At 44.9% G+C, this 72,089-nt stretch overlaps 2 protein-coding genes across 3 annotated transcripts; both read right to left on the bottom strand.

The window, feature by feature from the left end:
* Positions 1-15,749: 15,749 nt before the first annotated feature.
* LOC138492283 (ubiquitin-like protein ISG15) lies at positions 15,750-23,799 on the bottom strand. Its single transcript, XM_069619334.1, has 2 exons — positions 23,648-23,799; positions 15,750-17,278 (listed from the first exon to the last, which is right to left on the bottom strand). The coding sequence occupies exon 2, from the start codon at positions 17,273-17,275 to the stop codon at positions 16,808-16,810; it is 468 nt and encodes a 155-aa protein (XP_069475435.1). The 5' UTR covers positions 17,276-17,278; positions 23,648-23,799; the 3' UTR covers positions 15,750-16,807.
* Positions 23,800-37,137: 13,338 nt separating this feature from the next.
* LOC138492284 (ubiquitin-like protein ISG15) lies at positions 37,138-51,180 on the bottom strand. Of its 2 annotated transcripts, none has more exons than XM_069619335.1 (2): positions 51,025-51,180; positions 37,138-43,981 (listed from the first exon to the last, which is right to left on the bottom strand). In XM_069619335.1, the coding sequence occupies exon 2, from the start codon at positions 38,691-38,693 to the stop codon at positions 37,287-37,289; it is 1,407 nt and encodes a 468-aa protein (XP_069475436.1). In that variant the 5' UTR covers positions 38,694-43,981; positions 51,025-51,180; the 3' UTR covers positions 37,138-37,286. The 2 variants fall into 2 exon arrangements, with proteins under 2 accessions (XP_069475436.1, XP_069475437.1); XM_069619336.1 differs by having other exon boundaries at positions 42,453-43,981.
* Positions 51,181-72,089: the final 20,909 nt, after the last annotated feature.

Raw genomic sequence — 72,089 nt, forward strand, 5'->3', positions numbered from 1 at the left:
AGAACATTTTTGCAGTATCGTGAGACAGATGAAGATTTATTTATGGGTAATCCTTATTCCTCCTTGTTGCTTCTTCTTCACAGTATTTGGGGACAGGTTGAATCAACAGGATTCTGGGAAATGTAGTGAGTTGTAGATTTTGGGAGAAAGTCGTTGAATAATTATGAAAAGGTTTGTCAACAAAAAATCAGGGATTATAGGGTTTGTAGTGTTTCACTGAAGAGAAGGGCAGGTTATTGTCAGAAAGGGGAGAGCAGGTGTATCATTGTGGATAAATGTGTTTTCTCCTGCCTTTTCTTAAAGGAAAGTACTGGGGTAGGATGGAACTGTGGTGGCAATATCCCATAAAGTCTGAGGGTTTGTCGGGTAGGGGTCTATCACAAAAAAGGGGATACCGCGTCTCGCCCAAGGGCGTTCCTTCCACGGGCTGCAAGGACCCCTTGCCCAGGTGATCCTCCCTCGCTTGTCCACCCCCCAGGGTCGGGATCCAAGTGCAATGGCCCTTCCCTGGCCACCTGAACAAAGGATACCCAGGGTCTACCAGTGAGAACACCCTAAGGTTTCTCACAGTGTGCACACCTAAATTCGATTTGCAAGGCAATGTAGGATTGGAGCATACCTAAATTCAATTTTTTGTGTTTAAGCTAACAGGCACAAAACAATGCAGGATGTGAACACCAGAATTTGGTTATTTAAGACACAAGTATTGCAGCACAGCAGTACAGAAATGGGAGCAGTGGAAGTGAGAGCTCAGGAAGGTAAGACAATGTAAGAGTTTTTGACCATGAAAGAGGAGAGAAGAGCCAGCAGAGATAGATTAGTGAGAATGTCAGGAGTGGCACAGGCACAGAGTCAGGAGAGATGAGGCAGGCAAACAGAGCAAACAATCAGCACTCACGTAATAGCAGAAGGGGGATTGCCATAGTCTAAGAGCACGTGGATGAAGTACCCAGCATCATGGCGCATTATTTGCCCGTTGTATGTTATGGGGACCCGCAAAGCCCAGCCTGGCCCGGACAGGGCCTTATGTGTGGGCATTTGGGAGGGGGGCGACGTTCGCCTGCCTGCTTACCTGATTGGGCCTAATAGTTGAGGCAAGGGCCAATCAGTGTGGAGCAGGCATGGTTTGTTTGGCACCAGTGCCAACAATTAGCAGGCAGACATATTGGAAGGGAGTCCAACAAAGGGACTCTAGCCATGACGGCATAGATGAAAGAACAAAGTGGTGTAATTTAACAACACCAGACCCCAAGATGTAGCTGTCGTGTTTGGATTAAGGCAACTCGCTATGTTTCTGAACTAGGTAGTGCAGTAAGTGGGATAAGAAACTGGTGCAGGCTCTGGCAAGTGGGGCAGCAAGTTCTGGGCATGGCCTAAAGAGGGGCAGAAGGTGACCTATGAAGGGCCACCTGCCCCTAACAAACAATACATCATGAGGTCTTGCAGACATGTACTTTGACAACCCAGCATGGTCTTGGTGGTCTTGTTTGCATCCAGTCTGCATACTGTGAATAAAAGCCCCTCTGGCTCAGCTTCCAGATAAACTGCTGCCTGTAAATCCCCCTAATTCTGTTAATAAATGACCTAGGCCTCATGTGCATAACAGTTCTGCGTAAATGCTCATTTGGGGGTTCAGCTCTCCTGATATCTGAGTGTATCTTGATAATCTGTATCAAGTACCCACCTTCAAGGAAGGGCCAATAGCATGCACCTATGCCCTAAGGGGGGGCACTAGCCTTCTCAAACTAAAAGCTCCTGTGTTGTGTCACATTAAATTGTGATTTTGTTGGCCAAAGACAGACCTCAAGATGTTAAATTATCCCTGACATAACCCAGGAAAGCATCAAGAAAACCAGTATCCACAAACTGTGGAACACTTGCGTCCCCTGCACTTGCGTTCCCAGCACAAACAATTTCATGAAATCCACTAAGTCCAATGGATCTATGCTCTATTCGTTTCACCAGTCATTCAATGTGACTGGCGACACCATGAAGACTGACACGATAACATCAACCATTAAGATTGAATCCTCTGGACCCACACCAAGTGAATGATGATTGATGGGCCATGACAGATAGAATCAAATCATGAATAATGAGTATGCACAAATGCAACCACTAAGCATACTAAAGATGCTGTTCTCTCCATTGTCTTTTACTAGATTATTTTGAATACTGTAAAGGCTGGAGGACATGATATATTGCAAAATTGAGCTCCTGAGGAAGGAACATTGGTCCCGAAAGACATAGAACATAGATCCATTGGATTTATTGGATTTCATGAAAATGTTTGTGATTTATATGCAGATTATTGATCGCGAAGATTCATTTGAAAAGTTGAATTTCCAATAACAACCTCTTTTATAAAATGATGTGTGCAATTGAATTCTTTTTTCCCAAAAACAAGAGTTGACACCCATAAACATTGATTGTTATACATCCATACAAGGAGTGCAGGGACACGAGTATTCCACAGTTTGTGGACACTGGTTTTCATGATTCTGTTAGTTGATAGCCCAGTGCCAGGGCTGCTAGTTTCTCCCCTGCACCCTGTGACTTGTATTTATATAACTGAGTAGTTCTCTTTAGATACTGCAGTGCACTTGTATACTATATTGTGTATATCCCAGTAAAGCACCCATGAGAAAGGGGAGGAGGACAAATAGCACCACCCTAAACCACCTGGTGCTTTGCATAGAGCCAAAGAGCATTTTGGAAAAATAATAACAAACACAAATGTTTATATATATCCCATGTCAGTGACAGTTATTCTAGGATGCAGCCCTTCTGAGCCCATATTGCTCACTGGCCGTTCTGCTTATTTCATTTATGATATCACCCTACCCGCTAAGTGAGGGCAAAATGCAAGTCATATATACACATTTAAAGGGGCCCCGACTTAGCCAGAATCAAAATGATTTACATGCCCTGAAGATGGCTCTAACTAGCAACCACGTAAGCATGTGTGCACAACTGCATCACGAGTAAAAAGAGCGGAAACACATGTCAACGATTTGAGAAAAAGCCTATCACTTTGGCTTTTTTGTTCCCATGAACTACTTATACACAGACCATGAGCATTTTGACTGTAACCCTGCAAATCAATAATCTGGTGAAGAAATAACAACACATTAGATGATGAATGACTTATAAATCCCAATTGCTTACGTTAGACTGTGGGCCTGATCATGACCTCGGCGGTAACCCTTAAATCCGGCGGTAGCGCTATTACCGCCGGATTTAAGGGTCCGCCAAATCAGGGCTTTGGCGGATTTCGCCCCAGCTCTTGGCGGGGGGAAAATCAGCTGAAAATTCGCGCTATTACCGCCGCCGGGAAATCTGCCGGCGGTAAGAGCGCACATTTTCCCCATTGAGCCCAAAGGGGAATGGGGCATTTCCGAATGGGTTCAATGGGGAGTGGGGACTTCCAAGTCCGCCCAACTCGTGATCCCGCGCTATTAGCGCCGGGGCTATGGCGGTCGCGCTAATAGCCCCCGCGCTAATAGCGTTAGCGTTACCGCCGAGGTCGTGATCAGGCCCTCTATGTCTTATTGGACTGTGTACTAACACTTCACACTATCCCCAGTCACTTCATTATCACGGAAATGTTTGTTTTTATATATATGCACTTTTTTGATTGAACTTGTATAAAAATATATAGTTTTGAGATGTTATGTGAATACAGCCTAGGCTGATTCCCATGAGTTCTTTTTCTAAAATGAATTGTAATGTTTTCTAAATAAAAGCGATTTAAGATGACCTGACATGGCATCATCTTTTCTCTCTCCAGCTGCCTGTATAAATAGTGACAAGTAGCTTCACATACAAAATGGTGAGCACCCATAGGGACACTACCGAAAAGTAAGGGAGGGCTAATCATCCTCCTACCATATATTTGTATGCTCCTCAGCATCTGACATACTGCTTGAGCAGGTAGTGATGTTTTATTGACTGTGGCTTTTTGTCTGGTCCACTTGATGGTGGACATGAATCGTTCCACCATCCCATTGGCCTGTGGCCACAGGGCGTGATTTTCTGGTGGTGGAATCCTAGGACTGCGGCGAGTTTCCAGAACTCTTGGCCTTGGAATGGTGGTCTGTTGTCTGTTTTTATCCCCCATTCACTGAATAGTTCATCGATCACCCCTGCTACATGGTGGAATGCCGTGGATTGTACGTGCTTTATTACTGGAAACTAGGAGTATTTCTCCATTATCATGAGTAGGTGGCTTCCTTCTTCTAATGGTCCTTAGAAGTCCATGGCTATTCGTTGCCAGAGTCCTTTTGGTAGCAGCACTATTTGCAAAGGGCGTGGGGGTGTATTTGCCGCTTGGGAATATGCCTGTTTGGTTGGCGATAGGGCCCTGCTGGCATATGCAACCATTTTTTGCCCATTTTCACCACCCGGGTCTGTCTGGACTAGTATGGTGCCAAATCCGACGGGGCTGGCGTCCACAGTTAGTTCAGTCTCTCTTTCCAGGTTGAGGCAGGCAAGCCGACTATTGTTGGCAAGTTCCGCTTTAATGGTGTTGAATGCTTCCTGGCAGTGTGCATCCCACGTAAACGGAGAGTCCTTCTTGAGGAGCTGTCGGAGTGGGTTTGTGAGGGTGGCATAGTTTTGTAGGTAACGAGCACAGTAGCCTGCCATGCCTAGGAATGATCGTAGTTTGGCAACCCCTGTGGGGGATGCCAGGCTGACAATGGTGCCGATTTTTTCGGGGTTGGCCGTGAGGCCCTGGTCCGAGAAGGTATGGCCAAATAATCACAGGCTTTTCCTGTTGATGCACACTTCGGTCCATTCAGGATGAGCCTTACCTTGTGTAGAAAGACAGACGGCCTTAAGCGCTCGGTCATGCTGGTCCTGGGTGGTGCCAAAGACCAGGATGTCATCGCTGTAGTTGAGGGCATTGAGCACCAGGGATATCAGCCTGCGAATCATCTCTTGAAATATTTCTGCGGCCGAGGATATCCCAAAGTTGAGCCGCTTGTAGCGGAATAGCCCATTGTGCATTGCAAAAGTGGTAATGGGTCTGGAGGCGGGTCAATCACCAGTTGGTGGTACCCTTGGTTAAGGTCCAATTTGGAGAAACTAGTGGCCTGATTTAGTCTCACTAGCATGTCCTCAATGTTAGGGCCTGGGTGCCTCTCTCTTTGAATGGCAGTATTTGGTATGTGCATGTCGACGAAGAAGAGCATGTGGCCATTTTTCTTTGGGATTACCCATGGGGTGGGGCCATTCTCTTCATCAATGATGTTGTTGTCATGTGGGTAGTTGCAGATCTTGCGTAACCTGGGCTTGCATGTGGAATCCTACCCTGCATGGGTGTTGAGGCACTGGGTTGATCTTTGGATCAATGTGGGGGAATATGACTGTGTCTTTGAGCATGCCTACCCCTTCAAACAGTTTGGGGAACAGGGATTTGAGTTCCTCGATGTTCATTTCCGGATGTGATATTGAGCACAGGGCCTGCACTCCTGGGGGAAGACATTAACAACTTCAGATTGGTCATATGTCGATGAGGGCCAGTGCCTGAGCTGTCCGGTAGCTGAGAAGACATCGCCCATTCAAAGGTCTTCGGATGAAGTGTATGGTTGTGGGTACTCTTCATCTTTTGTGAAACAGGTCACACTGGAATTGTCCTTTTGAATAGAATGGGTGAGCTGCACCCCACTGAAATATTCGAGCCTGGGATGGGCATAGTGGGTAGATGTCTCTTATGGCATGGTGGAGGAACTCGTTCATAACATTGACCTTTGCCCCAGTGTCCACAATAAATTGGTTGTTGAGGCCACCGATATGGACGGCAACTTTTGGAGCTGCGCTGTTGTTGGAGGTATCACTGAGAAGTCTGACGTATTCTTGGCTGTATCTGTCATAGTTGCAGTATTGGTCAGGCGTCTGTTCTATTTCTCTGTCAGTTGGGGTTTTTCGTATGGGTCCGGACTGTAGTATGGCATCGGGTATGGGCTTGAGTCGGGTCCCTGGGTGTCTTCTTGGTCCAGAGCATAGCATGCTGGCGGGTTGGGTGAATAGTCGTATTCATTCAGATAGAGTGTTGACATGTTGATTTCAAGATCCTCCATGGCTATAATTACACCTCCTTGGGCCTGGAAGGTTGGCACATTTCTGTCCAGGTTTGTTCGCTGGATGTCACAGTCAAGGTACGTCCTGTGGTTGAATCCTCTCAGCTGCTCAAGTCTCCTGATCGGTCCGGCGAGCGGAGTCAGTCTGTAAGCAGCAGGCGTCAGCGATTTCTCCCTTCACATTGCCTGAAAGTGATTTTCTTGCCACGCCCCATGCACATTTGTCCTATGGCCGGGCATTGTCCTCTGTGGGGGAATTCAAATCCACACCTATAACACTGCTTCTCTCCTTGAGGTTGTTGGTGCGGGTTTTGGGGACCCTGTCTGTTTGGCATTCCTTGGTTGCAGACGTTGACGTAGGGCCCGATCTGTATATTGCCGCAATGGTGTTGCTTTTCTTAGGGTTCTCCATGGCTGCTGCTTGCATATCTACTCGCTCGTATACTCTGGCTAGGTCGATAGTGAAAGGTGCTTTTTAGTAGGTGTTTCCTGAAGAGCAAGGAAGTGCACCCTTCAATTATCCTGAGTCTGAATGCTTTATCATCATTGAAGTTGGCGAAGTCACAGTGGGTGATTTTCCTCTGGAGCCTAATGACGAACTCCCCTCTCTTGAGGTAGTTGTACACATTGATTGAACAAGTATCTCTCATAGTCTCTGTTGAGTAGTATGACCAACTTCCTGTTGATGGCAGACACTAGAAGCACATATGTGGCTTTCTCCTGCGCAGGGATTGTTTTTAGAATTCCCTTGATCTCTTAACCAGCCAAGTTGGCGAAAATATCTATTTTATCAGGTGAGTTCTGGTCTCCAATGGCTCACAGGAAGTCTTCAAATTCCTCCATCCATTCTTCCCATCTCTGTCCCTGGTCATGATGTGGCTGTAGCGTGAATGGATTGGGTCGCCATAGAAGTGCTGCCCTGGATGTGACCTTTGCCCCGATGTTGGCCTAGGCTCCTGCCCCTGCACTCGCATCTGCAGCTGCCTGTGCATCATCAGCCATGTTGCTTAGTTATGGAGTGTGCTTGCTTGTTCTATGAGGCTGGCATGCCCTTGCAATATCCCTGCTCTCTTGTGTCTTGGTTTTTCTTGGCATTCTTTTCCTCCTGCGCTGTGTAGCTTGCCGTGTGCCTTAGTCTACTGTCTTCTTTTAGTGCTACGATTGTCTCTTCACCACCCTCCTTGCAGTGTGGTTGTAATTTGGTGCATGTCCTTTTATCCTTCTTTGTTTGGCCTTTTTAAAGTAAAACATATATATTCTTCCTCCACTATGCCCTCCTCGTGGTGGAAATCTGCCTCCCTGGTGGTCTAGTGTGGCTGACGTCCGCTTTGTGAGCATTCCATGTCCTGGTGGCCTAGTGTAGTGGCCATATGCTGCACACCGTCTTTTCCTGTGTATGTGTGCTCCTGCTCCCACCTCCGCTATAATATGCGGGTCGCCTGGCACAGCTTACTGCGGTCCTCCTGCTGGGTCCGCCTCACCAACTCTCTCTTACTTTTGGTCTCTTTCGCCAGCTCCACCTTCCCGCTTGGTCCTCCTCACCAGCAGGCTCTGCCTTCCGCTCGCTCGACTGCACTGTCGGGTGGTGTCAGACTCCAGCAACGTTCCTGGAATGGGTCCAGCCGGCGTCTCTGTTGGGCAACATTGTCAGGCCACATGGATACGTTGCGCTTCGTCGCCAGTTGTTATATGTTGGACATGCCCATAATAAGAGCCACAGAGCCACATGTTGTTAGCATCCTCTTTATTTTCTCTCCTTCTACAAACTGCCTTTTCCCTTCTCTGTCCCCTCCCCTTCCTCCTTCCTCCCTGGGTCCAATGTCCTCGCCACAACAGTTTCCTCACCCATGTGCGTCCCCTACCCTCGCTGCCCCTCCCCCTCTCCACCTCTCCTCTTCTGTTCATGTTATGACACATGCACAATCCGAATGGTTGCAGGGCCTATTAAGATTGCTTTTGTTTGTTTTTTGTCTTGATCATCACCCATATGCGCCCCCTACTCCCACTGCCCCCCTTCTCCAACGCTCCCCTTCTTTCTTCTTATATCACGTGCACGTTCTGAACGTCTCAAGGCCTAGTAAGAATGTTGTTTTGATTTCCTCCTGTTCCCCCTCCTTGCTTTGATGCGCCTTGAAACACTATTTTGCTGTATAGGCGCATTACAAATAACCAATAAAAAAAAAGAAAAAGGCTGTATTCGTAACCCAACATGTTTCATTTCTTTAGTTCTATTTCATTATTTTTAGGAACTTCTTCAGGGGATTTCTCTTTTGCTGTTCTTTCCACTACACTCCCACTTGGGTTCGGTGATACGTGTGCCTACATTTGAAGTTACGTTCAAGTTCAATACTCAATTCGTGTCCTTCTATTTTGTAAAATATATCAATGAATTCTGTGAAAGTAATTGTTGCCTACTAAATTACTGTTTAATAGGTATTCTGGACAAGTGCAATTTCGCTGGTATCTCTTCTTATATTAGCCTTAGTAGATGACTAGGCTTTTAATTGCACTGTTTTCAGTCATATTGGTGTTCAGTCTCCTTGCCGCTTCCATTAATGATGGATCTGTCGTAGTCTCTGTGCAGTTGATAACTTGTGTTTAACTGCACATGTTTCTTAGGTGGACTTGGAGTCCATTTTAGAGTGTCTTGAGTAGCGTTCGTTTTGAAAATACGGCGTACAGGAGCTTGTGTCACCATTCTGCTTGTAGCGGTCTGTATCACCACTGTGTTGACTCCACATGTTCCAAATTTTTTCCAGTCGCTAGTCGAGGGACTGAGGGAGCCGCAACTCAATTCCAGATTTTGGAGACTGACTAGCTCAGCCCCGACCACTTAAAGGCCTGGAATTAGGTGACAACCTATGGGGCGAGCCATCTGAGTAACAGCCCACCTTTCTACACTTCTGTCCTTAAGAACGGCTGCATGGGGATGGAACCATCATGTGGTGGCATGTCACCCATGCTGATGTATCAGTACATCACACACACACAGAGCACAAGGCTGCCAGACGTGCAGAGCACACCAAGTGCCCAAGACACTGAGAGCAGAGAAAAAAGAAGTTCCAGTCTTCACTCCCCTTTGTGACTGCCAACCTTTTTGCCACGTTCACTCTCTGAAAGCGTTTTTAGTAAACTGCCCAATAAATCGTCATTGCAAGTCAACACCTTGGTGTACTAAATCATTTAAGCAACACTGCACATTAACCATAGGGATGCCCCACGCTGTAGACTGGTCTATTTGATAGAAATAAATGGACCTTTTCATAATTTAACAAATTTATTTTGTCGTTTTTTTTTAAATGCGGGGGGAACACCCCCACCCTCACACTTTCCCCCACCTTAACCTATTCCCTTACCCCACCCCACTGCACATCTATATTTAATTTAAATTGACCAAAATGTGTAAAGAATTCGAACCAAAAAATTCGGTAAATTCTGAAAAGGTCAATTTGGGCCGTGATAAAGTAGTTAATACTGTAGATTTTTAACCCGACAAGCAAGCACACTGCCTCAAGACCTCTGAGGAAGGGTTACTCCAACATGATTCTCACGAACAAGGCTCGAAAAGTCCACGCGGGGGGCTCAGTTTCCCTACATTGGCAGCCACCCATTGGAATGCACTCCCCACCCACCTGAGAATTATCGAGTCCCACCAAGCATTCCGCGAAGCAATCAAACCAAGCTTTTTGTCTGAAAGTATACTGTTAATGATCACTATGTAAAAATGACCCCATTGTATTAATTATATGTATGTAACTCTGATCACACCGGTATTTCATGTAGTTTGTACCTGTAACCAAGAGACCTTTGGGTCGCCCGTCAACATATGAATCAACACTTCTTACAAAATTCTTGTAACAGCGCCTTGATGCCTCCGGGCTGCAAGTGCGCTATACAAATGCAAATAAATAAATAATGTACATCATGTGGAGGTAGCAAGGCAAAGCAGCTGATACCCCTGATGCCCCTGGCATTCCTCTTGCCCCCCCCCATCCCCAGCCACTGCCATTGCGACCCATGATTTATTGGCATTCACACTTAGACACCTATAAAGTGAAAATGCTCTGTTAACCTGAAAAAATAACGTAGTTGTTGACATGTTTAATGTATACAATCTCGTTTATCTTTTTAAAATTAGAACTACTTGTTCAGTGGAAGCTAGCACCACGCGAGATTCCTGCAGGCCTATGAGGTGAACTCCTTGGCATAAGAAAACTGAACATTTTCCATATTTTTTAAGATGCCATTGCTAGTGCTATTATGGAAAATGTTCAGTTTTCTTAGGCCAAGCTGTACACCTCGTAGGCCTGTAGCAAACTTTATTTGTCTGTGCAATTTAAACGCATGTGTTTCTTATTTATTTATTTATTGATTAGATATACTTATAGCCAAAAGGCTTTGTATAACACAAAAACAATACAACATATACAAATCATCAATACAGAGGCTAAAATAACAATTCTAAAATATGGTATCCAATACATACATATAAAAATCATCATTCAATACATTTTAAAATTGCCACAATCTTTACATAAAAGATGACAAAATAATATATTAGGTTGATATCATTACCACACATAAAAGACATCCATAGTTCAGTTGTGTCCGTCATATCAATTGCATTATTAAAAGATTTAAAAGATTTAGTTCTAATCGCTGTCAGGCTTTCACAGTTCATTATTAAGTGGTAAAGTGACTCGTAAACATCATTACCACATAAGCGACATTTTCTCATTTCCTTTGGGATACCCAGTATATCACCTTTAGTTGCCAGTGCATTTGTCATATTAAATTTCATTAGAAGATATGTGCGAAAAGTGCTGGTGCTTGGATGTGCCACAATATATTTTGGAGGCGTGATTCTGGTTAGATACTCTTCAGGATAAGGACCACTGTTTGATTTTGAGGCAACATTGGTTATATTTTGCTCATTCCAGAGCTCAAACACTTTCTTTTTAATATCTCTTTTCTGAGCAGCAATCGTTGACATTCCTGGAGTACTCTCGGGCAACCACTTTCTATAAGTTTGTTGTATAATACCAAGAGTACCAACAAGCATATTACCTTCTAGACGAAGGTACGCTTGCATATACGGCACAATAATCGTGTCATTGGCTAGAGTGACCACCTTTTCATAAGACAATACGCATTGGCATGTATAGGCACACCAGATACCTTTAATTGCAAACTCCAAATACAGGTATTCAACGCTAAGATTATGTGGTAGCTGTAGTAGTTTCCTCAATAATTTAGCCTCAAATACTACCATGCGATTGACAAAGGAGTGACCCCATATCTCAACAGCATATAAAATCATTGACCATATTTTGGCCAAATAGATGTTAATAACCAATGTAGCAGAGTAGCCACTATTACGACCAATAAAGGTACTCAAAGTATTTGTGGACACAATACACCGATTCTTAAGTGCTGACCATTGGGATTCCCAAGTGAGCTTCTCGCCAACAATAATACCAAGATATTTGTATGACATTACTTGTTCCAATTTTTTTGAGTCTAGATTCCACAAATATCTCTTAGGTCTTTGTTTTTTGGAAAAGACCATCATTTTACTTTTATCGATATTGATAGTTAGGCCATTGGCGGCAGAGTAAGACACCAAGGAATCAAGCATATGCTGGAGACCTGCTGGGGTATAGTCTAGTATCACCAGGTCATCCGCATAGGCAAGCCAACCAACAATCACACCATTTACTTTCACAGGATTAGCATTAGTTAGATTGAAAGCATTCATCATGTCTGACAGGTAAAGATTGAAGAGGATTGCCACTATCATGCAACCTTGTTTCACCCCACAACAGGTTGCCATGTTTTTCGATAATCTGCCAGCAGCATTGACTCTGATTCTTACTGAGGTAACGGTATGAAGCAGCATCAACATCCTCAAAAGACCTTGTGGAATTCCCAAGAGTTAAGTTTTTGCCAAAATTTGTTGCGTAAGATGGTATCAAAAGCGGCGGAGAAATCAATTTAGGCACAATATACGTCTAGATGCCGTTTGGCCCAAGTGTGCTCAATAGCAGATGTAAGTAGCAAAAGATTATGCGTAGTACTAGATTTATCGCGAAAACCTATTTGATTTAATGGTAATATGTTGGAGGCGGCGATCCATACAGTCAGTTCTTGTAGCAAAACTTTAGTAAAAATTTTGGAAGATACATCAAGCATGGCTAGCATTCTAAAGTTAGCAGGATTGTCCCAAGATCCTTTTTTATGTAGCATCAGAATATGGCTAGTTTTCCACGATGGGGGAATCACACCAAGCCTACCAACTTGTTTGAATAACAATAGCAATGCTGCACCCCATAGAGCAGGTTTTTTTTTAATTACTAAATTACAAACACCGTCAGGTCCAGCTGCTCGAGAATTTTTCAGTTTGTCAATAATCTTAATAATATCGGATACAGATATATTACAGTCCAATAAGGCTTCCGGCAGCGGGAGGATGTTATTAGATAGTTCAGTTTTACCCAGTGTTTCTGCGATGTATAAGGCCCATGTATCCTCAGAAATACAGTTTATTGACAAATCACGTTTTTTATGTTTTCTAAGGAGATGCCAAATGCCTTGGTTGTTATTAGACATAGCCATTGTTGCGATTTGTTTCCATAATTGTACTTCATTTTCCCTTTTGTGTAGCTTAACCCACTTTTTGTAATCCATTTTGAGTGTTTTAATGTGACATGCAACATCCTGGACAGATAGTGTTGGATCGGTTTTCTTCACTACCATTCTTATTGCATTACGAAGATGCTTCTTTGCTTCTCTAATTACATTATCATTGCCCATCCTACGAGGTAGCATAATATTAGTCCGTTCACCAGCAGTGTTTCTTATGTGTTTGCAGTTTGTTTCAGTGTCCCCTTTTTGCGTCTTACGAGTGGCAGTTTTATTTTTCTGTACTTAAAAAGCCCTCTTGTCTACAGTATATAAAAGTAGAATAAGTCATTTGAACCAAGTCACACATGCCACAGCGCCACCCAGTAACCATCCCTGGAAGTTCACCTCCATTTCAGAGACATATGAGGAAGGCATTGTGGGTAAACACATTAGCCCAAATGCAAGCCTTCATCCAGAAAAGTGTCTTTGTCTTGAAGGACATTAGTTTATAAATAGTTTAATAAACCCAAGACAGACATTTCTTACGGCTGCAGACAACACTATTACCTGAATGGCGCTGTGGCTTGCATGACTTGGTTCACGTGACTTATTCTACTTTCACATTTCCGGTGAAAGGGTTTTTTCAAGCCTTTTTAAACCCACCATAACTTTGCTGGTGTCTGCTATACAGTATGTAGAAAGGTATGAGGGTCGCACTGGGACTTGAGGCGTGTTGCTTGTAAACGTGTTTATTTTGCAGCCTTTAATAGGTTTCATTTCCAAAAGCCAACTCAGTATCACATCCTTACTATGTTGATAAATTGTGTACTATTATTTGGATAGCATTTATGTCTGTTAATTGCAGTGCTAAAACATGAAATGATTAAGTTAGCAAGCATTGGACAGAAAGAGAATATATCATGCTTCTTTTACCCAGCACGTTTTGATCACAATTCTTTTTTTTTTCAGTTTCATTTAGAATGTAGCTTGGTGTTTTGCAAATGTTCTTTATTAAACACAAGCAACTGATTCTGCGCATGAAAGGAAACAATCCATAACTATTAATATGTTAATGTAAAGCTAGGACAGTAGAAGATGTTGTGTTCTTAGTAAATTAGAGATTCTGAAACAAGAACAGATGTTCTCAAATGACTGCTTTCTACTTAACCAAATTGTGTGATCCTGGGTAAAAGCACTTTCCCATTCTAGCATCCTTTTTTGCTTAACTGCTCAAACTGAGATCATGTAAAAAAGGATTCCGTTCAGTTTTCCAACCAAAACGTGTAATCATCATTTACTCTTAAATGTGCCTTTGTCACATTCAATCTCTACCCCTGTTCCCCGGCCCACCTCCAGACCGTATCCATTCTGGACTTCTTTGACATTCTTGACTCCAGGGCCATTTGTCTTAACTCTTCCAGTGCTGGGGCGCATGGAGGGACCAGTGATATAGGGCTGTACCTGGGTGAATGTGCCTACAATTGACATGTGATGGGAACGCCCGGACATGTGGGGTTGTATCGGGCAGTACTTGGACGATCGAGGCCGCAGTTGGCTTGTGCTTACACCATTGGGGCTTCTGAGGCTTCAACTTGCATATGATTACTAAAGACAAGGTATGAGGATTTGCCTGACATAAAGCGACACTATGTGGTTACATGAGCCAGTAATGATCATACACTGAAGTATTGCCATATTATGAATATGCCTGGTACAAGAAGTTTGAACTGGTCTGAGATGGCAGTAACTGGCCATATGGGGCTGTACTGGCATAAGAAAGAACTGCTACTGGCAGTTCGGCTGGGTGTGCCCTGACTTACGGCCCTTGTCTGTCATGAGAAACACCTCGATGGAGGCATCTTCCTTCACAACCAGCAGCAAAGTGTCCCCCGGTGAGAGATTATACTCGGACAGCCGCGCTGTATCCTGCAGCTCCACATACCCATTTCTTTGTGCCCCCAGTTTCTGCTGGTGGGCGGGCACCCCAGTCTTTCTGGCCACCTCTGCTTTTAGAGTAGAGACGGCCATGGAAGGATTGGCATTGTTTAACACCCATAACATATTGAGGCAGCAGCATAGTTAATATATGATTGGAAATTTAAATAGCTGTCAATAGTAGTTGCTGTTATATTACTCTTACAATTATGGGTATTTATTATTACAATGTGTGATATCACTGGGTCTAATATATAACTTCCTGTGAATCATGTCATTAGGGTCAAAGGCCATGTGATGACACTTCCTGAAACGTCATCGTGCATGTGATGTCACTTCTGCTGCCACGGGCACTTCGGTGAATTAAAGACCCTGCCCAGAAGCGCCTGTGCTGATTTGAAAGATGATCCAGATGCAATTCAATTTAAAAAGGCAATAAAGGTGTCAGTGTTTTCCCCCACCTTATGATTATCTTACGTCTGCTGGGGTAGGAGAGGTGTGTATGGGGTATGATAGGTGTTGACAGCCTGGACGACGGGGACCAGGGTGGGAGAAGAGCTGGTAGCGTGGACAATTCAGAGTAAGTCTGCAGGAGCCTTAGGGGTTCACATTAACGGAGGAAGAGAGAGGGCAGCGGCCATATTGAGTGATTTAATGTACGTCCCCAGAGTGGCAGAATGATGAAGTATCTGCAGAGCGCACATGCAACCATACCTTGAGGAGGTAGCGAGGGTACGTGGCCTTGTTCTGTTAAATACAGCTGCATTCCCAATACCTGATTAGCCAGCCACTGCTGCCCTAGCGCCGATGTATATTAAACCTTTCCAGATAAATGCGAGCTACGTGGAACCTAGCGCAAACAATTTTGAGGGGAACGTGTCAAAAGAGTTTGTCTCTCCTTCACTCGCTGTGAGGCAAATAGCTGCACAAGCACTGAGTCTTATGAAATGTGGCTCTCGTAAAAATGGGCGCCATTGACTAGACACTCCTTCTCATCACAGACATTTACTCTTGTCACGCATAGGTGGTCATGGGGGACCTAGTCTGCTTTTTGTGTTTAATAAGATGAGTAAGTAGAGCTGGTAATGAGAAAAGGAAACCGATGGGTGGAGAGAAACAAGAATAGATTTATTTCGCCCTTTTGAGTAACATATAACATTCATGAAACTTATAAATAGAGATGGACAGATTAGATGATGTATACAGAATCAATCAGTTTTCTACACACAGTTAGCATCTTTAAGCCAAAGCGTTCCTCCTCACATTCCATTAAAGTCAATAAAGGAAATCACAGGTTTCCCCCAACCTTTTTCTTTTCAATCTTATTTGTTCCCAGTTTTTTCACTGCATTGACTGCCAACACAATTCTCTAGAAGCTTTGCTTGTGACCGACCTTATTCAATGTATTGGTTATTTCTTTTCCATCTTCATGTGTCTTGTTTTGCCTTATTTCTTTAGAGCAATTTAATATGTAACACATTTCTTTTTCAAACATAGTTTTACTTACACAAGCCATACTGGTGTTTCTTAATTTCTAGAACATCAGGGCTAAACCAACCATTGCAAGTGCACATGAATCCTAACCTGAAAACTAATTTCTGAGTGTACAAAGTTCCTAAATCACCTCGTGATGTGGATACCACTAAACACCCATTGAAAACACTTGATTTTCAACCAGGTCAGGAAATCACAGCTCATCCTATGCTGTATTTCTCATTCAATCCTCTTCCAGGAACTTTCATCTCCCTGTTCTAACGCTCTATTCGCTAACAGTTGTGAACTCCCTTGTTGCGTCTCAGAGGCTCAACACCTTCTCCCTTATCAAAGGAAAAACCTAACTGCCCCCCAGCCCTATGTCTTTTGGGACCATATTAATACTGGGGAAAGTAAAAACGATAGGTCATACAATTGAAACCATGGAGCCAGAACAGGCCTCTGAAGTGGTCGAAGTGCTGGCAGTACATTTTGCAGAGATGTGGACTTGCATGTCTGGCCGCGCTGCCAAATGCTAGAGTCCACAGGGCACAAATGAATTCCCGCAGAGGAGACCACAACAGGAATAAGATAAGGTGTTGAGTCCCAAGGTGGCCAACCTTGTTGCAATGGGGACATGTGGAGGACCCAGTCCTTCATTCAGCGGCTCCACGTGCCAGACCTTCTCTCCGTCAGCCTCCACGCAGACGCAGGTTCATGTAGATGGTCCCCCCAGGGGCAATGTTGTACTCTCCAAGCTTCTGGCGATCTTCCAGCTGCTTTGAGTCGTAGCTGAGCCAGAACTGAGATACCTGGACTTTTTCCTTCTCATAAATCCTCCCCTTGAACTCACTCACAAGCTCCGATGGTTTGATGGTGTACTGGGACTTACGGCCCTTGTCTGTCATGAGAAACACCTCGAAGGAGGCATCTTCCTTCACAACCAGCAGCAAAGTGTCCCCCGGTGAGAGATTATACTCGGACAGCCGCGCTGTATCCTGCAGCTCCACATACCCATTTTTCTGTGACCCCAGTTTCTGCTGGTGGGCGGGCACCCCAGTCTTTCTGGCCACCTCTGCTTTTAGAGTAGAGACGGCCATGGAGGGATTGGCATCCAGGGTGTAGACAGCCCCTGTCAGGAACTTCACATTCAACTGCATCACCTGGGGAAGTAAAGAGGGAAAGGGTGTCAACAAGGCACACAAACTACCGGTCATCTGTTACAAGAATTACTCACACCTTCTATCCTCAGGAGCCCAAAGACTCATGTTGAGATCTACCTCCAAGAGGGATGCAACAGTGGCATGTGTGTGCCCTGCAGGCAAGCAGAACATCTGCACACACAGCCTTATCCACACCTGCCTATGGAGTGTCTTAGGAGATGCCTCCCCATCCCTAACCAGCAACCACACCCCTCCCCACTCCTCCGGTAGTTTATATAGGACAGGGGCCAGTCATTTTTGGCTCTCTAGATATTTTGGACTACAATTCTCATCATCCCTAACCAGCATAGCTAATTGCCAAATATGGTGGGAACTGTAGTCCGAAACATCTGGACAGCCAAAGGTTGCAGACCCTTGCTTTAGGAGATCATCTACATCTACTCACCTAACTATACAGTTGTTATAATGAGTCAATTGACTCCTAATCTGGGCATGCTTCCTTCATATCAGTCGATCCACATCGATCCACAGAGCAAGCACCCTAATCCCTGTGGCCTGCCACCTTTTTAGGCATCCCTTGGCCTTACATATCTGCTTACCAGCATTTTGTGTTTGTTTATTTATATATTGGGCCTCATTACAACCCAGGCCTTAAGGGTTTAACCCTTAATGCCTGATTACCATTTTAACGCCTGCTTTTAGCAGGCGTTAAAATGCAAGGCGCTAACCCGTCTTGGTGCTAATTACGGCACCGTAATTTACCGTTTCTGGTAAAGTAGGGAACTTACCGCCTGGGTTGTAATGAGGCCCATTGTTTTCAAGCATGTTGATGGTTAGGACCACCCTTTCCCTGTCTTTCTTCACTTGTCAATGAGCCAACTCACTCCCTGCGCTCAGCCGTTAAAGTTCTTCCTGTTTCCCCTCCCCCGCCCTGTTCTCCATCTCTCCACTGCTCATTCTCCTTATTTGCTTCCTTTTGAGAGACCCTCTATCTAAAGAACTCTGCTCCCTTCCTAGAGGGCACTTATTTCCTTCTCATCTAAGGACACACTCCCTTCCATTGCCCAATTATTGCCTCTTCCCTACGTCAACCTGAAATGTATTCCTTTCTGCGTACTGCTGTTTCCTGATTCTATATTACCACGTTTACATTAAGTACTTTGGCGCATAGTGCTGCATTACCACGATGAATAAATACTTTCATTCAACAATCAGGAATTGGCCTCAAATGTAAGGGCTCTTTAAACAACACATAAAGACTTAGAAGCTAATTCACAAACCTTTCCGCGGGCATATGTGTGACATTCAGAAAACGAAGTAGCATACACTGCTTAAATTACACCTGATTTCCTGAAGGCGAAGCCCCAGTGCATAAGTGTAACTAACACATGGAAATCATTGCCTTTCTGAATCACCCCTTAAAGTGTAATCTCTGTGAAAGAGGGAGCCAATGACGAGTCTTAGTGGGAGACATGGGATCCCTTCTTCCTACACTCCCTGGAGATGGGTCACCACATTTTGGACTTGTTGGGCGCTTTTAAGAGTACAGAGTGATGACCCTGGTATAGGCGAGGATATGCATCCTCCCGCTCTGCAGTTGTTTTGGACCATGACTCCAATGATTCCTCATCGTTGCCAGTGCTAGCTAGGGCTGACGGGAGTCGTAGTCTCAAACATCTACAAAGCTAAAGGTTGCAGATCCCCGGTATTCGTTATCAACTTGATCTACCCTAAAATAAAAAATTGCTTCGACCGCACCTACCTGGCATGAGAGGCAGGGATCGGGAAAATACTCTGTAGGGTTCAGCAGTGATAAAAAATTGAATTTACTTTTGAATATGATTAATTTGGCTGGACTAAAAGAGGGAGAATCATCAAATATAAAACCAAGGTCTCAAATAGAAGTGGCGTGGGGCGTACACTCATTGTCAAAGGATGGGCTGGATCCATGTTGGGTTTTGAGGATACCCCTCATTCATATTCATGAGAAAAATTTGCATACAATGACCCTAAATGTATGCACATTTTATCCTAATGAACATTAATGAGGGATATCCTGAAAACCCACCAGGATTCCACAAGAGGAGAAAATGCCATTTATATCGTCTGTCAAACCCGGCCACTCAGCAGTAAAGTTATCGAGGCAGGGCTCGTGCCCACCGCCTTCCTCAATGGTAACCCGGACGGTGAGTGGAGCAGAGTAATGCTATGGCCTCACTGTCACTAACATAACTCATTATGAAAGAAGCTGCCTCAGATTGGCAGACCTGCTTCTTCTCTTCATTTTGTGTTTTTCCGTGAGTATCCTTTCCTTTAAAGGCCAAAGGCTAGCCTTCAAGGGTAAGTGGACAAGGCTTGGGAGGCAGTGGTATATTTAAGGTATAGGCCCTATGGGCAAGATTGACTGAGGGCACTGGGTAGGCGGGGCTTAGGATGGGAGGAGTTAATGGATGTCACAAGGGGGACATTGAACTTTAGGGACAAATGTTCCATGTATTTTAAGTTCCCTCTGTACACCTATATTGTCTAATCACCCAACAAGTATAGCTTATGAACCCCTTGTAGAATTCTAAGGATAAAAAGTGCCAGAGTAATGGTCACTGCCATTTACCTGTTAACCTCACTAATCACATCCCATTGCAAATGGTTTTCTGCTCATACTATTAAGGTAAGACCTCAGTGGGAGGCCCTGTGCAGCCCAGGCTCTTTGCCTTTAATGTGAGAGAGTCAAACATTGGTAGCCATTGGACTGGGGTGTAGGGTCAGGTGTGAAGGGCTGGAGGAGAAGTGTTAAGAGTGAAGAGTTGAGGTTTAGGGATGAAGTGTTAGGAGTCAAATGTTGTGGGTGAAAGAATATAGTAGGGGGTTAAGGGCGAAAGCTTAGGGGCAATATATTGGGGTGAAGGATTAGAGGTTAAGGGTCTGGGTGAAGGGTTACAGGTTGGGATGAAGGGTCAGGGGTCAGAAGCCAGGGGCAATGTTGAGGGGGGAGGGTTCTGGTGACTTGGCTAGGAACCAAGCGGTTAGGGGTGAAGGGATAAGAATGAGGGGTTATTATGGAAAAATAATTGGTAGTGAAGGTTTTGGGGTGAACTGTTAGGGTTTGAAAGCTATTAGTGAATGTCTAGGGGTAAAAGGCAAGGTGTGAAGGGAAAGGTGTATAGGGTAACAGGTGATTGGTTAGGAGTGAACGGAGAAGGGTTAGAGATAAGAGGTAGGGGTAACGGGTGAAGGATGTGGAGCCGTCAATATGGGGTAAATGGCGAAGGGTTAGGGGCAAGAGACTAGGAGTGAGGGTTTAAAGATGGCAGGTTGTAAGGCTGTAGAAAATGTTAGCATTGAAGGGTTAGAGATAAAGGGTTGGGATAGAAAACTTGGGTTGGCCTGCTGGTGAACATTTAGGGGTGAAGTTCTTGGTGAGCGGGAAGGTGGTTAGTGGTGATGGTAGCATTGAAGTGCTAGAAGAAAGGGATGAAAAGATGGAGTAAAAAGTGAAAGGTAGCAGTAAAAAGATAAGCAGACCATTCACTTGTAACGATTGTGCTCTCACAACAAATACGTTTCTAAATGTGTAATTTTGAAATGTGCTGTAAACATTTTGAAATGCAGCTAAACGGGCACAAAATATAGCATTTTACCCATCTGGCCCTTATAATGAGTCACCATCAGACGAGAGATAATGGAGACGCCTAAGCATGCGCTGACTGAATGCAATGGACTGGGGACCACTTACATGGGCCATCTTGGAACCTTTGTTCATAACATGGACTCCATTAAGAGCCAGTCTTCTGATATTATTGCCTCCAATCTGAAAGGACTGCTGTGCACCTTGCACTCTATAGAATATGGCTGATTGTGCCTAAAAGCTGTCATAGTTAAAGAAACAATTAATTGAGTTTAGTGAATTCTGAATGTTTTGTATTAATTGTTTATTTTATTATATTGTCATTGCATTGTAACTGTATGGTATTTTGTATGTTTTAACTTATTTATTGTCATCTGACTTTTAATATGTGCAAAGTTATTTGAACTATGTCACATTCAATAAATAAATAAATAAATAGTCTAATAAACGAGTCCGTGCCAGTTGCTGACCTGCAGCGTCCACAGCACCAGTGGCCGGAACCTCACTAATCCGAAGGAACTCCCTTTCTGATTCCCAGTAATGACTTTAGACATGGAATTCTCTACAGTATAAAATATTTAAGAGAAGCAAACATTCTGGGAAAAGTACATATTTGTGCAGCAATCTTTCTAGTTTTATTTTGCCCATTAAATGTGTAAATCATTGCCACTATATATATCCTGGGGGGTCTGATTACGGATAAAGTGTCTGGGTTAAGTGGAAAGTGGGATGAATTTAGGACGATGGGGTAGAGAGGCAAGCAGTTGTGGCTGAAGGGTTGTGAGTGAAGGGTGAGGTGAAAGGAGTTAAGGGTGAAAGATACCGAAACTAATAAACAGGACAGATCTCGAGGGAGAAAGCCCCACGTTAAATCCACTTGGGAAAAAGAGTTGAGTAATGCAAACTGCCGCACCTCAAGGAACATGCACTAGAGAGGAAAGGCACGGAGGGGAAAGGCGTTATGAGGAAATACACTCCCCGAATTAACAAAGATTCCTAGCAGAGCTGTGTGCGATGTGACAGGTGGCACAGTCTTGGCCCATCATTGTGACTGGACCCTGTCTCCCACCGACCAAACTTGGCAGAAAGTTACCCCAGTCTAGGAGTGGTGGTCAGCTCCATAGCAACTCTCTGAAGCAGGGGCGCGGGCAGCTTTCAGTGATGTGGGCTATGGGGCGTGGAGGGGGAGTGCCAGTTCTGGTGCCAGGGCCTGGCACAGTGCGTCCTAACCTTAACTGCTGGGCAAGGGGGCGAGTGCGGTTTCTTTTCTTTGGCCTTCTGGCAGTGCAGCATCTCCTCTATAACTTCCCAGGATGCCCTGGAAGCACTCACGGGAGAGTCTATGCGGGCACCGCGCCAGAAGGAAACGGGTGGTACCCAGGTATCAGGGCGCGCCCAGCGCATTACACTACATGTATGTGAGAGCAGGCGAGTCGCTTCCACGAAGCACCCAACACATGACAGACATGCGTGTACTTGCCAACATGACCCATTGTACTCTGTAGGTGATTATCCAGGTTTTCTTATTTGCATTCTGGGAATTGTAGTTACACTTTTTCCATTATAAAACTCGGACAAGTCCCAGAATGCAAAGAAAAAACCTGGACTGGATAAGCACCTTCAGATTGGAACGGGTCTATGCATGCGTTGGCACTGTTTCATTCTTGCCAAATCGGGGTGAGGTTGGGGTGATGGGGACGGCAGGACAGGAATATTTTCGTTGCAGATGTAAAATACTTCGTTCATCTTTGCTTGGGTGCTTTTTCACTATCTCTCTGTCCTCAGCATTGGATAAATTACACTCCCACCGCAACACACAGCTGATATGAACAATGTTATAACCAGAGGCGTTGCCAGGGGGGGGCTGAGGGGGCTATAGAACCAGGTCTTTTGGTTGTAGCCCTGGATAGAAGCTCAGGGGTTACAACCAAAAAGGCTAGCTAGCCCCCAGTACCGACAGTCCCCACATTAGCATAGTGTCTGATCTTTTCCAGACCTAGCAACACCCCTGGTTGCAACCACTCAGAAATCACAGTCAATGCCCCCCTAATTTGCCAAGTGTAGGTTGCTTACAGGGATCCCATGGCGTTAAATGAAGCACACCTTGACAACAAAACCTACTTGACACGATCGATTGCCTTCGCTGATGTATATTCGGGGAAAGTGCAAAGTGCAAGCTAGACAGCTCAGTGGGTTAAGCACCTGCCACTGACATACGTTTGGTCTCAGGTAAAAAACGCGGCAAAACGTTTAATCCTTCCGAGGGCTATAAAATGTGTGTGTTGGGATATTGCTTCAGCGTCAAGCAGATTTACAGTTATTTAATATGCACCCATGCATTCTATCTCTTACACATTGGTTGATGTATGTGTTTATCTTTTATGATGTCATGAGTTCTTTTGGAGTGTTGTTTTCTGAGGGAATTCTATGGAGTCAGTTGGTGCCTGCTGCCTAGGGCAGTGCCTGCTGTCACCATGTCTCTGACTGAATAAACCTTGTTAACGTCATTGCCTGCCTGGACATCAATTCTTAACAGTGTGCTTTTTTCGATTGTGTTGTAGTAATGTGGGCATATAAACGGGCTCTGTGTGAAGCCATTTGGGGAATGCGCTTCATAAAGAACACGTGGCATTATACGCTCTAAGCAGCTCTCCCTGAGTTCAAACTACTAAAACCAGAGTCGCTCGCAAAACGCACAACCGCTTTACCTGTCGCCAGTGAAGATGGTTGGTTAAGGAACTTACTGTTTCACGGGCTCTTGGTTCTTTTACAGAAAGCGAATCCGCCGTCTCTCACTCCTCCCGCCTGCCTCTGGCCGCAGTCTCTCCGTGCTGTTTTGGTTCTTGATCAGCACTCTGCATGCAGTCTCCGAGGCCTCCCCTGCTCTCTGCGGTCTCCCGGCCCGGCGGTCTGTAGGAGCGCTCTGCGGGTGTCCCGTTATATGGCAGGAGGAGGCACAGGGCCCCGTGACGACGCATTGTTTCTGATGATGCTCGAGTAAAGAAACGGAAACTGATCTCCGCAGGGAAAGGGAGTTTCGCTTTCCTTCTCCCCCCTCCGCGCTCTCCCGACTGCCTCTTCCTTGTGTGGGCACTGCTCTGACTCAGTAGCACTCAGTGCTGCCGTAAATGTGTGGCAACCCTTCGGTACTGCCACTTTTGGGTAATGGAATTACCACCAGTGTTACAGCTCAGTCTAAAGGGGAGGGTGTAACTCCAGCATCCTTCACTTCACATAACACAATCATCAATTCTACTGCCTGGAATTACCGCTCGGGGTAAATATGCAAAATCCCCATGAAGTCCTATGGAAGCAGAAAATAAGAATTAACACCACTTTACCACCAGCGTGATTGGTCAAAGCGCTGGTGACTCCTATTAGAGATGCCACTTGGAGGAGCTTCCCCGTCTCTCTCATCCCAGTGCCTGCAACCACAAAAAAGGCACCCACCCCATATCATTCATAAGGCAGAGAGAGATTAGTTTTAAGGAAGGGGCATGTTTTTGTTGGGTCAGGGCAGGGTCATTTGGCCATAGAAGCTGTAATATTCATAAGTATGTGATAATTTTCGGTTGTGGCGTTAAGGCAGATTACGGATGGGAAACAGAAAATGAAAGTGGTGGAATAAATGTAAGTACAGTTTGGCGATTGTCAAAAGGAGGGCAAAGTAAGGGTAAATGGTTCTAGTGTGGGCAGACATACCTGAGAAGGAACAGAGGAAAGGGAAGAAATAATGCCCAAGGGAAGGACAGAAAGAGCCAAGTGCAGGGAAAACAGAAGAAGGCTGGGAGAGACCTGCAGGGAAACAGGAGGAGGCAGTGTGACAAATCAACTTCTGGGGCTCCAGCAGTCCAGGGATGAATATCGGTTTCTAAACCATCAATCAGCCCCACACCTCTAGTACACCAGAAGTGATCTGAACAGATTGGAAACGCAACCACATTATAAACCTCCTTGTCCAATTTTGGTAACGTGGACGGAACGGCAGGTCTATCTCTGCTAGTTCGAGGATTGTTGGTTAGTTGCAAGATAGTGAAATTACAATTATTACCCATTGATAAAAGGGACTGTCTAGTCAAGGTTGTATACAAATATTTACTTTATTATGATTATCACAACAGACAGTCCTAGCACACTACAAAATACAACCCACCCTGTAAAGAAATGCAGAGGACAGACAGTTTTAAGAAGGAAAGGGGATGCATTCTGGATACTGACAGGAGGGCAGTCGGTAAAGTATTGAATCGCAGTAGTTCAAGGATACTTGGCTTCAGCAAAAAGGACTGGAGATGGGACAGGGAAAAGAATGTCAGTGACGATTTCTCTGGAGGATGTACTCACATAGGTGTCTGCAATTGGGAGACCAGGGATTGCAGGAAGGATGACGTTTTTATGCTTTTATCATCCAGATTTTGTGAGAGAGGGTGGGTAGGTGCTAGTGTAGCAGTTGGAGTGGATTGGAGAGCTGCAAAATGCCCTCTCAGAGCAAGAGGAAGAAGTGATAGGCAGAGAGATAAAGAAGGGGCGGGGCTGCAGCAATGCACAATTCTAACCTTAAGTCACAGGCGGCCAAGTGGATGTTAAGAGTAACAGCCACAACACAATGCAAGATGTGAGTGTTAGGCAGAATCACATGCAGTACCCTTTTGGAACACTACACATAATTAATACTACAGGTCTACAAGCCTTTGCCAATGTTCTTAGAAGTAGTTTGCCAGAAGAAAAGTTATATGTCGGTTTAGGGGCGAACTAGCCTCCAAAGTTGGGAAATGTTCACAAACTTTCACCGCGGCAGAAAGGATTTCTTTACCGCACTTGCACAGTACCTTAGAATGAAGAAAAGCTGTAGCTGAGGCCGTTGTTCCTGGCAGTTCCTGCAGATCTCGCTGTTCCTGAGCTTCAGTCGTAGGGACAAGAAGGAGGACGTCGGTACGTTCCTGCACTGCCCAGGGAAGAGGCCACAAGCTTGGCAAAACGTTGGTTTAAGGTGTGAGTGCCTTAAGTCCACAAACTGGTATCCTTCTCACTGGCTATCCGGTTTTCAACAGCACTCTGAAGAAAATTCGACCACTATAAGAGACAGTGTCCAGGTGGCTTGGGAGTTGGTTGTTCCCACCAGCTCAAGTGAAGAAGTCGTCCTTGAAGGGATTCTCTGTCGAGGGAGTTTCAGGTAATTTGGACCTGCAGCAGGGCTTCACCGGTGGACCAGGAGTTGCAGCAGTCGTCTTCCTTCAGCTCGTCTTGGGTTCTTTCGTTCCAGTGGTTGACTCTGCTTTTTAAACAGTCTTCTCCCATTCATTCCAGCTTAGCTGTCACTCACCCAGCAGGGTAGCTGTCCTTGCCTGACAGTCAGCCAGCCAATCACGCCAGAGTGCATTCAGGTCTCCTAGGAGACTAAGCACAGGGAGTTTTGCGCACCTTCCTCAGATCCTGTCCACCTCAGACACTCAGGCGCCAGAGGAGGGGTTCAGTACTGAAGCCCGCCAAAGGCCAATGAACAAAGGGACCAAACCTGGTTTGGTATGCCGAGACAAACACTAGAAGGACCTTTCCTAAAAGAAATGTGAAAAAAGTTGACCAGAGTTTGTTTTTACAAATAGGTTTTGGGTGCCATATTAGAAAACATGGATGACCCGATTTTTAGCTACCGGTGTTCACGGTCGGGAAAAATCATGGTAGTTCGTTCTAAAACCACTGCCACCAGCCATTTCAAGAGGAAAGGGTAACATTTGACTGTTTCATGAGTGTTTGGACATAGGGGATGCAAGGCAACCCCTCCAGTACTCTATAGGAAGATAGTGTGTGCTGGGTCTGTAAATTAAAAGACTGGTAAAGTCAATTTGACTTTACATGCTCTCCGAGACAGTAGTCAGTCCTAGAGAAGGTATTTAAACCTGGGGGAGTCTGAAAGACACCCCTGTGCCACTGCACTGAAGGTGCGGTGTGACACACAAGAAAAAGATGATGCCTATGAGGTTGTTTAAAACTCCATGGGCCTCATTACGACCCAGGCGGAAAACCAAGGTGCTAATAGCACCATGGTCCATGCCGGTAACTTACCGACTCCGCCACAGAGAAAGGGGGAATTGCCACCCCATTACAAGGTTGGCAGGGCGGTAATTCCCCCTTCCTCCATGGCCCTTCCCCATTCACATTTTTGCCCAATAGGGCTCAATGGGAATGGCGAAGGTGCTAAGTACGGTACCGCAATTTGCGGTACCGTACTTAGCACCAAGGTCCCTTTGCGGCTCCCTACTTTAACGGCTGGTGTCGACCAGCCGTTAAGGTCGGGTCCCGCAAAGGGACCTCGTAATCAGGCGCTAATGGGTTAACGGCGCCGCAGCCTTTTACGGCGCCGTTAACCCATTAGCGCCAGGGTCGTAATGAGGCCCCATGTCCAAAGAACACAAAAGTAAAACACATTGAAAATGAAAAGTTCAAAGTCCCAAAATATAGCAAAAGAGCTGGAGGGCTCTAAGGTAGAGGGAATTTAGCACTTAGGTGAGAATTCTCCCTAAAAGTGAGATACCTAAATTCGATTTTTTAAACTAACCGGCGCAAAACAATGCAGGATGTGAGCACACCTAAATTTGATTTTTAAACAAACAGGCACAAAACAATGCAGGATGTGTTGTAAGGAACCTGAATGTGAGATACAGGGGTATACCAGGTGTGGCTCAATAGCAGTGGTTGTGTGAGAGATAAGCTGCCTATGGCACAACCAGGCTAACCCCTGCCTGGTGTAATATTAGAGTGACAGCGGAGTGCCAGAGTCAATGTGCTGATACAGAATTCTGTAGTTTGAGACAGAATGGTTTCAATGAAGAACATTTTTGCAGTATCGTGAGACAGATGAAGATTTATTTATGGGTAATCCTTATTCCTCCTTGTTGCTTCTTCTTCACAGTATTTGGGGACAGGTTGAATCAACAGGATTCTGGGAAATGTAGTGAGTTGTAGATTTTGGGAGAAAGTCGTTGAATAATTATAAAAAGGTTTGTCAACAAAAAATCAGGGATTATAGGGTTTGTAGTGTTTCACTGAAGAGAAGGGCAGGTTATTGTCAGAAAGGGGAGAGCAGGTGTATCATTGTGGATAAATGTGTTTTCTCCTGCCTTTTCTTAAAGAAAAGTACTAGGGTAGGATGGGACTGTGGTGGCAATATCCCATAAAGTCTGAGGGTTTGTCGGGTAGGGGTCTATCACAAAAAAGGGGATACCGCATCTCGCCGAAGGGCGTTCCTTCCACGGGCCGCAAGGACCCCTTGCCCAGGTGATCCTCCCTCGCTTGTCCACCCCCCAGGGTCGGGATCCAAGTGCAATGGCCCTCCCCTGGCCACCTGAACAAAGGATACCCGGGGTCTACCAGTGAGAACACCATAAGGTTTCTCACAGTGTGCACACCTAAATTCGATTTGCAAGGCAATGTAGGATTGGGGCACACCTAAATTCGATTTTTTTGTGTTTAAGCTAACAACACCAGACCCCAAGATGTAGCTGTCGTGTTTGGATTAAGGCAACTCGCTATGTTTCTGAACTAGGTAGTGCAGTAAGTGGGATAAGAAACTGGTGCGGGCTCTGGCAAGTGGGGCAGCAAGTTCTGGGCGTGGCCTAAAGAGGGGCAGCAGGTGACCTATGAAGGGCCACCTGCCCCTAACAAACAATACATCATGAGGTCTTGCAGACATGTACTTTGACAACCCACCATGGTCTTGGTGGTCTTTTTTGCATCCAGTCTGCATACTGTGAATAAAAGCCCCTCTGGCTCAGCTTCCAGATAAACTGCTGCCTGTAAATCCCCCTAATTCTGTTAATAAATGACCTAGGCCTCATGTGCATAACAGTTCTGCGTAAATGCTCATTTGGGGGTTCAGCTCTCCTGATATCTGAGTGTATCTTGATAATCTGTATCAAGTACCCACCTTCAAGGAAGGGCCAATAGCATGCACCTATGCCCTAAGGGGGGGCACTAGCCTTCTCAAACTAAAAGCTGCTGTGTTGTGTCACATTAAATTGTGATTTTGTTGGCCAAAGACAGACCTCAAGATGTTAAATTATCCCTGACATAACCCAGGAAAGCATCAAGAAAACCAGTATCCACAAACTGTGGAACACTTGCGTCCCCTGCACTTGCGTTCCCAGCACAAACAATTTCATGAAATCCACTAAGTCCAATGGATCTATGCTCTATTCGTTTCACCAGTCATTCAATGTGACTGGCGACACCATGAAGACTGACACGATAACATCAACCATTAAGATTGAATCCTCTGGACCCACACCAAGTGAATGATGATTGATGGGCCATGACAGATAGAATCGAATCATGAATAATGTTACGAGTATGCACAAATGCAACCACTAAGCATACTAAAGATGCTGTTCTCTCCATTGTCTTTTACTAGATTATTTTGAATACTGTAAAGGCTGGAGGACATGATATATTGCAAAATTGAGCTCCTGAGGAAGGAACATTGGTCCCGAAAGACATAGAACATAGATCCATTGGATTTATTGGATTTCATGAAAATGTTTGTGATTTATATGCAGATTATTGATCGCGAAGATTCAATTGAAAAGTTGAATTTCCAATAACAACCTCTTTTATAAAATGATGTGTGCAATTGAATTCTTTTTTCCCAAAAACAAGAGTTGACACCCATAAACATTGATTGTTATACATCCATACAAGGAGTGCAGGGACACGAGTATTCCACAGTTTGTGGACACTGGTTTTCATGATTCTGTTAGTTGATAGCCCAGTGCCAGGGCTGCTAGTTTCTCCCCTGCACCCTGTGACTTGTATTTATATAACTGAGTAGTTCTCTTTAGATACTGCAGTGCACTTGTATACTATATTGTGTATATCCCAGTAAAGCACCCATGAGAAAGGGGAGGAGGACAAATAGCACCACCCTAAACCACCTGGTGCTTTGCATAGAGCCAAAGAGCATTTTGGAAAAATAATAACAAACACAAATGTTTATATATATCCCATGTCAGTGACAGTTATTCTAGGATGCAGCCCTTCTGAGCCCATATTGCTCACTGGCCGTTCTGCTTATTTCATTTATGATATCACCCTACCCGCTAAGTGAGGGCAAAATGCAAGTCATATATACACATTTAAAGGGGCCCCGACTTAGCCAGAATCAAAATGATTTACATGCCCTGAAGATGGCTCTAACTAGCAACCACGTAAGCATGTGTGCACAACTGCATCACGAGTAAAAAGAGCGGAAACACATGTCAACGATTTGAGAAAAAGCCTATCACTTTGGCTTTTTTGTTCCCATGAACTACTTATACACAGACCATGAGCATTTTGACTGTAACCCTGCAAATCAATAATCTGGTGAAGAAATAACAACACATTAGATGATGAATGACTTATAAATCCCAATTGCTTACGTTAGACTGTGGGCCTGATCATGACCTCGGCGGTAACCCTTAAATCCGGCGGTAGCGCTATTACCGCCGGATTTAAGGGTCCGCCAAATCAGGGCTTTGGCGGATTTCGCCCCAGCTCTTGGCGGGGGGAAAATCCGCTGAAAATTCGCGCTATTTCCGCCGCCGGGAAATCCGCCGGCGGTAAAAGCGCACATTTTCCCCATTGAGCCCAAAGGGGAATGGGGCATTTCCGAATGGGTTCAATGGGGAGTGGGGACTTCCAAGTCCGCCCAACTCGTGATCCCGCGCTATTAGCGCAGGGGCTATGGCGGTCGCGCTAATAGCCCCCGCGCTAATAGCGTTAGCGTTACCGCCGAGGTCGTGATCAGGCCCTCTATGTCTTATTGGACTGTGTACTAACACTTCACACTATCCCCAGTCACTTCATTATCACGGAAATGTTTGTTTTTATATATATGCACTTTTTTGATTGAACTTGTATAAAAATATATAGTTTTGAGATGTTATGTGAATACAGCCTAGGCTGATTCCCATGAGTTCTTTTTCTAAAATGAATTGTAATGTTTTCTAAATAAAAGCGATTTAAGATGACCTGACATGGCATCATCTTTTCTCTCTCCAGCTGCCTGTATAAATAGTGACAAGTAGCTTCACATACAAAATGGTGAGCACCCATAGGGACACTACCGAAAAGTAAGGGAGGGCTAATCATCCTCCTACCATATATTTGTATGCTCCTCAGCATCTGACATACTGCTTGAGCAGGTAGTGATGTTTTATTGACTGTGGCTTTTTGTCTGGTCCACTTGATGGTGGACATGAATCGTTCCACCATCCCATTGGCCTGTGGCCACAGGGCGTGATTTTCTGGTGGTGGAATCCTAGGACTGCGGCGAGTTTCCAGAACTCTTGGCCTTGAAATGGTGGTCTGTTGTCTGTTTTTATGGTGTTTGGTATCCCCCATTCACTGAATAGTTCATCGATCACCCCTGCTACATGGTGGAATGCCGTGGATTGTACGTGCTTTATTACTGGAAACTAGGAGTATTTCTCCATTATCATGAGTAGGTGGCTTCCTTCTTCTAATGGTCCTTAGAAGTCCATGGCTATTCGTTGCCAGAGTCCTTTTGGTAGCAGCACTATTTGCAAAGGGCGTGGGGGTGTATTTGCCGCTTTGGAATATGCCTGTTTGGTTGGCGATAGGGCCCTGCTGGCATATGCAACCATTTTTTGCCCATTTTCACCACCCGGGTCTGTCTGGACTAGTATGGTGCCAAATCCGACGGGGCTGGCGTCCACAGTTAGTTCAGTCTCTCTTTCCAGGTTGAGGCAGGCAAGCCGACTATTGTTGGCAAGTTCCGCTTTAATGGTGTTGAATGCTTCCTGGCAGTGTGCATCCCACGTAAACGGAGAGTCCTTCTTGAGGAGCTGTCGGAGTGGGTTTGTGAGGGTGGCATAGTTTTGTAGGTAACGAGCACAGTAGCCTGCCATGCCTAGGAATGATCGTAGTTTGGCAACCCCTCTGGGGGATGCCAGGCTGACAATGGTGCCGATTTTTTCGGGGTTGGCCGTGAGGCCCTGGTCCGAGAAGGTATGGCCAAATAATCACAGGCTTTTCCTGTTGATGCACACTTCGGTCCATTCAGGATGAGCCTTACCTTGTGTAGAAAGACAGACGGCCTAAAGCGCTCGGTCATGCTGGTCCTGGGTGGTGCCAAAGACCAGGATGTCATCGCTGTAGTTGAGGGCATTGAGCACCAGGGATATCAGCCTGCGAATCATCTCTTGAAATATTTCTGCGGCCGAGGATATCCCAAAGTTGAGCCGCTTGTAGCGGAATAGCCCATTGGGCATTGCAAAAGTGGTAATGGGTCTGGAGGCGGGTCAATCACCAGTTGGTGGTACCCTTGGTTAAGGTCCAATTTGGAGAAACTAGTGGCCTGATTTAGTCTCACTAGCATGTCCTCAATGTTAGGGCCTGGGTGCCTCTCTCTTTGAATGGCAGTATTTGGTATGTGCATGTCGACGCAGAAGAGCATGTGGCCATTTTTCTTTGGGATTACCCATGGGGTGGGGCCATTCTCTTCATCAATGATGTTGTTGTCATGTGGGTAGTTGCAGATCTTGCGTAACCTGGGCTTGCATGTGGAATCCTACCCTGCGTGGGTGTTGAGGCACTGGGTTGATCTTTTGGATCAATGTGGGGGAATATGACTGTGTCTTTGAGCATGCCTACCCCTTCAAACAGTTTGGGGAACAGGGATTTGAGTTCCTCGATGTTCATTTCCGGATGTGATATTGAGCACAGGGCCTGCACTCCTGGGGGAAGACATTAACAACTTCAGATTGGTCATATGTCGATGAGGGCCAGTGCCCGAGCTGTCCGGTAGCATGCTGGCGGGTTGGGTGAATAGTCGTATTCATTCAGATAGAGTGTTGACATGTTGATTTCAAGATCCTCCATGGCTATAATTACACCTCCTTGGGCCTGGAAGGTTGGCGCATTTCTGTCCAGGTTTGTTCGCTGGATGTCACAGTCAAGGTACGTCCTGTGGTTGAATCCTCTCAGCTGCTCAAGTCTCCTGATCGGTCCGGCGAGCGGAGTCAGTCTGTAAGCAGCAGGCGTCAGCGATTTCTCCCTTCACATTGCCTGAAAGTGATTTTCTTGCCACGCCCCATGCACATTTGTCCTATGGCCGGGCATTGTCCTCTGTGGGGGAATTCAAATCCACACCTATAACACTGCTTCTCTCCTTGAGGTTGTTGGTGCGGGTTTTGGGGACCCTGTCTGTTTGGCATTCCTTGGTTGCAGACGTTGACGTAGGGCCCGATCTGTATATTGCCGCAATGGTGTTGCTTTTCTTAGGGTTCTCCATGGCTGCTGCTTGCATATCTACTCGCTCGTATACTCTGGCTAGGTCGATAGTGAAAGGTGCTTTTTAGTAGGTGTTTCCTGAAGAGCGAGGAAGTGCACCCTTCAATTATCTGAGTCTGAATGCTTTATCATCATTGAAGTTGGCGAAGTCACAGTGGGTGATTTTCCTCTGGAGCCTAATGACGAACTCCCCTCTCTTGAGGTAGTTGTACACATTGATTGAACAAGTATCTCTCATAGTCTCTGTTGAGTAGTATGACCAACTTCCTGTTGATGGCAGACACTAGAAGCACATATGTGGCTTTCTCCTGCGCAGGGATTGTTTTTAGAATTCCCTTGATCTCTTAACCAGCCAAGTTGGCGAAAATATCTATTTTATCAGGTGAGTTCTGGTCTCCAATGGCTCACAGGAAGTCTTCAAATTCCTCCATCCATTCTTCCCATCTCTGTCCCTGGTCATGATGTGGCTGTAGCGTGAATGGATTGGGTCGCCATAGAAGTGCTGCCCTGGATGTGGCCTTTGCCCCGATGTTGGCCTAGGCTCCTGCCCCTGCACTCGCATCTGCAGCTGCCTGTGCATCATCAGCCATGTTGCTTAGTTATGGAGTGTGCTTGCTTGTTCTATGAGGCTGGCATGCCCTTGCAATATCCCTGCTCTCTTGTGTCTTGGTTTTTCTTGGCATTCTTTTCCTCCTGCGCTGTGTAGCTTGCCGTGTGCCTTAGTCTACTGTCTTCTTTTAGTGCTACGATTGTCTCTTCACCACCCTCCTTGCAGTGTGGTTGTAATTTGGTGCATGTCCTTTTATCCTTCTTTGTTTGGCCTTTTTAAAGTAAAACATATATATTCTTCCTCCACTATGCCCTCCTCGTGGTGGAAATCTGCCTCCCTGGTGGTCTAGTGTGGCTGACGTCCCCTTTGTGAGCATTCCATGTCCTGGTGGCCTAGTGTAGTGGCCATATGCTGCACACCGTCTTTTCCTGTGTATGTGTGCTCCTGCTCCCACCTCCGCTATAATATGCGGGTCGCCTGGCACAGCTTACTGCGGTCTTCCTGCTGGGTCCGCCTCACCAACTCTCTCTTACTTTTGGTCTCTTTCGCCAGCTCCACCTTCCCGCTTGGTCCTCCTCACCAGCAGGCTCTGCCTTCCGCTCGCTCGACTGCACTGTCGGGTGGTGTCAGACTCCAGCAACGTTCCTGGAATGGGTCCAGCCGGCGTCTCTGTTGGGCAACATTGTCAGGCCACATGGATACGTTGCGCTTCGTCGCCAGTTGTTATATGTTGGAAATGCCCATAATAAGAGCCACAGAGCCACATGTTGTTAGCATCCTCTTTATTTTCTCTCCTTCTACAAACTGCCTTTTCCCTTCTCTGTCCCCTCCCCTTCCTCCTTCCTCCCTGGGTCCAATGTCCTCGCCACAACAGTTTCCTCACCCATGTGCGTCCCCTACCCTCGCTGCCCCTCCCCCTCTCCACCTCTCCTCTTCTGTTCATGTTATGACACATGCACAATCCGAATGGTTGCAGGGCCTATTAAGATTGCTTTTGTTTGTTTTTTGTCTTGATCATCACCCATATGCGCCCCCTACTCCCACTGCCCCCCTTCTCCAACGCTCCCCTTCTTTCTTCTTATATCACGTGCACGTTCTGAACGTCTCAAGGCCTAGTAAGAATGTTGTTTTGATTTCCTCCTGTTCCCCCTCCTTGCTTTGATGCGCCTTGAAACACTATTTTGCTGTATAGGCGCATTACAAATAACCAATAAAAAAAAAGAAAAAGGCTGTATTCGTAACCCAACATGTTTCATTTCTTTAGTTCTATTTCATTATTTTTAGGAACTTCTTCAGGGGATTTCTCTTTTGCTGTTCTTTCCACTACACTCCCACTTGGGTTCGGTGATACGTGTGCCTACATTTGAAGTCACGTTCAAGTTCAATACTCAATTCGTGTCCTTCTATTTTGTAAAATATATCAATGAATTCTGTGAAAGTAATTGTTGCCTACTAAATTACTGTTTAATAGGTAATCTGGACAAGTGCAATTTCGCTGGTATCTCTTCTTATATTAGCCTTAGTAGATGACTAGGCTTTTAATTGCACTGTTTTCAGTCATATTGGTGTTCAGTCTCCTTGCCGCTTCCATTAATGATGGATCTGTCGTAGTCTCCGTGCAGTTGATAACTTGTGTTTAACTGCACATGTTTCTTAGGTGGACTTGGAGTCCATTTTAGAGTGTCTTGAGTAGCGTTCGTTTTGAAAATACGGCGTACAGGAGCTTGTGTCACCATTCTGCTTGTAGCGGTCTGTATCACCACTGTGTTGACTCCACATGTTCCACATTTTTTCCAGTCGCTAGTCGAGGGACTGAGGGAGCCGCAACTCAATTCCAGATTTTGGAGACTGACTAGCTCAGCCCCGACCACTTAAAGGCCTGGAATTAGGTGACAACCTATGGGGCGAGCCATCTGAGTAACAGCCCGCCTTTCTACACTTCTGTCCTTAAGACCGGCTGCATGGGGATGGAACCATCATGTGGTGGCATGTCACCCATGCTGATGTATCAGTACATCACACACACACAGAGCACAAGGCTGCCAGACGTGCAGAGCACACCAAGTGCCCAAGACACTGAGAGCAGAGAAAAAAGAAGTTCCAGTCTTCACTCCCCTTTGTGACTGCCAACCTTTTTGCCACGTTCACTCTCTGAAAGCGTTTTTAGTAAACTGCCCAATAAATCGTCATTGCAAGTCAACACCTTGGTGTACTAAATCATTTAAGCAACACTGCACATTAACCATAGGGATGCCCCACGCTGTAGACTGGTCTATTTGATAGAAATAAATGGACCTTTTCATAATTTAACAAATTTATTTTGTCGTATTTTTTTAAATGCGGGGGGAACACCCCCGCCCTCACACTTTCCCCCACCTTAACCTATTCCCTTACCCCACCCCACTGCACATCTATATTTAATTTAAATTGACCAAAATGTGTAAAGAATTCGAACCAAAAAATTCGGTAAATTCTGAAAAGGTCAATTTGGGCCGTGATAAAGTAGTTAATACTGTAGATTTTTAACCCGACAAGCAAGCACACTGCCTCAAGACCTCTGAGGAAGGGTTACTCCAACATGATTCTCACGAACAAGGCTCGAAAAGTCCACGCGGGGGGCTCAGTTTCCCTACATTGGCAGCCACCCATTGGAATGCACTCCCCACCCACCTGAGAATTATCGAGTCCCACCAAGCATTCCGCGAAGCAATCAAACCAAGCTTTTTGTCTGAAAGTATACTGTTAATGATCACTATGTAAAAATGACCCCATTGTATTAATTATATGTATGTAACTCTGATCACACCGGTATTTCATGTAGTTTGTACCTGTAACCAAGAGACCTTTGGGTCGCCCGTCAACATATGAATCAACACTTCTTACAAAATTCTTGTAACAGCGCCTTGATGCCTCTGGGCTGCAAGTGCGCTATACAAATGCAAATAAATAAATAATGTACATCATGTGGAGGTAGCAAGGCAAAGCAGCTGATACCCCTGATGCCCCTGGCATTCCTCTTGCCCCCCATCCCCAGCCACTGCCATTGCGACCCATGATTTATTGCCATTCACACTTAGACACCTATAAAGTGATAAATCACTCACTGAAAATGCACTGTTAACCTGAAAAAATAACGTAGTTGTTGACATGTTTAATGTATACAATCTCGTTTATCTTTTTAAAATTAGAACTACTTGTTCAGTGGAAGCTAGCACCACGCGAGATTCCTGCAGGCCTATGAGGTGAACTCCTTGGCATAAGAAAACTGAACATTTTCCATATTTTTTAAGATGCCATTGCTAGTGCTATTATGGAAAATGTTCAGTTTTCTTAGGCCAAGCTGTACGCCTCGTAGGCCTGTAACAAACTTTATTTGTCTGTGCAATTTAAACGCATGTGTTTCTTATTTATTTATTTATTGATTAGATATACTTATAGCCAAAAGGCTTTGTATAACACAAAAACAATACAACATATACAAATCATCAATACAGAGGCTAAAATAACAATTCTAAAATATGGTATCCAATACATACATATAAAAATCATCATTCAATACATTTTAAAATTGCCACAATCTTTACATAAAAGATGACAAAATAATATATTAGGTTGATATCATTACCACACATAAAAGACATCCATAGTTCAGTTGTGTCCGTCATATCAATTGCATTATTAAAAGATTTAAAAGATTTAGTTCTAATCGCTGTCAGGCTTTCACAGTTCATTATTAAGTGGTAAAGTGACTCGTAAACATCATTACCACATAAGCGACATTTTCTCATTTCCTTTGGGATACCCAGTATATCACCTTTAGTTGCCAGTGCATGTGTCATATTAAATTTCATTAGAAGATATGTGCGAAAAGTGCTGGTGCTTGGATGTGCCACAATATATTTTGGAGGCGTGATTCTGGTTAGATACTCTTCAGGATAAGGACCACTGTTTGATTTTGAGGCAACATTGGTTATATTTTGCTCATTCCAGAGCTCAAAGACTTTCTTTTTAATATCTCTTTTCTGAGCAGCAATCATTGACATTCCTGGAGTACTCCCGGGCAACCACTTTCTATAAGTTTGTTGTATAATACCAAGAGTACCAACAAGCATATTACCTTCTAGACGAAGGTACGCTTGCACATACGGCACAATAATCGTGTCATTGGCTAAGGTGACCACCTTTTCATAAGACAATACGCATTGGCATGTATAGGCACACCAGATACCTTTAATTGCAAACTCCAAATACAGGTATTCAACGCTAAGATTATGTGGTAGCCGTAGTAGTTTCCTCAATAATTTAGCCTCAAATACTACCATGCGATTGACAAAGGAGTGACCCCATATCTCAACAGCATATAAAATCATTGACCGTATTTTGGCCAAATAGATGTTAATAACCAATGTAGCAGAGTAGCCACTATTACGACCAATAAAGGTACTCAAAGCATTTGTGGACACAATACACCGATTCTTAAGTGCTGACCATTGGGATTCCCAAGTGAGCTTCTCGCCAACAATAATACCAAGATATTTGTATGACATTACTTGTTCCAATTTTTTTGAGTCTAGATTCCACAAATATCTCTTAGGTCTTTGTTTTTTGGAAAAGACCATCATTTTACTTTTATCGATATTGATAGTTAGGCCATTGGCGGCAGAGTAAGACACCAAGGAATCAAGCATATGCTGGAGACCTGCTGGGGTATAGTCTAGTATCACCAGGTCATCGGCATAGGCAAGCCAACCAACAATCACACCATTTACTTTCACAGGATTAGCATTAGTTAGATTGAAAGCATTCATCATGTCTGACAGGTAAAGATTGAAGAGGATTGCCACTATCATGCAACCTTGTTTCACCCCACAACAGGTTGCCATGTTTTTCGATAATCTGCCAGCAGCATTGACTCTGATTCTTACTGAGGTAACGGTATGAAGCAGCATCAACATCCTCAAAAGACCTTGTGGAATTCCCAAGAGTTAAGTTTTTGCCAAAATTTGTTGCGTAAGATGGTATCAAAAGCGGCGGAGAAATCAATTTAGGCACAATATACGTCTAGATGCCGTTTGGCCCAAGTGTGCTCAATAGCAGATGTAAGTAGCAAAAGATTATGCGTAGTACTAGATTTATCGCGAAAACCTATTTGATTTAATGGTAATATGTTGAAGGCGGCGATCCATACAGTCAGTTCTTGTAGCAAAACTTTAGTAAAAATTTTGGAAGATACATCAAGCATGGCTAGCATTCTAAAGTTAGCCGGATTGTCCCAAGATCCTTTTTTATGTAGCATCAGAATATGGCTAGTTTTCCATGATGGGGGAATCACACCAAGCCTACCAACTTGTTTGAATAACAATAGCAATGCTGCACCCCATAGAGCAGGTTTTTTTTTAATTACTAAATTACAAACACCGTCAGGTCCAGCTGCTCGAGAATTTTTCAGTTTGTCAATAATCTTAATAATATCGGATACAGATATATTACAGTCCAATAAGGCTTCCGGCAGCGGGAGGATGTTATTAGATAGTTCAGTTTTACCCAGTGTTTCTGCGATGTATAAGGCCCATGTATCCTCAGAAATACAGTTTATTGACAAATCACGTTTTTTATGTTTTCTAAGGAGATGCCAAATGCCTTGGTTGTTATTAGACATAGCCATTGTTGCGATTTGTTTCCATAATTGTACTTCATTTTCCCTTTTGTGTAGCTTAACCCACTTTTTGTAATCAATTTTGAGTGTTTTAATGTGACATGCAACATCCTGGACAGATAGTGTTGGATCAGTTTTCTTCACTACCATTCTTAATGCATTACGAAGATGCTTCTTTGCTTCTCTAATTACATTATCATTGTCCATCCTACGAGGTAGCATAATATTAGTCCGTTCACCAGCAGTGTTTCTTATGTGTTTGCAGTTTGTTTCAGTGTCCCCTTTTTGCGTGTTACGAGTGGCAGTTTTATTTTTCTGTACTTAAAAAGCCCTCTTGTCTACAGTATATAAAAGTAGAATAAGTCATTTGAACCAAGTCACACATGCCACAGCGCCACCCAGTAACCATCCCTGGAAGTTCACCTCCATTTCAGAGACATATGAGGAAGGCATTGTGGGTAAACACATTAGCCCAAATGCAAGCCTTTCATCCAGAAAAGTGTCTTTGTCTTGAAGGACATTAGTTTATAAATAGTTTAATAAACCCAAGACAGACATTTCTTACGGCTGCAGACAACACTATTACCTGAGTGGCGCTGTGGCTTGCATGACTTGGTTCACGTGACTTATTCTACTTTCACATTTCCGGTGAAAGGGTTTTTTCAAGCCTTTTTAAACCCACCATAACTTTGCTGGTGTCTGCTATACAGTATGTAGAAAGGTATGAGGGTCGCACTGGGACTTGAGGCGTGTTGCTTGTAAACGTGTTTATTTTGCAGCCTTTAATAGGTTTCATTTCCAAAAGCCAACTCAGTATCACATCCTTACTATGTTGATAAATTGTGTACTATTATTTGGATAGCATTTATGTCTGTTAATTGTAGTGCTAAAACATGAAATGATTAAGTTAGCAAGCATTGGACAGAAAGAGAATATATCATGCTTCTTTTACCCAGCACGTTTTGATCACAATTCTTTTTTTTTCAGTTTCATTTAGAATGTAGCTTGGTGTTTTGCAAATGTTCTTTATTAAACACAAGCAACTGATTCTGCGCATGAAAGGAAACAATCCATAACTATTAATATGTTAATGTAAAGCTAGGACAGTAGAAGATGTTGTGTTCTTAGTAAATTAGAGATTCTGAAACAAGAACAGATGTTCTCAAATGACTGCTTTCTACTTAACCAAATTGTGTGATCCTGGGTAAAAGCACTTTCCCGTTCTAGCATCCTTTTTTGCTTAACTGCTCAAACTGAGATCATGTAAAAAAGGATTCCGTTCAGTTTTCCAACCAAAACGTGTAATCATCATTTACTCTTAAATGTGCCTTTGTCACATTCAATCTCTACCCCTGTTCCCCGGCCCACCTCCAGACCGTATCCATTCTGGACTTCTTTGACATTCTTGACTCCAGGGCCATTTGTCTTAACTCTTCCAGTGCTGGGGCGCATGGAGGGACCAGTGATATAGGGCTGTACCTGGGTGAATGTGCCTACAATTGACATGTGATGGGAACGCCCGGACATGTGGGGTTGTATCGGGCAGTACTTGGACGATCGAGGCCGCAGTTGGCTTGTGCTTACACCATTGGGGCTTCTGAGGCTTCAACTTGCATATGATTACTAAAGACAAGGTATGAGGATTTGCCTGACATAAAGCGACACTATGTGGTTACATGAGCCAGTAATGATCATACACTGAAGTATTGCCATATTATGAATATGCCTGGTACAAGAAGTTTGAACTGGTCTGAGATGGCAGTAACTGGCCATATGGGGCTGTACTGGCATAAGAAAGAACTGCTACTGGCAGTTCGGCTGGGTGTGCCCTGACTTACGGCCCTTGTCTGTCATGAGAAACACCTCGATGGAGGCATCTTCCTTCACAACCAGCAGCAAAGTGTCCCCCGGTGAGAGATTATACTCGGACAGCCGCGCTGTCTCCTGCAGCTCCACATACCCATTTCTTTGTGCCCCCAGTTTCTGCTGGTGGGCGGGCACCCCCGTCTTTCTGGCCACCTCTGCTTTTAGAGTAGAGACGGCCATGGAAGGATTGGCATTGTTTAACACCCATAACATATTGAGGCAGCAGCATAGTTAATATATGATTGGAAATTTAAATAGCTGTCAATAGTAGTTGCTGTTATATTACTCTTACAATTATGGGTATTTATTATTACAATGTGTGATATCACTGGGTCTAATATATAACTTCCTGTGAATCATGTCATTAGGGTCAAAGGCCATGTGATGACACTTCCTGAAACGTCATCGTGCATGTGATGTCACTTCTGCTGCCACAGGCACTTCGGTGAATTAAAGACCCTGCCCAGAAGCGCCTGTGCTGATTTGAAAGATGATCCAGATGCAATTCAATTTAAAAAGGCAATAAAGGTGTCAGTTTTCCTCCACCTTATGATTATCTTACGTCTGCTGGGGTAGGAGAGGTGTGTATGGGGTTTGATAGGTGTTGACAGCCTGGACGACAGGGACCAGGGTGGGAGAAGCGCTGGTAGCGTGGACAATTCAGAGCAAGTCTGCAGGAGCCTTGTGGGTTCACATTAACGGAGGAAGAGAGAGGGCAGCGGCCATATTGAGTGATTTAATGTACGTCCCCAGAGTGGCAGAATAATGAAGTATCTGCAGAGCGCACATGCACCCATACCTTGAGGAGGTAGGGAGGGTACGTGGCCTTGTTCTGTTAAATACAGCTGCATTCCCAATACCTGATTAGCCAGCCACTGCTGCCCTAGCGCCGATGTATATTAAACCTTTCCAGATAAATGCGAGCTACTTGGAACCTAGCGCAAACAATTTTGAGGGGAACGTGTCAAAAGAGTTTGTCTCTCCTTCACTCGCTGTGAGGCAAATAGCTGCACAAGCACTGAGTCTTATGAAATGTGGCTCTCGTAAAAACGGGCGCCATTGACTAGACACTCCTTCTCATCACAGACATTTACTCTTGTCACGCATAGGTGGTCATGGGGGACCTAGTCTGCTTTTTGTGTTTAATAAGATGAGTAAGTAGAGCTGGTAATGAGAAAAGGAAACCGATGGGTGGAGAGAAACAAGAATAGATTTATTTCGCCCTTTTGAGTAACATATAACATTCATGAAACTTATAAATAGAGATGGACACATTAGATGATGTATACAGAATCAGTCCCTTTTCTACACACAGTTAGCATCTTTAAGCCAAAGCGTTCCTCCTCACATTCCATTCAAGTCAATAAAGGAAATCACAGGTTTCCCCCAACCTTTTTCTTTTCAATCTTATTTGTTCCCAGTTTTTTCACTGCATTGACTGCCAACACATTTCTCTAGACGCTTTGCTTGTGACCGACCTTATTCAATGTATTGGTTATTTCTTTTCCATCTTCATGTGTCTTGTTTTGCCTTATTTCTTTAGAGCAATTTAATATGTAACACATTTCTTTTTCAAACATAGTTTTACTTACACAAGCCATACTGGTGTTTCTTAATTTCTAGAACATCAGGGCTAAACCAACCATTGCAAGTGCACATGAATCCTAACCTGAAAGCTAATTTCTGAGTGTACAAAGTTCCTACATCACCTCGTGATGTGAATACCACTAAACACCCATTGAAAACACTTGATTTTCAACCAGGTCAGGAAATCACAGCTCATCCTATGCTGTATTTCTCATTCAATCCTCTTCCAGAAACTTTCATCTCCCTGTTCTAACGCTCTATTCGCTAACAGTTGTGAACTCCCTTGTTGCGTCTCAGAGGCTCAACACCTTCTCCCTTATCAAAGGAAAAACCTAACTGCCCCCCAGCCCTATGTCTTTTGGGACCATATTAATACTGGGGAAAGTAAAAACGATAGGTCATACAATTGAAACCATGGAGCCAGAACAGGCCTCTGAAGTGGTCGAAGTGCTGGCAGTACATTTTGCAGAGATGTGGACTTGCATGTCTGGCCGCGCTGCCAAATGCTAGAGTCCACAGGGCACAAATGAATTCCCGCAGAGGAGACCACAACAGGAATAAGATAAGGTGTTGAGTCCCAAGGTGGCCAACCTTGTTGCAATGGGGACATGTGGAGGACCCAGTCCTTCATTCAGCGGCTCCACGTGCCAGACCTTCTCTCCGTCAGCCTCCACGCAGACGCAGGTTCATGTAGATGGTCCCCCCAGGGGCAATGTTGTACTCTCCAAGCTTCTGGCGATCTTCCAGCTGCTTTGAGTCGTAGCTGAGCCAGAACTGAGATACCTGGACTTTTTCCTTCTCATAAATCCTCCCCTTGAACTCACTCACAAGCTCCGATGGTTTGATGGTGTACGGGGACTTACGGCCCTTGTCTGTCATGAGAAACACCTCGAAGGAGGCATCTTCCTTCACAACCAGCAGCAAAGTGTCCCCCGGTGAGAGATTATACTCGGACAGCCGCGCTGTATCCTGCAGCTCCACATACCCATTTTTCTGTGACCCCAGTTTCTGCTGGTGGGCGGGCACCCCAGTCTTTCTGGCCACCTCTGCTTTTAGAGTAGAGACGGCCATGGAGGGATTGGCATCCAGGGTGTAGACAGCCCCTGTCAGGAACTTCACATTCAACTGCATCACCTGGGGAAGTAAAGAGGGAAAGGGTGTCAACAAGGCACACAAACTACCGGTCATCTGTTACAAGAATTACTCACACCTTCTATCCTCAGGAGCCCAAAGACTCATGTTGAGATCTACCTCCAAGAGGGCTGCAACAGTGGCATGTGTGTGCCCTGCAGGCAAGCAGAACATCTGCACACACAGCCTTATCCACACCTGCCTATGGAGTGTTTTAGGAGATGCCTCCCCATCCCTAACCAGCAACCACACCCCTCCCCACTCCTCCGGTAGTTTATATAGGACAGGGGCCAGTCATTTTTGGCTCTCTAGATATTTTGGACTACAATTCTCATCATCCCTAACCAGCATAGCTAATTGCCAAATATGGTGGGAACTGTAGTCCGAAACATCTGGAGAGCCAAAGGTTGCAGACCCTTGCTTTAGGAGATCATCTACATCTACTCACCTAACTATACAGTTGTTATAATGAGTCAATTGACTCCTAATCTGGGCATGCTTCCTTCATATCAGTCGATCCACATCGATCCACAGAGCAGGCACCCTAATCCCTGTGGCCTGCCACCTTTTTAGGCATCCCTTGGCCTTACATATCTGCTTACCAGCATTTTGTGTTTGTTTATTTATATATTGGGCCTCATTACAACCCAGGCGTTAAGGGTTTAACGGCGCCGTCGGCGCCGTTAACCCTTAATGCCTGATTACCATTTTGCAAGGCGCTAACCCGTCTTGGTGCTAATTACGGCACCGTAATTTACGGTTATGGTAAAGTAGGGAACTTACCGCCGGGGTTGTAATGAGGCCCATTGTTTTCAAGCATGTTGATGGTTAGGACCACCCTTTCCCTGTCTTTCTTCACTTGTCAATGAGCCAACTCACTCCCTGCGCTCAGCCGTTAAAGTTCGTCCTGTTTCCCCTCCCCCGCCCTGTTCTGCATCTCTCCACTGCTCATTCTCCTTATTTGCTTCCTTTTGTGAGTTCCTCTATCTAAAGAACTCTGCTCCCTTCCTAGAGGGCACTTATTTCCTTCTCATCTAAGGACACACTCCCTTGCATTGCCCAATTATTGCCTCTTCCCTACGTCAACCTGAAATGTATTCCTTTCTGCGTACTGCTGTTTCCTGATTCTATATTACCACTTTACATTAAGTACTTTGGCGCATAAAGCTGCATTACCACGATGAATAAATACTTTCATTCAACAATCAGGAATTGGCCTCAAATGTAAGGGCTCTTTAAACAACACATAAAGACTTAGAAGCTAATTCACAAACCTTTCCGCGGGCATATGTGTGACATTTAGAAAACGAAGTAGCATACACTGCTTAAATTACACCTGATTTCCTGAAGGCGAAGCCCCAGTGCATAAGTGTAACTAACACATGGAAATCATTGCCTTTCTGAATCACCCCTTAAAGTGTAATCTCTGTGCAAGAGGGAGCCAATGACGAGTCTTAGTGGGAGACATGGGATCCCTTCTTCCTACACTCCCTGGAGATGGGTCACCACATTTTGGACTTGTTGGGCGCTTTTAAGAGTACAGAGTGATGACCCTGGTATAGGCGAGGATATGCATCCTCCCGCTCTGCAGTTGTTTTGGACTATGACTCCAATGATCCCTCATCGTTGCCAGTGCTAGCTAGGGCTGACGGGAGTCGTAGTCTCAAACATCTACAAAGCTAAAGGTTGCAGATCCCCGGTATTCGTTATCAACTTGAACTACCCTAAAATAAAAAATTGCTTCGACCGCACCTACCTGGCTTGAGAGGCAGGGATCGGGAAAATACTCTGTAGGGTTCAGCAGTGATAAAAACTTGAATTTACTTTTGAATATGATTAATTTCGCTGGACTAAAAGAGGGAGAATCATCAAATATAAAACCAAGGTCTCAAATAGAAGTGGCGTGGGGCGTACACTCATTGTCAAAGGATGGGCTGGATCCATGTTGGGTTTTGAGGATACCCCTCATTCATATTCATGAGAAAAATGTGCATACAATGACCCTAAATGTATGCACATTTTATCCTAATGAACATTAATGAGGGATATCCTGAAAACCCACCAGGATTCCACAAGAGGAGAAAATGCCATTTATATCGTCTGTCAAACCCGGCCACTCAGCAGTAAAGTTATCGAGGCAGGGCTCGTGCCCACCGCCTTCCTCAATGGTAACCCGGACGGTGAGTGGAGCAGAGTAATGCTATGGCCTCACTGTCACTAACATAACTCATTATGAAAGAAGCTGCCTCAGATTGGCAGACCTGCTTCTTCTCTTCATTTTGTGTTTTTCCGTGAGTATCCTTTCCTTTAAAGGCCAAAGGCTAGCCTTCAAGGGTAAGTGGACAAGGCTTGGGAGGCAGTGGTATATTTAAGGTATAGGCCCTATGGGCAAGATTGACTGAGGGCACTGGGTAGGCGGGGCTTAGGATGGGAGGAGTTAATGGATGTCACAAGGGGGACATTGAACTTTAGGGACAAATGTTCCATGTATTTTAAGTTCCCTCTGTACACCTATATTGTCTAATCACACAACAAGTATAGCTTATGAAACCCTTGTAGAATTCTAAGGAAAAAAAGTGCCAGAGTATTGGTCACTGCCATTTACCTGTTAACCTCACTAATCACATACCATTGCAAATGGTTTGCTGCTCATACTATTAAGGTAAGACCTCAGTGGGAGGCCCTGTGCAGCCCAGGCTCTCTGCCTTTAATGTGAGAGAGTCAAACATTGGTAGCCATTGGACTGGGGTGTAGGGTCAGGTGTGAAGGGCTGGAGGAGAAGTGTTAAGAGTGAAGAGTTGAGGTTTAGGGATGAAGTGTTAGGAGTCAAATGTTGTGGGTGAAAGAATATAGTAGGGGGTTAAGGGCGAAAGCTTAGGGGCAATATATTGGGGTGAAGGATTAAGGGTCTGGGTGAAGGGTTACAGGTTGGGATGAAGGGTCAGGGGTCAGAAGCCAGGGGCAATGTTGAGGGGGGAGGGTTCTGGTGACTTGGCTAGGAGCCAAGTGGTTAGGGGTGAAGGGATAAGAATGAGGGGTTATTATGGTAAAATAATTGGTAGTGAAGGTTTTGGGGTGAACTGTTAGGGTTTGAAAGCTATTAGTGAATGTCTAGGGGTAAAAGGCAAGGTGTGAAGGGAAAGTGTATAGGGTAACAGGTGATTGTTAGGAGTGAACGGAGAAGGGTTAGAGATAAGAGGTAGGGGTAACGGGTGAAGGATGTGGAGCCGTCAATATGGGGTAAATGGCGAAGGGTTAGGGGCAAGAGACTAGGAGTGAGGGTTTAAAGATGGCAGGTTGTAAGGCTGGAGAAAATGTTAGCATTGAAGGGTTAGAGATAAAGGGTTGGGATAGAAAACTTGGGTTGGCCTGCTGGTGAACATTTAGGGGTGAAGTTCTTGGTGAGCGGGAAGGTGGTTAGTGGTGATGGTAGCATTGAATTGCTAGAAGAAAGGGATGAAAAGATGGAGTAAAAAGTGAAAGGTGGCAGTAAAAAGATAAGCAGACCATTCACTTGTAACGATTGTGCTCTCACAACAAATACGTTTCTAAATGTGTAATTTTGAAATGTGCTGTGAACATTTTGAAATGCAGCTAAACGGGCACAAAATATAGCATTTTACCCATCTGGCCCTTATAATGAGTCACCATCAGAAGAGAGATAATGGAGACGCCTAAGCATGCGCTGACTGAATGCAATGGACTGGGGACCACTTACATGGGCCATCTTGGACCCTTTGTTCATAACATGGACTCCATTAAGAGCCAGTCTTCTGATATTATTGCTTCCAATCTGAAAGGACTGCTGTGCACCTTGCACTCTATAGAATATGGCTGATTGTGCCCAAAAGCTGTAATAGTTAAAGAAACAATTAATTGAGTTTAGTGAATTCTGAATGTTTTTTATTAATTGTTTATTTTTATTATTTTCTCATTGCATTGCAATTGTATGGTATTGTGTATATGTTTCATCTTATTTATTGTCATCTGACTTTTAATATGTGTAAAGTTCTTTGAACTATGTCACATTCAATAAATAAATAAATAAATAGTCTAATAAACGAGTCCGTGCCAGTTGCTGACCTGCAGCGTCCACAACAGCAGTGGCCGGAACCTCACTAATCCGAAGGAACTCCCTTTCTGATTCCCAGTAATGACTTAAGACATGGAATTCTCTACAGTATAAAATATTTAAGAGAAGCAAACATTCTGGGAAAAGTAGATATTTGTGCAGCAATCTTTCTAGTTTTATTTTGCCCATTAAATGTGTAAATCATTGCCACTATATATATCCTGGGGGGTCTGATTACGGGTAAGTGTCTGGGTTAAGTGGAAAGTGGGATGAATTTAGGGCGATGGGGTGGAGAGGCAAGCAGTTGTGGGTGAAGGGTTGTGAGTGAAGGGTGAGGTGAAAGGAGTTAAGGGTGAAAGATACCGAAACTAATAAACAGGACAGATCTCGAGGGAGAAAGCCCCACGTTAAATCCACTTGGGAAAAAGAGTTGAGTAATGCAAACTGCCGCACCTCAAGGAACATGCACTAGAGAGGAAAGGCACGGAGGGGAAAGGCGTTATGAGGAAATACACTCCCCGAATTAACAAAGATTCCTAGCAGAGCTGTGTGCGATGTGACAGGTGGCACAGTCTTGGCCCATCATTGTGACTGGACCCTGTCTCCCACCGACCAAACTTGGCAGAAAGTTACCCCAGTCTAGGAGTGGTGGTCAGCTCCATAGCAACTCTCTGAAGCAGGGGCGCGGGCAGCTTTCAGTGATGTGGGCTATGGGGCGTGGAGGGGGAGTGCCAGTTCTGGTGCCAGGGCCTGGCACTGTGCGTCCTAACCTTAACTGCTGGGGAAGGGGGCGAGTGCGGTTTCTTTTCTTTGGCCTTCTGGCAGTGCAGCATCTCCTCTATTTTTTTTTTTTTTATTATTTTTATCGGTTTATTTCAAACCTTTAAAAAAAGAAAAAGAAAATGTTTTACAAACAAACACACAATACAATACTTCATCAGGAAAATAATTGTCCGTTAACACTCCCTTAGCCATCCCTTAGGATCACTTAGCAATACCCCTACCAAGATCACATACAACTATGCAAGACATTGGCCTCCTTGAGCTTCAATTGACAATGAGTTCAGTCGATTTTCAATTACCATCAGAAATCGAGTAATGGTAATATCAGCTTCCTGTCGCATCCTTGAAACATGTGGGCCCACCAATCGTCTGCACAACGGGAGGGGTAGTTTGCTCCCCAAGGGCCTAGATGGATTGTCCTTTCAGAGCGGAAATTAGTGCAAAATAGGACCAAATGCTTTAGGGTTTCCTTATCTTTGGTACATAATCTACACATCAAGGATTCAACTTTATTTGAACGCCAAGACACCAGCCGTTCACTGGTTTTAAATGCGTTCAGCCGCATCAGCAAGAACACTCTTCGAGCCTGTGGGTCTGGAAATAATTCAATGTAACGTTGTAAGACGTTAAAAGGCCTTGTCTCGAGCGGGATGTCCTTCATCATGGAAGCTGAGCTGCGTTGCATACAAGTTTGGTCCCAGTCTGCGTGCCAGATTTTTAATTTGGCAGCGTTCGGGTCATCTCCTCTATAACTTCCCAGGATGCCCTGGAAGCAGTCACGGGAGAGTCTATGCGGGCACCGCGCCAGAAGGAAACGGGTGGTACCCAGGTATCAGGGCGCGCCCAGCGCATTACACTACATGTATGTGAGAGCAGGCGAGTCGCTTCCACGAAGCACCCAACACATGACAGACATGCGTGTACTTGCCAACATGACCCATTGTACTCTGTAGGTGATTATCCAGGTTTTCTTATTTGCATTCTGGGAATTGTAGTTACACTTTTTCCATTATAAAACTCGGACAAGTCCCAGAATGCAAAGAAAAAACCTGGACTGGATAAGCACCTTCAGATTGGAACGGGTCTATGCATGCGTTGGAACTGTTTCATTCTTGCCAAATCGGGGTGAGGTTGGGGTAATGGGGACGGCAGGACAGGAATATTTTCGTTGCAGATGTAAAATACTTCGTTCATCTGTGCTTGGGTGCTTTTTCACTATCTCTCTGTCCTCAGCATTGGACAAATTACACTCCCACCGCAACACACAGCTGATATGAACAGTGTTATAACCAGAGGCGTTGCCAGGGGGGGCTGAGGGGGTTATAGAACCAGGTCTTTTGGTTGTAGCCCTGGATAGAAGCTCAGGGGTTACAACCAAAAAGGCTAGCTAGCCCCCAGTACCGACAGTCCCCACATTAGCATAGTGCCTGATCTTTTCCAGACCTAGCAACACCCCTGGTTGCAACCACTCAGAAATCACAGTCAATGCCCCCCTAATTTGCCAAGTGTAGGTTGCTTACAGGGATCCCATGGCGTTAAATGAAGCACACCTTGACAACGAAACCTACTTGACACGATCGATTGCCTTCGCTGATGTATATTCGGGGAAAGTGCAAAGTGCAAGCTAGACAGCTCAGTGGGTTAAGCACCTGCCACTGACATACGTTTGGTCTCAGGTAAAAAACGCGGCAAAACGTTTAATCCTTCCGAGGGCTATAAAATGTGTGTGTTGGGATATTGCTTCAGCGTCAAGCAGATTTACAGTTATTTAATATGCACTCATGCATTCTATCTCTTACACATTGGTTGAAGTGTGTGTTTATCTTTTATGATGTCATGAGTTCTTTTGGAGTGTTGTTTTCTGAGGGAATTCTATGGAGTCAGTTGGTGCCTGCTGCCTAGGGCAGTGCCTGCTGTCACCATGTCTCTGACTGAATAAACCTTGTTAACGTTATTGCCTGCCTGGACATCAATTCTTAACAGTGTGCTTTTTTCGATTGTGTTGTAGTAATGTGGGCATATAAACGGGCTCTGTGTGAAGCCATTTGGGGAATGCGCTTCATAAAGAACCCGTGGCATTATACGCTCTAAGCAGCTCTCCCTGAGTTCAAACTACTAAAACCAGAGTCGCTCGCAAAACGCACAACCGCTTTACCTGTCGCCAGTGAAGATGGTTGGTTAAGGAACTTACTGTTTCACGGGCTCTTGGTTCTTTTACAGAAAGCGAATCCGCCGTCTCTCACTCCTCCCGCCTGCCTCTGGCCGCAGTCTCTCCGTGCTGTTTTGGTTCTTGATCAGCACTCTGCATGCAGTCTCCGAGGCTTTCCCTGCTCTCTGCGGTCTCCCGGCCCGGCGGTCTGTAGGAGCGCGCTTGTTCTTCTTCTTGCTGATAGATTTTTATCCATCAGCGGTGATTTTTTGGATACCGAGGCTTGAGCCTCATTACTCCATCTTCTCGGGTTGAGTGTGTAGTCGTGGGTTTGTATTCTTCTTGGTCTGTGTGGTCTTGTCACAGTAGGGCTGGTTTCACTGGGTCTTCGCAGTGATGGGCCGCGGGTAGCGGTCGAAGGGGTTTGCAGTGGTGGCAGTGAGTCTTCTGATCAGAGGGTTCGGGTTCTGATCCAGTTCTTGGCAGAAGTTCTTACTCAGCTTTGCTAGATGTTCATCCAACATCTCGATGTCCAGGTCTCTGTGAAGGTCTGCTATCCTTGTGAAGATTGGAGCTCCAGATGATATCCGCAGGGCCTTGTTCTGGACTATCTGAAGACTCTTCCGGTGTCGCTCATGGCAGGTCATCCATGCTGGTGAGGCATAAGTCAGGGTTGGTCTGATGATCGCCTTGTAGACGTTGATCTTTGTCCGGAGGGGCATGGACTTGCTCTTCAGGAGTGGGTACAGCGCTGCCATCTTTCCTGTTGCCTTCTGCTGAGTAGGAGCGCTCTGCGGTGTCCCGTTTATATGGCAGGAGGAGGCACAGGGCCCTGTGACGTCGCATTGTTTCTGATGATGCTCGAGTAAAGAAACGGAAACTGATCTCCGCAGGGAAAGGGAGTTTCGCTTTCCTTCTCCCCCCCTCCTCTCCCGACTCTCCTTCTCCTCTGTCTTCCTTGTGTGGGCACTGCTCTGACTCCGTAGCACTCAGTGCTGCCGTAAATGTGTGGCAACCATTCGTTACTGCCACTTTTGGGTAATGGAATTACCACCAGTGTTACAGCTCAGTCTATTTCTGTCTTTGGTTGTAAAGGGGAGGGTGTAACTCCAGCATCCCCCACCTCACATACCAAAATCATCAATTCTACTGGCTGGAATTACCACTCGGGGTAAATATGCAAAATCCCCATGAAGTCCTATGGAACCAGAAAATAAGAATTAACAACACTTTACCACCAGCGTGATTGGTCAAAGGGCTGGTGACTCCCATTAAAGATGCCACTTGGAGGGGCTTCCCAGTCTCTCTCACCCCAGTGCCTGCAATTAGAAAAAGGGCACCTACCCCTTATAATTCACGAGGTAGTGAGAGATTAGTTTTGGCGAAGGGGCGTCCATTTTTGGCTCAAGGCAGGGTCATTTGGGCATGGAATATTAAATGTATGATAATTTACAGTTGTGGCATTAAGGCAGATTACGGATGGGAAACAGAAAATGAAAGTGGTGGAATAAATTTAGGTACAGTTTGGCGATTGTCAAAAGGAGGGCAACGTAAGGGTAAATGGTCCCAGTGTGGGCAGACACACCTGAGAAGGAACAGAGGAAAGGGAAGAAATAATGCCCAAGGGAAGGACAGAAAGAGCCAAGTGCAGGGAAAACAGAAGAAGGCTGGGAGAGACCTGCAGGGAAATAGGAGGAGGCAGTGTGACAAATCAACTTCTGGGGCTCCAGCAGTCCAGGGATGAATATTGGTTTCTAAACCATCAATCAGCCCCACACCTCTAGTACACCAGAAGTGATCTGAACACATTGGAAACGCAACCACATTATAAACCTCCTTGTCCAAATTTGGTAACGTGGACGGAATGGCAGGCATATCTCTGTTAGTTCGAGGATTGTTGTTTAGTTGCAAGACAGTGAAATTACAATTATTACCCATTGATAAAAGGGACTGTCTAGTCAAGGTTGTATACAAATATTTACTTTATTATGATTATCACAACAGACAGTCCTAGCACCCTACAAAATACAACCCACCCTGTAAAGAAATGCAGAGGACAGACAGTTTTAAGAAGGAAAGGGGATGCATTCTGGATACTGACAGGAGGGCAGTCGGTAAAGTATTGAATCGCAGTAGTTCAAGGATACTTGGCTTCAGCAAAAAGGACTGGAGATGGGACAGGGAAAAGAATGTCAGTGACGATTTCTCTGGAGGATGTACTCACATAGGTGTCTGCAATTGGGAGACCAGGGATTGCAGGAAGGATGACGTTTTTATGCTTTTATCATCCAGATTTTGTGGGAGAGGGTGGGTAGGTGCTAGTGTAGCAGTTGGAGTGGATTGGAGAGCTGGAAAATGCCCTCTCAGAGCAAGAGGAAGAAGTGAGAGGCAGAGAGATAAAGAAGGGGCGGGGCTGCAGCAATGCACAATTCTAACCTTAAGTCACAGGCGGCCAAGTGGATGTTAAGAGTAACAGCCACAACACAATGCAAGATGTGAGTGTTAGGCAGAATCACATGCAGTACCCTTTTGGAACACTACACATAATTAAGACTACAGGTCTACAAGCCTTTGCCAATGTTCTTAGAAGTAGTTTGCCAGAAGAAAAGTTATATGTCGGTTTAGGGGCGAACTAGCCTCCAAAGTTGGGAAATGTTCACAAACTTTCACCGCGGCAGAAAGGATTTCTTTACCGCACTTGCACAGTACCTTAGAATGAAGAAAAGCTGTAGCTGAGGCCGTTGTTCCTGGCAGTTCCTGCAGATCTCGCTGTTCCTGAGCTTCAGTCGTAGGGACAAGAAGGAGGACGTCGGTACGTTCCTGCACTGCCCAGGGAAGAGGCCACAAGCTTGGCAAAACGTTGGTTTAAGGTGCGAGTGCCTTAAGTCCACAAACTGGTATCCTTCTCACTGGCTATCCGGTTTTCAACAGCACTCTGAAGAAAATTCGACCACTATAAGAGACGGTGTCCAGGTGGCTTGGGAGTTGGTTGTTCCCACCAGCTCAAGTGAAGAAGTCGTCCTTGAAGGGATTCTCTGTCGAGGGAGTTTCAGGTAATTTGGACCTGCAGCAGGGCTTCACCGGTGGACCAGGAGTTGCAGCAGTCGTCTTCCTTCAGCTCGTCTTGGGTTCTTTCGTTCCAGTGGTTGACTCTGCTTTTTAAACAGTCTTCTCCCATTCATTCCAGCTTAGCTGTCACTCACCCAGCAGGGTAGCTGTCCTTGCCGGACAGTCAGCCAGCCAATCACGCCAGAGTGCATTCAGGTCTCCTAGGAGACTAAGCACAGGGAGTTTTGCGCACCTTCCTCAGATCCTGTCCACCCCAGACACTCAGGCGCCAGAGGAGGGGTTCAGTACTGAAGCCCGCCAAAGGCCAATGAACAAAGGGACCAAACCTGGTTTGGTATGCCGAGACAAACACTAGAAGGACCTTTCCTAAAAGAAATGTGAAAAAAGTTGACCAGAGTTTGTTTTTACAAATAGGTTTTGGGTGCCATATTAGAAAACATGGCTGACACGATTTTTAGCTACCGGTGTTCACGGTCGGGAAAAATCATGGTAGTTCGTTCTAAAACCACTGCCAGCAGCCATTTCAAGAGGAAAGGGTAACATTTGACTGTTTCATGAGTGTTTGGACATAGGGGATGCTAGGCAACCCCTCCAGCACTCTATAGGAAGATAGTGTGTGCTGGGTCTGTAAATTAAAAGACTGGTAAAGTCAATTTGACTTTACATGCTCTCCGAGACAGTAGTCAGTCCTAGAGAAGGTATTTAAACCTGGGGGAGTCTGAAAGACACCCCTGTGCCACTGCACTGAAGGTGCGGTGTGACACACAAGAAAAAGATGATGCCTATGAGGTTGTTTAAAACTCCATGGGACTCATTACGACCCAGGCGGAAAACCAAGGTGCTAATAGCACCATGGTCCATGCCGGTAACTTACCGACTCCGCCACAGAGAAAGGGGGAATTGCCACCCCATTACAAGGTTGGCAGGGCGGTAATTCCCCCTTCCTCCATGGCCCTTCCCCATTCACATTTTTGCCCAATAGGGCTCAATGGGAATGGCGAAGGTGCTAAGTACGGTACCGCAATTTGCGGTACCGTACTTAGCACCAAGGTCCCTTTGCGGCTCCCTACTTTAACGGCTGGTGTCGACCAGCCGTTAAGGTCGGGTCCCGCAAAGGGACCTCGTAATCAGGCGCTAATGGGTTAACGGCGCCGCAGCCTTTTACGGCGCCGTTAACCCATTAGCGCCAGGGTCGTAATGAGGCCCCATGTCCAAAGAACACAAAAGTAAAACACATTGAAAATGAAAAGTTCAAAGTCCCAAAATATAGCAAAAGAGCTGGAGGGCTCTAAGGTAGAGGGAATTTAGCACTTAGGTGAGAATTCTCCCTAAAAGTGAGATACCTAAATTCGATTTTTTAAACTAACCGGCGCAAAACAATGCAGGATGCGAGCACACCTAAATTTGATTTTTAAACAAACAGGCACAAAACAATGCAGGATGTGTTGTAAGGAACCTGAATGTGAGATACAGGGGTATACCAGGTGTGGCTCAATAGCAGTGGTTGTGTGAGAGATAAGCTGCCTATGGCACAACCAGGCTAACCCCTGCCTGGTGTAATATTAGAGTGACAGCGGAGTGCCAGAGTCAATGTGCTGATACAGAATTCTGTAGTTTGAGACAGAATGGTTTCAATGAAGAACATTTTTGCAGTATCGTGAGACAGATGAAGATTTATTTATGGGTAATCCTTATTCCTCCTTGTTGCTTCTTCTTCACAGTATTTGGGGACAGGTTGAATCAACAGGATTCTGGGAAATGTAGTGAGTTGTAGATTTTGGGAGAAAGTCGTTGAATAATTATAAAAAGGTTTGTCAACAAAAAATCAGGGATTATAGGGTTTGTAGTGTTTCACTGAAGAGAAGGACAGGTTATTGTCAGAAAGGGGAGAGCAGGTGTATCATTGTGGATAAATGTGTTTTCTCCTGCCTTTTCTTAAAGAAAAGTACTAGGGTAGGATGGGACTGTGGTGGCAATATCCCATAAAGTCTGAGGGTTTGTCGGGTAGGGGTCTATCACAAAAAAGGGGATACCGCATCTCGCCGAAGGGCGTTCCTTCCACGGGCCGCAAGGACCCCTTGCCCAGGTGATCCTCCCTCGCTTGTCCACCCCCCAGGGTCAGGATCCAAGTGCAATGGCCCTCCCCTGGCCACCTGAACAAAGGATACCCGGGGTCTACCAGTGAGAACACCATAAGGTTTCTCACAGTGTGCACACCTAAATTCGATTTGCAAGGCAATGTAGGATTGGGGCACACCTAAATTCGATTTTTTGTGTTTAAGCTAACAGGCACAAAACAATGCAGGATGTGAGCACACCTAAATTCGATTTGTAAAACAATGCAGGATGTGACAACACCTAAATTCGATTGGCAAAACAATGCAGGATGTGAACACCAGAACTTGGTTATTTAAGACACAAGTATTGCAGCACAGCAGTACAGAAATGGGAGCAGTGGAAGTGAGAGCTCAGGAAGGTAAGACAATGTAAGAGTTTTTGACCATGAAAGAGGGGAGAAGAGCCAGCAGAGATAGATTAGTGAGAATGCCAGGAGTGGCACAGGTACAGAGTCAGGAGAGATGAGGCAGGCAAACAGAGCCAACAATCAGCACTCAAGTAATAGCAGAAGGGGGGATGCCATAGTCTAAGAGCATGTGGATGAAGTACCCAGCATCATGGCGCATTATTTGCCCATTGTATGTTATGGGGGCCCGCAAAGCCCAGCTTGGCCCGGACATGGCCTTATGTGTGGGCATTTGGGAGGCGGGCGACGTTCGCCTGCCTGCTTACCTGATTGGGCCTAATAGTTGAGGCAAGGGCCAATCAGTGTGGAGCAGGAATGGTTTGTTGGGCACCAGTGCCAACAATTAGCAGGCAGACATATTGGAAGGGAGTCCAACAAAGGGACTCTAGCCATGACGGCATAGATGAAAGAACAAAGTGGTGTAATTTAACAACACCAGACCCCAAGATGTAGCTGTCGTGTTTGGATTAAGGCAACTCGCTATGTTTCTGAACTAGGTAGTGCAGTAAGTGGGATAAGAAACTGCTGCAGGCTCTGGCAAGTGGGGCAGCAAGTTCTGGGCATGGCCTAAAGAGGGGCAGCAGGTGACCTATGAAGGGCCACCTGCCCCTAACAAACAATACATCATGAGGTCTTGCAGACATGTACTTTGAAAACCCAGCATGGTCTTGGTGGTCTTGTTTGCATCCAGTCTGCATACTGTGAATAAAAGCCCCTCTGGCTCAGCTTCCAGATAAACTGCTGCCTGTAAATCCCCCTAATTCTGTTAATAAATGACCTAGGCCTCATGTGCATAACAGTTCTGCGTAAATGCTCATTTGGGGGTTCAGCTCTCCTGATATCTGAGTGTATCTTGATAATCTGTATCAAGTACCCACCTTCAAGGAAGGGCCAATAGCATGCACCTATGCCCTAAGGGGGGGCACTAGCCTTCTCAAACTAAAAGCTGCTGTGTTGTGTCACATTAAATTGTGATTTTGTTGGCCAAAGACAGACCTCAAGATGTTAAATTATCCCTGACATAACCCAAGAAAGCATCAAGAAAACCAGTATCCACAAACTGTGGAACACTTGCGTCCCCTGCACTTGCGTTCCCAGCACAAACAATTTCATGAAATCCACTAAGTCCAATGGATCTATGCTCTATTCGTTTCACCAGTCATTCAATGTGACTGGCGACACCATGAAGACTGACACGATAACATCAACCATTAAGATTGAATCCTCTGGACCCACACCAAGTGAATGATGATTGATGGGCCATGACAGATAGAATCAAATCATGAATAATGTTATGAGTATGCACAAATGCAACCACTAAGCATACTAAAGATGCTGTTCTCTCCATTGTCTTTTACTAGATTCTTTTGAATACTGTAAAGGCTGGAGGACATGATATATTGCAAAATTGAGCTCCTGAGGAAGGAACATTGGTCCCGAAAGACATAGAACATAGATCCATTGGACTTATTGGATTTCATGAAAATGTTTGTGATTTATATGCAGATTATTGATCGCGAAGATTCATTTGAAAAGTTGAATTTCCAATAACAACCTCTTTTATAAAATGATGTGTGCAATTGAATTCTTTTTTTCCCAAAAACAAGAGTTGACACCCATAAACATTGATTGTTATACATCCATACAAGGAGTGCAGGGACACGAGTATTCCACAGTTTGTGGACACTGGTTTTCATGATTCTGTTAGTTGATAGCCCAGTGCCAGGGCTGCTAGTTTCTCCCCTGCACCCTGTGACTTGTATTTATATAACTGAGTAGTTCTCTTTAGATACTGCAGTGCACTTGTATACTATATTGTGTATATCCCAGTAAAGCACCCATGAGAAAGGGGAGGAGGACAAATAGCACCACCCTAAACCACCTGGTGCTTTGCATAGAGCCAAAGAGCATTTTGGAAAAATAATAACAAACACAAATGTTTATATATATCCCATGTCAGTGACAGTTATTCTAAGATGCAGCCCTTCTGAGCCCATATTGCTCACTGGCCGTTCTGCTTATTTCATTTATGATATCACCCTACCAGCTAAGTGAGGGCAAAATGCAAGTCATATATACACATTTAAAGGGGCCCCGACTTAGCTAGAATCAAAATGATTTACATGCCCTGAAGATGGCTCTAACTAGCAACCACGTAAGCATGTGTGCACAACTGCATCACGAGTAAAAAGAGCGGAAACACATGTCAACGATTTGAGAAAAAGCCTATCACTTTGGCTTTTTTGTTCCCATGAACTTCTTATACACAGACCATGAGCATTTTGACTGTAACCCTGCAAATCAATAATCTGGTGAAGAAATAACAACAAATTAGATGATGAATGACTTTTAAATCCCAATTGCTTACGTTAGACTGTGGGCCTGATCACGACCTCGGCGGTAACCCTTAAATCCGGCGGTAGCGCTATTACCGCCGGATTTAAGGGTCCGCCAAATCAGGGCTTCGGCGGATTTCGCCCCAGCTCTTGGCTGGGGGAAAATCCGCTGAAAATTTGCGCTATTACCGCCGCCGGGAAATCCGCCGGCGGTAAGAGCGCACATTTTCCCCATTGAGCCCAAAGGGGAATGGGGCATTTCCGAATGGGCTCAATGGGGAATGGGGACTTCCAAGTCCGCCCAACTCGTGATCCCGTGCTATTAGCGCTGGGGCTATGGCGGTCGCGCTAATAGCCCCCGCGCTAATAGCGTTAGCGTTACCTCCGAGGTCGTGATCAGGCCCTCTATGTCTTATTTGACTGTGTACTAACACTTCACACTATCCCCAGTCACTTCATTATCACGGAAATGTTTGTTTTTATATATATGCACTTTTTTGATTGAACTTGTATAAAAATATATAGTTTTGAGATGTTATGTGAATACAGCCTAGGCTGATTCCCATGAGTTCTTTTTCTAACATGAATTGTAAGTCTAAGGTTTTCTAAATAAAAGCTATTTAAGATGACCTGACATGGCATCATCTTTTCTCTCTCCAGCTGCCTGTATAAATAGTGACAAGTAGCTTCGCATACAAAATGGTGAGCACCCATAGGGACACTACCGAAAAGTAAGGGAGGGCTAATCATCCTCCTACCATATATTTGTATGCTCCTCATCATCTGACATACTGCTTGAGCAGGTAGTGATGTTTTATTGACTGTGGCTTTTTGTCTGGTCCACTTGATGGTGGACATGAATCGTTCCACCATCCCATTGGCCTGTGGCCGCAGTGGCGTGATTTTCTGGTGGTGGAATCCTAGGACTGCGGCGAGTTTCCAGAACTCTTGGCCTTGAAATGGTGGTCTGTTGACTGTTTTTATGGTGTTTGGTATCCCCCATTCACTGAATAGTTCATCGATCACCCCTGCTACATGGTGGAATGCCGTGGATTGTACGTGCTTTATTACTGGAAACTAGGAGTATTTCTCCATTATCATGAGTAGGTGGCTTCCTTCTTCTAATGGTCCTTAGAAGTCCATGGCTATTCGTTGCCAGAGTCCTTTTGGTAGCAGCACTATTTGCAAAGGGCGTGGGGGTGTATTTGCCGCTTGGGAATATGCCTGTTTGGTTGGCGATAGGGCCCTGCTGGCATATGCAACCATTTTTCGCCCATTTTCACCACCCGGGTCTGTCTGGACTAGCATGGTGCCAAATCCGATGGGGCTGTCCTCCACAGTTAGTTCAGTCTCTCTTTCCAGGTTGAAGCAGGCAAGCCGACTATTGTTGGCAAGTTCCGCTTTAATGGTTTTGAATGCTTCCTGGCAGTGTGCATCCCACGTAAACGGAGAGTCCTTCTTGAGGAGCTGTCGGAGTGGGTTTGTGAGGGTGGCATAGTTTTGTAGGTAACGAGCACAGTAGCCTGCCATGCCTAGGAATGATCATAGTTTGGCAACCCCTGTGGGGGATGCCAGGCTGACAATGGTGCCGATTTTTTCTGGGTTGGCCGTGAGTCCTTGGTCCGAGAAGGTATGGCCAAATAATCACAGGCTTTTCCTGTTGATGCACACTTCGGTCCATTCAGGATGAGCCTTACCTTGTGTAGAAAGACAGACGGCCTTAAGCGCTCTGTCATGCTGGTCCTGGGTGGAGCCAAAGATCAGGATGTCATCGCTGTAGTTGAGGGCATTGAGCACCAGGGATATCAGCCTGCGAATCATCTCTTGAAATATTTCTGCGGCCGAGGATATCCCAAAGTTGAGCGGCTTGTAGCGGAATAGCCCATTGTGCATTGCAAAAGTGGTAATGAGTCTGGAGGCGGGTCAATCACCAGTTGGTGGTACCCTTGGTTAAGGTCCAATTTGGAGAAACTAGTGGCCTGATTTAGTCTCACTAGCATGTCCTCAATGTTAGGGCCTGGGTGCCTCTCTCTTTGAATGGCAGTATTTGGTATGTGCATGTCGACGCAGAAGAGCATGTGGCCATTTTTCTTTGGGATTACCCATGGGGTGGGGCCATTCTCTTCATCAATGATGTTGTTGTCATGTGGGTAGGTGCAGATCTTGCGTAACCTGGGCTTGCATGTGGAATCCTACCCTGCGTTGGTGTTGAGGCACTGGGTTAATCTTTGGATCAATGTGGAGGGATATGACTGTGTTTTTGAGCATGCCTACCCCTTCAAACAGTTTGGGGAACAGGGATTTGAGTTCCTCGATTCTCATTTCCGGATGTGATATTGAGCACAGGGCCTGCACTCCTGGGGGAAGACATTAAGAACTTCAGATTGGTCATGTTGTATGTCGATGAGGGCCAGTGCCCGAGCTGTCCGGTAGCTGAGAAGACATCGCCCATTCAAAGGTCTTCGGATGAAGTGTATGGTTGTGGGTACTCTTCGTCTTTTGTGAAACAGGTCACACTGGAATTGTCCTTTTGAATAGAATGGGTAAGCTGCACCCCACTGAAATATTCGAGCCTGGGATGGGCATAGTGGGTAGATGTCTCTTATGGCATGGTGGAGGAACTCGTTCATAACATTGACCTTTGCCCCAGTGTCCACAATAAATTGGTTGTTGAGGCCACCGATCTGGACGGCAACTTTTGGAGCTGCGCTGTTATGGAGGTATCACTGATAAGTCTGACGTATTCTTGGCTGTATCTGTCATAGTTGCAGTATTGGTCAGGCGTCTGTTCTATTTCTCTGTCAGTTGGGGTTTTTCGTATGGGTCCGGACTGTAGTATGGCATCGGGTATGGCCTTGAGTCGGGTCCCTGGGTGTATCCTCGGTCGAGAGCATAGTATGCTGGCAGGTTGGGTGAATAGTCGTATTCATTCAGATAGAGTGTTGACATGTTGATTTCAAGATCCTCCATGGCTATAATTACACCTCCTTGGGCCTGGAAGGTTGGCGCATTTCTGTCCAGGTTTGTTCGCTGGATGTCACAGTCAAGGTACGTCCTGTGGTTGAATCCTCTCAGCTGCTCAAGTCTCCTGATCGGTCCGGCGAGCGGAGTCAGTCTGTAAGCAGCAGGCGTCAGCGATTTCTCCCTTCACATTGCCTGAAAGTGATTTTCTTGCCACGCCTCATGCACATTTGTCCTATGGCCGGGCATTGTCCTCTGTGGGGGAATTCAAATCCACACCTATAACACTGCTTCTCTCCTTGAGGTTGTTGGTGCGGGTTTTGGGGACCCTGTCTGTTTGGCACTCCTTGGTTGCAGACGTTGACGTAGGGCCCGATCTGTATATTGCCGCAATGGTGTTGCTTTTCTTAGGGTTCTCCATGGCTGCTGCTTGCATATCTACTCGCTCGTATACTCTGGCTAGGTCGATAGTGAAAGGTGCTTTTTAGTAGGTGTTTCCTGAAGAGCGAGGAAGTGCACCCTTCAATTATCCTGAGTCTGAATGCTTTATAATCATTGAAGTTGGCGAAGTCACAGTGGGTGATTTTCCTCTGGAGCCTAATGACGAACTCCCCTCTCTTGAGGTAGTTGTACACATTGATTGAACAAGTATCTCTCATAGTCTCTGTTGAGTAGTATGACAAACTTCCTGTTGATGGCAGACACTAGAAGCACATATGTGGCTTTCTCCTGCGCAGGGATTGTTTTTAGAATTCCCTTGATCTCTTAAACAGCCAAGTTGGCAAAAATATCTATTTTATCAGGTGAGTTCTGGTCTCCAATGGCTCACATGAAGTCTTCAAATTCCTCCATCCATTCTTCCCATCTCTGTCCCTGTTCATGATGTGGCTGTAGCGTGAATGGTTTGGGTCGCCTTAAAAATGCTGCCCTGGATGTGACCTTTGCCCCGATGTTGGCCTAGGCTACTGCCCCTACACTCGCATCTGCAGCTGCCTGTGCATCATCAGCCATGTTGCTTAGTTATGGAGTGTGCTTGCTTGTTCTATGAGGCTGGCATGCCCTTGCAATATCCCTGCTCTCTTGTGTCTTGGTTTTTCTTGGCATTCTTTTCCTCCTGCGCTGTGTAGCTTGCCGTGTGCCTTAGTCTACTGTCTTCTTTTAGTGCTACGATTGTCTCTTCACCACCCTCCTTGCAGTGTGCTTGTAATTTGGCGCATGTCCTTTTATCCTTCTTTATTTGGCCTTTTTAAAGTAAAACATATATATTCTTCCTCCACTATGCCCTCGTCGTGGTAGAAATCTGCCTCCCTGGTGGTCTAGTGTGGCTAACGTCCGCTTTGTGAGCGTTCCATGCCCTGGTGGCCTAGTGTAGTGGCCATATGCTGCACACCGTCTTTTCCTGTGTATGTGTGCTCCTGCTCCCACCTCCGCTATAATATGCGGGTCGCCTGGCACAGCTTACTGCGGTCTTCCTGCTGGGTCCGCCTCACCAACTCTCTCTTACTTTTGGTCTCTTTTGCCAGCTCCACATTCCCGCTTGGTTCTCCACGCCAGCAGGCTCTGCCTTCCGCTCGCTCGACTGCACTGTCGGGTGGTGTCAGACTCCAGCAACGTTCCTGCAATGGGTCCAGCCGGCGTCTCTGTTGGGAAACATTGTCAGGCCACATGGATACGTTGCGCTTCGTCGCCATTTGTTATATGTTGGACATGCCCTTAATAAGAGCCACAGAGCCACATGTTGTTAGCATCCTCTTTATTTTCTCTCCTTCTACAAACTGCCTTTTCCTTTCTCTGTCCCCTCCCCTTCCTCCTTCCTCCCTGGGTCCCAGGAGCATTCTCCAATGTCCTCGCCACAACAGTTTCCTCACCCATGTGCGTCCCCTACCCTCGCTGCCCCTCCCCCCTCTCCACCTCTCCTCTTTTGTTCATGTTATGACACATGTACAATCCGAATGGTTGCAGGGCCTATTAAGATTGCTTTTGTTTGTTTTTTGTCTTGATCATCACCCATATGCGCCTCCTACTCCCACTGCCCCCCTTCTCCAACGCTCCCCTTCTTTCTTCTTATATCACTTGCACGTTCTGAACGTCTCAAGGCCTAGTAAGAATGTTGTTTTGATTTCCTCCTGTTCCCCCTCCTTGCTTTGATGCGCCTTGAAACACTATTTTGCTGTATAGGCGCATTACAAATAACCAATAAAAAAAAAAGAAAAAGGCTGTATTCGTAACCCAACATGTTTCATTTCTTTAGTTCTATTTCATTATTTTTAGGAACTTCTTCAGGGGATTTCTCTTTTGCTGTTCTTTTCACTACACTCCCACTTGGGTTCGGTGATACGTGTGCCTACATTTGAAGTCACATTCAAGTTCAATACTCAATTCGTGTCCTTCTATTTTGTAAAATATATCAATGAATTCTGTGAAAGTAATTGTTGCCTACTAAATTACTGTTTAATAGGTATTCTGGACAAGTGCAATTTCGCTGGTATCTCTTCTTATATTAGCCTTAGTAGATGACTGGGCTTTTAATTGCACTGTTTTCAGTCATATTGGTGTTCAGTCTCCTTGCCGCTTCCATTAATGATGGATCTGTCGTAGTCTCTGTGCAGTTGATAACTTGTGTTTAACTGCACATGTTTCTTAGGTGGACTTGGAGTCCATTTTAGAGTGTCTTGAGTAGCGTTCGTTTTGAAAATACGGCGTACAGGAGCTTGTGTCACCATTCTGCTTGTAGCGGTCTGTATCACCACTGTGTTGACTCCACAGGTTCCAAATTGTTTCCAGTCGCTAGTCGAGGGACTGAGGGAGCCGCAACTCAATTCCAGATTTTGGAGACTGACTAGCTCAGCCCCGACCACTTAAAGGCCTGGAATTAGGTGACAACCTATGGGGCGAGCCATCTGAGTAACAGCCCGCCTTTCTACACTTCTGTCCTTAAGAACGGCTGCATGGGGATGGAACCATCATGTGGTGGCATGTCACCCATGCTGATGTATCAGTACATCACACACACACAGAGCACAAGGATGCCAGACGTGCAGAGCACACCAAGTGCCCAAGACACTGAGAGCAGAGAAAAAAGAAGTTCCAGTCTTCACTCCCCTTTGTGACTGCCAACCTTTTTGCCACGTTCACTCTCTGAAAGCGTTTTTAGTAAACTGCCCAATAAATCGTCATTGCAAGTCAACACCTTGGTGTACTAAATCATTTAAGCAACACTGCACATTAACCATAGGGATGCCCCACGCTGTAGACTGGTCTATTTGATAGAAATAAATGGACCTTTTCATAATTTAACAAATTTATTTTGTCGTTTTTTTTTAAATGCGGGGGAACACCCCCGCCCTCACACTTTCCCCCACCTTAACCTATTCCCTTACCCCACCCCACTGCACATCTATATTTAATTTAAATTGACCAAAATGTGTAAAGAATTCGAACCAAAAAATTCGGTAAATTCTGAAAAGGTCAATTTGGGCCGTGATAAAGTAGTTAATACTGTAGATTTTTAACCCGACAAGCAAGCACACCGCCACAAGACCTCTGAGGAAGGGTTACTCCAACATGATTCTCACGAACCAGGCTCGAAAAGTCCACGCGGGGGGCTCAGTTTTCCTACATTGGCAGCCACCCATTGGAATGCACTCCCCACCCACCTGAGAATTATCGAGTCCCACCAAGCATTCCGCGAAGCAATCAAACCAAGCTTTTTGTCTGAAAGTATACTGTTAATGATCACTATGTAAAAATGACCCCATTGTATTAATTATATGTATGTAACTCTGATCACACCGGTATTTCATGTAGTTTGTACCTGTAACCAAGAGACCTTTGGGTCGCCCGTCAACATATGAATCAACACTTCTTACAAAATTCTTGTAACAGCGCCTTGATGCCTCCGGGCTGCAAGTGCGCTATACAAATGCAAATAAATAAATAATGTACATCATGTGGAGGTAGCAAGGCAAAGCAGCTGATACCCCTGATGCCCCTGGCATTCCTCTTGCCCCCCCCCATCCCCAGCCACTGCCATTGCGACCCATGATTTATTGGCATTCACACTTAGACACCTATAAAGTGAAAATGCTCTGTTAACCTGAAAAAATAACGTAGTTGTTGACATGTTTAATGTATACAATCTCGTTTATCTTTTTAAAATTAGAACTACTTGTTCAGTGGAAGCTAGCACCACGCGAGATTCCTGCAGGCCTATGAGGTGAACTCCTTGGCATAAGAAAACTGAACATTTTCCATATTTTTTAAGATGCCATTGCTAGTGCTATTATGGAAAATGTTCAGTTTTCTTAGGCCAAGCTGTACACCTCGTAGGCCTGTAGCAAGCTTTATTTGTCTGTGCAATTTAAACGCATGTGTTTCTTATTTATTTATTTATTGATTAGATATACTTATAGCCAAAAGGCTTTGTATAACACAAAAACAATACAACATATACAAATCATCAATACAGAGGCTAAAATAACAATTCTAAAATATGGTATCCAATACATACATATAAAAATCATCATTCAATACATTTTAAAATTGCCACAATCTTTACATAAAAGATGACAAAATAATATATTAGGTTGATATCATTACCACACATAAAAGACATCCATAGTTCAGTTGTGTCCGTCATATCAATTGCATTATTAAAAGATTTAAAAGATTTAGTTCTAATCGCTGTCAGGCTTTCACAGTTCATTATTAAGTGGTAAAGTGACTCGTAAACATCATTACCACATAAGCGAAATTTTCTCATTTCCTTTGGGATACCCAGTATATCACCTTTAGTTGCCAGTGCATTTGTCATATTAAATTTCATTAGAAGATATGTGCGAAAAGTGCTGGTGCTTGGATGTGCCACAATATATTTTGGAGGCGTGATTCTGGTTAGATACTCTTCAGGATAAGGACCACTGTTTGATTTTGAGGCAACATTGGTTATATTTTGCTCATTCCAGAGCTCAAACACTTTCTTTTTAATATCTCTTTTTTGAGCAGCAATCGTTGACATTCCTGGAGTACTCCCGGGCAACCACTTTCTATAAGTTTGTTGTATAATACCAAGAGTACCAACAAGCATATTACCTTCTAGACGAAGGTACGCTTGCACATACGGCACAATAATCGTGTCATTGGCTAGGGTGACCACCTTTTCATAAAACAATACGCATTGGCATGTATAGGCACACCAGATACCTTTAATTGCAAACTCCAAATACAGGTATTCAACGCTAAGATTATGTGGTATCCGTAGTAGTTTCCTCAATAATTTAGCCTCAAATACTACCATGCGATTGACAAAGGAGTGACCCCATATCTCAACAGCATATAAAATCATTGACCGTATTTTGGCCAAATAGATGTTAATAACCAATGTAGCAGAGTAGCCACTATTACGACCAATAAAGGTACTCAAAGCATTTGTGGACACAATACACCGATTCTTAAGTGCTGACCATTGGGATTCCCAAGTGAGCTTCTCGCCAACAATAATACCAAGATATTTGTATGACATTACTTGTTCCAATTTTTTTGAGTCTAGATTCCACAAATATCTCTTAGGTCTTTGTTTTTTGGAAAAGACCATCATTTTACTTTTATCGATATTGATAGTTAGGCCATTGGCGGCAGAGTAAGACACCAAGGAATCAAGCATATGCTGGAGACCTGCTGGGGTATAGTCTAGTATCACCAGGTCATCCGCATAGGCAAGCCAACCAACAATCACACCATTTACTTTCACAGGATTAGCATTAGTTAGATTGAAAGCATTCATCATGTCTGACAGGTAAAGATTGAAGAGGATTGCCGCTATCATGCAACCTTGTTTCACCCCACAACAGGTTGCCATGTTTTTCGATAATCTGCCAGCAGCATTGACTCTGATTCTTACTGAGGTAACGGTATGAAGCAGCATCAACATCCTCAAAAGACCTTGTGGAATTCCCAAGAGTTAAGTTTTTGCCAAAATTTGTTGCGTAAGATGGTATCAAAAGCGGCGGAGAAATCAATTTAGGCACAATATACGTCTAGATGCCTTTTGGCCCAAGTGTGCTCAATAGCAGATGTAAGTAGCAAAAGATTATGCGTAGTACTAGATTTATCGCGAAAACCTATTTGATTTAATGGTAATATGTTGGAGGCGGCGATCCATACAGTCAGTTCTTGTAGCAAAACTTTAGTAAAAAGTTTGGAAGATACATCAAGCATGGCTAGCATTCTAAAGTTAACTGGATTGTCCCAAGATCCTTTTTTATGTACCATCAGAATATGGCTTGTTTGAATAACAATAGCAATGCTGCACCCCATAGAGCAGGTTTTTTTTTAATTACTAAATTACAAACACCATCAGGTCCAGCAGCTCGAGAATTTTTCAGTTTGTCAATAATCTTAATAATATCGGCTACAGATATATTACAGTCCCATAAGGCTTCCGGGAGGTTGTTATTAGATAGTTCAGTTTTACCAAGTGTTTCTGCGATGTATAAGGCCCATGTATCCTCAGAAATACAGTTTATTGACAAATCACGTTTTTTATGTTTTCTAAGGAGATGCCAAATCCCTTGGTTGTTATTAGACATAGCCATTGTTGCGATTTGTTTCCATAATTGTACTTCATTTTCCCTTTTGTGTAGCTTAACCCACTTTTTGTAATCCATTTTGAGTGTTTTAATGTGACATGCAACATCCTGGACAGATAGTGTTGGATCGGTTTTCTTCACTACCATTCTTATTGCATTACGAAGATGCTTCTTTGCTTCTCTAATTACATTATCATTGCCCATCCTACGAGGTAGCATAATATTAGTCCGTTCACCAGCAGTGTTTCTTATGTGTTTGCAGTTTGTTTCAGTGTCCCCTTTTTGCGTCTTACGAGTGGCAGTTTTATTTTTCTGTACTTAAAAAGCCCTCTTGTCTACAGTATATAAAAGTAGAATAAGTCATTTGAACCAAGTCACACATGCCACAGCGCCACCCAGTAACCATCCCTGGAAGTTCACCTCCATTTCAGAGACATATGAGGAAGGCATTGTGGGTAAACACATTAGCCCAAATGCAAGCCTTCATCCAGAAAAGTGTCTTTGTCTTGAAGGACATTAGTTTATAAATAGCTTAATAAACCCAAGACAGACATTTCTTACGGCTGCAGACAACACTATTACCTGAGTGGCGCTGTGGCTTGCATGACTTGGTTCACGTGACTTATTCTACTTTCACACTTCCGGTCAAAGGGTTTTTTCAAGCCTTTTTTAACCCACCATAACTTTGCTGGTGTCTGCTATACAGTATGTAGAAAGGTATGAGGGTCGCACTGGGATTTGAGACGTGTTGCTTTTAAACGTGTTTATTTTGCAGCCTTTAAAGGATAGTTCCGGGACTTTTTTTTTATTGTCCCTACGGTTCGGCCATGTGTTTTTAAGCATAACTCGGTAGATCGTAGAAAACTTTCCTATGGACCTTACCCGACTTTTCGTCCATTAACGCACTCGAAATCAGCTGCCATTTTCTGATAATCCTATCATTTCCCCCCATCGCCCTGGCTCACCTGCTTTTGCGGCACTAAATCAAATCCCCCGCCCCTGAGCCTGACATCAGCAGACGCGTACCGCCCATTTCCCAACGCCAAAGCACGTTTCGTGTCAACAATCGCTGCGCCTCAGCTAATGAAGTGTCGCCATGGAAATGGCAGAACGTCTCTTTCCTCAATAAGTATAAACACACCGTTTCACAACACACAGCAGCAGATTTTCGATTCCATTACTCTCTCTGTGTTACTTTGAGTATTCTGTGACTCGTTTCTGTGCTCTGGTCAGCTACCTTCGCCGCTTCTAGGCCTTGTGAACACCTGTGCCATCTCTGTAAATTATTTTACTTTCTTTACCACACAATGGCTACAATAATGCGTATATGTACGAGCCCGAGTACACCGAGCAAGAACTACTGGAAAGGCAAGCACGCGAAAACGATGGGGATTCGGACGGCAGTTGGGAGGACCAGTCAACGGATGAAGAGCCTGGACCATGTCGCATGGACGGCGTCTCCACCTGGTGCACGTGCAATCAGTGCGAGCTAATGCCAACTGAGGAGGAGAACTACTGCTGCCGTGAAAATTCCGGGTGCTTGGCCTACATTTCGGAAGGCGAGCCAAGTCCGCAATGCATCACCGAGCTGCCAGAGTTCAGGGAAGCCTGCCTCTCACGGACCGTGTTGAGGATGATGATGGTGCTTATGCACGAACTTCGCGGCACTGTTCGTCCGCGTAATCCGAGTAACGAGTAAGTATACTCTGGTTTTGATGTCAGTGATGCCACTACTATGTCATGGTCGTCTCCCACATATAAAATTACATCTACATATCATTCGAATGCATGTAAATTGGTTCCATATTGTGCATTTTCTAGATAGAATTTTTTTCAAAGCGAATGACATTTTTTTACCTGAATCGACAGTGATAAGAAAGTTTTGTCATTTTAATACAGTTTGCATCTTTCGTTTTCACAGGTGGTACAGGCTGGTGGCCTATAGTTGCTTCACTTGGTGGCTTCACGGGAGGCTCGGACACCGCGTTCGGAGAGTAATACCTGCCTGTGCGGTACTTGCCATTAGACAACATTTCCCCAGCGACAGTGGACAATACCGCGGATTTTCCCTGGATGTGCTGCAACCGCAACTTTACAATGTGTAATGTTTATTATTTATGTTCAATTGAAATTAAGATCTAAAATAAAACCCAACATATATTTTAACAATGGTTGTTTTGATTTTTTAAATGAATCTAGTGTGTCTCCATTGAATAGTCTTCCTGTGCCTTGTCTTGTCACACCACATGTCTCCGGCCAGCATCCTCCCTCACGCTGGCCGCCCACCTTCAATCCACATAACCTTTGAACCCATATGCAGCAGACATACATATGTTATTTTGCGGGTTGGCATCAAGCCTCCCGGCCTTGCCTCCTCCCCCAAAAATACTTACCACACCACTTTGTTCAAGCGTTGGCAATAAAAGGAAGGCCGTTGGATTTTATTGATACAAAACATGGTTATAGGTAAATAATCAATATGGTTGATCATAATAAATCATCCTTTTGGGCACCGGGTACAGAGATGACCCCCTCTGGCCCGTGCCGCCTACCCCGTGTCTCCTGCCAAGCATCCCCCCTCACGCTGGACGGCCCCCTGCAATCCACATAAGTGTGTCTCCATTCACAAGTCTTCCTGTGTCTTGTCTGCACGACCACCGCCCCAATCCACCCCCCACCCTATCAAAGGCAGTTCGCACCGGGGTACTTGTGCTGCCAAGTGGAGCTGTCAGGGAGCGATAAAGGCCAACAGGTGCCAAAGACCATGTACACTTCAAAGTGGTCTATAGAGCATGGGTTGTTGTTCCCATGTCTACCTCCAGACCCCGTGTCTCCTGCCAAGCATCCCCCCTCACGTTGGGCGGCCCCCTGCAAACCGCATAATGCCACGACATATACACGTCATTCATTCACAAACACACCCCTGTTTCGAATTATTTATAACCCACTTCATATTTCTAATGTGAACTTCTTTGCGCTTTGCTAGTCAACCCGTGAAGGTGCTGGTTATCTGCTCTTCGTCTCTGTGAACTTCCGTGACCACTTCGAGGAAACTCGTCAGTTTGCAACCTGTGAACTGCTCCCTGTTCTACGACAAGAAACTACTCTGATCCCTGCATCTAACTGTTTGTTCGTCAAGGTAAGGCCATGTACCATAATCATTTTGTGTCCAATTTCTTTTCGTTCAAGACAGTACATGCAAGGAACTAGTCACATGTTCTGAGTTTACATTGGTATTCATAGAGAATTGTTGATCTTTACTTTTCAGAACTTTCCACAATGCCTGCCTGTTCCTTTGGCGGTTGCCCTTCGAAGACCCATAATAAATCTGAAGGTACTATAATGCACGTTTTCCCTAAGACAATAGATCAGATAAGAGAATGGGTCCGATATTGCGGATATCCACCGTCTGAGCTTGAAAGTAGAGTCCTAGAAGTCTTTGCGGACAAGAGGGGTGATCGATACCGCATCTGCAGCAGGCACTTTAGCTCAGACATGTACTCCACATCATTGCTAATAAAGAAGAACACACCGCGAGCGAGGCGAAAATTGCTCTCAACCGCTATTCCCACTCTATTCGTCCACATCCCTCCACTGGTGAGTCAAGTTTACGTATTTATCTCTCTGCCT

The sequence above is a fragment of the Ambystoma mexicanum genome, chromosome 10 (genome assembly GCF_040938575.1).
Source record: "Ambystoma mexicanum isolate Mex_15411 chromosome 10, UKY_AmexF1_1, whole genome shotgun sequence".
Taxonomy (NCBI): Eukaryota; Metazoa; Chordata; class Amphibia; order Caudata; family Ambystomatidae; genus Ambystoma; species Ambystoma mexicanum.

What these genes read in the sequence shown, in the direction of transcription:
- LOC138492283 (XM_069619334.1), bottom strand. Translation starts at nt 17,275, where the DNA reads ATGCAGTTGAATGTGAAGTTCCTGACAGGGGCTGTCTACACCCTGGAT.
- LOC138492284 (XM_069619335.1), bottom strand. Translation starts at nt 38,693, where the DNA reads ATGTTGATGCTGCTTCATACCGTTACCTCAGTAAGAATCAGAGTCAAT.